At 38.1% G+C, this 72,089-nt stretch overlaps 1 protein-coding gene across 1 annotated transcript; it reads left to right on the forward strand.

Moving 5' to 3' along the window:
• Positions 1 to 10,903: 10,903 nt before the first annotated feature.
• creb3l4 (cAMP responsive element binding protein 3-like 4) lies at positions 10,904 to 55,679 on the forward strand. Its single transcript, XM_039752704.1, has 10 exons — positions 10,904 to 10,973; positions 32,153 to 32,311; positions 36,794 to 37,058; positions 38,130 to 38,266; positions 46,730 to 46,816; positions 47,388 to 47,494; positions 48,122 to 48,190; positions 48,908 to 48,992; positions 50,589 to 50,685; positions 54,785 to 55,679. The coding sequence occupies exons 2-10, from the start codon at positions 32,156 to 32,158 to the stop codon at positions 55,129 to 55,131; spliced, it is 1,350 nt and encodes a 449-aa protein (XP_039608638.1). The 5' UTR covers positions 10,904 to 10,973; positions 32,153 to 32,155; the 3' UTR covers positions 55,132 to 55,679.
• Positions 55,680 to 72,089: the final 16,410 nt, after the last annotated feature.

Below are 72,089 nucleotides of genomic sequence, written 5' to 3' on the forward strand. Positions count from 1 at the left end.
TTTTTTAGTATGTGATAGAAATCTGCAGCATTCATAGGAAAAAACACACTGTCATTGGGAGAATCTGCAAACTCAATTTCCCAGAGCTGTGAGGCCACCAGCTCCATAAAAATGTCAGAAATCAGTGTAGTGCCAACCACCACACCACTGTGAAGCACAAAATATAACACATAGCCAATTAGATTTGCACTAGATGAGATGGAGTCTACTGTTCAGCCTGCAAGAAACAATGGCGATCAGGATATTACTCTAAATCTTAAATTAGTGTAAATGCATGTGAGGTAATCTGATTGTTAACCTATACACCAACTATTGTTTTTATAGTCAGTATCCCAGGAAGCACTACAATAAGGCAATACAACACAATACAACACAGAAACATGGAATAAAAAAATTAAAGGAAATGATATTTTGAACATAGAACAGTAAAGGCCTATTTATGACAGATCCAAGGAGAAACTACATAGGTGATTTGGCCTTGGAATATTGATAAGACTGGTATCAGATGATGTCAGATATCTTTAAAGTCTCTATGAAGTAAGCATGGACAAGAACTACACTTTTCTAAGCTGTGATGACTACATTTATGTTAACATAATTTGCCATTAGGCTGATATTCTGTCCAGGGAAATTTTGTGATGAGCACCTGTTGTATAAAAGATACGATTTGTCGCTTAAAATCCCTGATCTCAGTAAGCAGTTTGGAAAATTGAGGGTGTTCTGAATACAACTGAACACATTTACATATACAATTAAACGCCTGAGTTTCACAAGTATAAGATTGATAAATTTTCCACTTTATGTCTATTCTAATATATGACTGCAGGTTTTTGGTTCTGGCAATGTGATAATGGGAAACAATCTTCTTCTTTTTCTTTCGGTTGCTCCCATTAGGATCATCTTTTTCCATATTTTTCTGTCCTCTGCATCTTTCTCTGTCACACCCGCCAACTGCATGTCCTCTCTCACCACATCCATAAACCTCCTCTCAGGCCTTCCTCTTTTCATTTTTCCTGGCAGCTCTGTCCTTAACATCCTTCTCCAAATATACTCAGCATCTCTTCTCTGCACATGTCCAAACCAAACACAATCTCACCTCTCTAACTTTGTCTCCCAACCCTCCAACTTGAGCTGATCCTCTAATGTACTCATTTCTAATCCTGTCCATCCTTGTCATACCCAATGCAAATCTTAGCATCTTTATTACATCTATAATTGAACTTAATGCATAATTAGGTTTCTTTTGCAATGTGCGTTTTGTTTTGGTGTTCAGATACTTCCATTGATATGTCTTCAGGGTGAAGATCACTGTCTTATTGTAACCTCTTTCCGCAACTGTCACAGCTAGAAATTGACAAAGCTTTGGCCTCTTTTCTCTCACAGGACTGCTTTAGTTCATTGCCATTTATGGGTTATAGAGTAGAATGTCTAGCACATCTCAAAAGGGTGTAGATCTGGACTTTAACTAAAGCATTTCATAACAAATTTTATTTCCATCAACCATTCTTAAATACACATGCCTTAACATTTTGAATCAATGCTCTGCACCATTATGTGGCTGCTGCTCATCTACATGATGAACAGAAATTCTTCTGAACAATCCACTAAATTAAAGAGGAATTCATGGCTCCTTAGTCATGAGAAGGTGTTGTGCTCCAAATACAGACAAGCCAACACCACCACCACCACTATGATGGACAATTCATGGTTTCTTGTGAGGGTAAAGCTGATTTACTACAACAACAACATCTATTTCTATTGCACATTTTCATACAACAATGTAGCTCAAAGAGTTTTGCAACATGACAGTGAGAAAATTACAAGAAAAGTAAAACAAGATAAGGCAGTAATATTAAAGAATAAGTAACAACAAAACAAGGTAAGGTCAAATGGCCAGAAGGACAAAAAAAAATCCAGTTAGGCTGAAAAAAAAAAAACAAAATCTGCAGGGGTTCCAAAACCAAAAGACCACCCAGCCTCCACTGGGAATTCTACTTAACATAAATACTAAAATCAGTCTTCTTTGTTTTCATCATTCATATGATAGTATTTAATTAAGTTGGTCTTGTGGTCAGATGAGACACCTGCCATCATCTCAGGGGGCTGCATAGTGCCTTGATCAGGTGGTGGTAAAACAGATCATCACCACAAAAGAACCAGAAAAGACAGCAGAGAATAGTAGGGATTAGTACAGACTGTGGATCTCTGAAGAATACGATAATTCTATGCCCATATAGTCTATAGTCTAGGAATACAATTTAAATGTAGCCCTGAAAAGCCATACTAAAGTAGTATGTTTCTTTATTGTTTTTTTTTTAATGGTCCACAGTATAAGCCTGGCAAATTTCTATAGGTAAAGTATTCCAGATTTTAGGTGTATAACAGCAAAATGCTGCATCACCACTTTTATTAAGTTTCGCTCTTAGAATTATAAGCAGACCTCCAGTCAAAGATCTAAGGTTACGACTTGGATTGTAGGTAGACAGACATTCCAAAATATAGGATGGAGCAAGATTATTTAAGGCTTTGTAAACCATCCATCCATCCATTTTCCAACTCGCTGAATCCAAACACAGGGTCACGGGGGTCTGCTGGAGCCAATCCCAGCCAACACAGGGCACAAGGCAGGATCCAATCCTGAGCAGGGTGCCAACCCACCGCAGGACACACACAAACACACCCACATACCAAGCACACACTAGGGCCAATTTAGAATAGCCAATCCACCTAACCAGCATGTCTTTGGACTGTGGGAGGAAACCGGAGCACCCGGAGGAAACCCACGCAGACACGGGGAGAACATGCAAACTCCACGCAGGGAGGACCCGGGGTCTCCTAACTGCGAGGCAGCAGCGCTACCACTGCGCCACAGTGCCGCCCGGCTTTGTAAACCATTAGCAGTTTTTTAAAGTGAATTCTGAATGACCTGGATAACCAGTGTAACAACACTAAAACTCGTGAGATGTGCTCAGATTTTTTAATTAAGATTCTGTCTTCGGCGGCACGGTGGCGCAGTAGTAGCGCTGCTGCCTTGCAGTTAGGAGACCCGGTTCGCTTCCCGGGTCCTCCCTGCATGGAGTTTGCATGTTCTCCCGTGTCTGCGTGGGTTTCCTCCGGGCGCTCCGGTTTCCTCCCACAATCCAAAGACATGCAGGTTAGGTGGATTGGCGATTCTAAATTGGGCTTGGTGTGTGTTTGTGTGTGTCCTGCGGTAGGTTGGTGCCCTGCCCAGGATTGGTTCCTGCCTTGTGCCCTGTGTTGGCTGGGATTGGCTCCAGCAGACCCCCGTGACCCTGTATTCGGATTCAGCGGGTTAGAAAATGGATGGATGTATTCTGTATTCTGCACTAATTGCAAACAATTTATGTCTTTTTTAGGTAGTACTGTTAGGAATGCATTACAGTTATCTAGTTGACTAAAAACAAAAGAGTGAATTCACTTTACATCATCTTGTAAAGTTATAAGTGGTCTAACTTTTGCTAAATTCCTTAAGTGAAAAAATGCAGTTTTTGTAATCTGGTTAATATGTGATTTAAAGTTGAGGTCCGAGTCAATGATTATCCCTAAATTCTTTACCTCCTCCTTGATTTTTAAACCTTAGAGATCAAGTTTATTTCTAAAAACCTTGTAACCCTGTAACTCACCTTGTGGTTTGAGATAATCTGACTTAATGGAAGCATATAGATTAAAAAGAATAGGTGATCCAGAACAGATCCTTGTGGTAAACCATGCATTGCTTATATTTTATGACAGCTGCAGCACAGTTTACTTACTATGGGTCACACAGTAATATGGAGTCTGGAATTGAGCAAACAGACTTATAGTTGAAAGTCCAACACTTTAGCCATTATACCAAACCATCACATTCCTATTTGTGCTTTCCCTCTACTTGCTCTACCATGAATTCATGTTCTGAAGATTCTTTCTGATGGTAGAGTGACCTTAGCTTCCAGACCCCAAAAGCAGTTGTGGGGTTCGTCACAGTTCCAGGGAAAACTTGAAACCTTGGTCTTTTAAGGATTTTCTTTTAAGGATGAACACTCTAGGGAGGATTAATCTATTAATTTCTCCTCAAACCCAAACTTTACTCTATTTGATCAATATGACTTTAGGTCCCTGAATTTTAGAAATGGCTTTGAAACTCCTTTCAAACTGAGAGGTACTAAAAAGTTTTCTGCCAAGAGAATTTTAGGAATTTCCTTTGATCGTTGCATGATGTGCTCCCATAAGCTGAGCACTCTGATGGTAAGGGCCAAAGCTAGTTATGTTCAAATTCAACAAGGCTGGCCTCAACCACATTATAAACAAAATACGTAAACTGGTCATCCAAATTATCTGTATAATCAGATTGAGTTTTTTAGGAGTTTGCACCACGTTTTTCAGACTATAATATTGTATCTTGGATTGTCAATCCCACAAAAGAAATGAAGAGGCAGTAATCTTTACTTTGTTTTTATCTTTTAGAGCTTCCTATATACAGTATATCACATCAACTCACAAAAACATCTGAACAAGTCACTTTGAAAAATCCACAATAATCCAGAAATCCGTATATTGGCACATACTTATGTATTTTTTCATTACACACTATATTTATTATGTGTTATGATGTTGTAAAAATAAAACTAACAGAAGCATCACAAAGGTTTAGGGAGCAAGGGGTTACCTTGTTTAACAATAAATTCATCAAATGAGATTTCTCTTTGTAGCTTAGGTTGAGTTTTGCTCCCGGGATAGCCTTGAAGTGATGATGGCTTCCTGGATAAGAGCCATTTGTACAGATGGTAGACTGAGAAAAGCGAAAGTGGACGTGGAACTTGTGTAACGTCAGTGGTTTTCTTTTTGGCCGAGGCCTCCTTGGGTGAGGGCTGTTGTGGAGAACAGCTAAGCTGCAGTGCAACCAACAAACTGAGTTTGCTTCATTAACCACACACACATACATATATACTGTGCTAAGTATATATATATATATATATATATATATATATATATATATATATATATATATATATATATATATATATACACTATAAAAAAACCTCTGTAAATAAACAGTAAAATACTGACAGCAGGGTTGCCAGCCACTTACTGTTAAATATGGAGTAACTTTACTGGAAAATACGTTTGCAGTATCCTGCTGTAAAAGCAAAATACTGAAAATAAGTGTTAAATTTATAGAAAATTACCAGCAGCAGGATTGCCAACCACTTACTGTAAAACATACAGTGATTTTATTGTGAATTTTTTTTGCAGTATTTTACTGAAAAAGTGAAATACTGATAATTGCTGCAATTTATTAATTTCACAGCAAAATACTGGCAGCAGGATTGCCAGGCAGTTACAGTAAAATATACAGTACTTTTACTGTAAGTCATACTTCCAGAACATTTCTGTATTATTGGAATATAGAAAACATCTGTAATTCTACAGGTATAACAGTGATAGTACATTCTGAAGTAAACTCAGCTCTTTTAATGACAAGTATGTTTACAGTATGTGTGTTATTTTAAAGAACACTAATAAATTTACAGAATAGACACCATGAATATAAAAATACCCATCCAATCTTGTTATTTATTACATTAAGTAAATCTGGTCCTTTCAAAACTAAAAGTCAAAATTCTGTTCTAATAAGAGGTCAATAAATGTACAAAAGAGAATATCCCTTTTACTTTTTTATTTCAAAAAACAAATATTTCACATCACCTGTAACTTCAAACATAAAAGGTATCATTAATATTTTTTACATAAAACTTTGGATGGGTTGTACAACAAGAGATAACAAATTGTGCATTCATCTTCTGATACCATTTAGCAGCAAGAACTGATTATAACCTAACAAATAAAAAGTTCCAAAGAGACAATAGGTGTCTCACTAGTCCTAGCTTAGACAGCACCCCAGGATTGTTTAAACATCTAAAAGACACAGGAATCTAATATGCTAACATTAGTCAACTATTAGAAAACCACAACTAAGCACAAAATAATCTCACCATTCAACACCTATTATTCATATTAAAACACAGAGTGTGCGACTGCATGTGAATGTCCGTTGGGCTACAATGCATGGATTTCAATGAACAAGATGTAAAGTGATGGAAGGACATTGTAATCTACCAAGTGGAATTCATAAGCCGTAGCTCTAGAGTCTGATATGGGTAAAAAAAGCATAACCTATGACTATTCATCAGGAGGGATCAGTGGAGTTTATATCCAGGATAACAGTCAGCATGTAAAGATTTCTCTCTGGCAAGGAGAGAGAAAAGAATTCCCAGTATATACACATAATGGTTATATATTTACACAATATACAGGTCAACTTTGCTTAACATCAGAAATGCATAATTTTCTGCTTTTGTCAAAGTGGCAAATACCCCATTCCTCACAGAAAAATGTCCCTACACATAAGTGGATGCTTTAGCATACTGGTTTTCATGTGTTTTTTGCCCAAAAATGCAAGGTTCTCTGTTTCAGCACCAGTCAGATTTAGTTCTTACAGTCCATTTTTGCATGTTCATTGTAACTACTATTTATTAGTTTCTTCAGAGTGATGCATGGCCAGATTTTGAGTGGAAAAATCAAATTTCTTACATGAAATGAAGAAAAATTATCACATGAGGGTGAAATGGGAAGAATCATTTTCAGTTCTGAGGTTTTTGTTCAATTGCATCTTTTTTGAATGCTCAGTTTGTGGCTGTTGAGTGTGCAAATGTAATTAATATATGTACAGGTAACAAAAATTAAAGATAAAATATTGACATTATGTTTAAAGAGTGAAAAAGAATGAGCTGCAAACTCTGCCATATTAAGTTTAAATTAAATTCCTAATATTAGCGTTTGAGCTGTTTGAGTCTAAGGTGGAGTTCATCTCATGGTATACTTTGACTGAGTATGTGCTTACTTTCCTCTAATATGCAGTTTCTCAGTAGACAGAAAACTACATGCAGTGCATGATAAACAATAACCAGTGTATTGCCTGAACCTTCAATTATTGCAAACAAGCAGTATTGATTGAATGAAGTGCCATTCAATATCAATCAGCCTCTGAAGCAGGTAGAAAAGTTGGATTAATAGTTGTTGTTTTCTTCTGGACAGGTTTTCCAGTCCTCTTGGACGCTCTCTTCCTCCTACTGGCTTTTGTCCCCCTCTCAAGTTTGATTGTGACAAATCTTCTAAAAGGTTTATTAAAGCCAATTTTCTTACGTCAGTCACGAAAACAAAACAGAATGTATAGGCCTCATCTACTTCTGGTAATAAACACAAACAATAAAGTAGTAATGTTATGCTCTTACAGTGTAAATTGTTGCTCATATTTATATACTGTATATATACTAACTTATGATAGTCTCATTAGTGTTCAAGGAGTTCAAAGAGAAGCAGAACAACCCATGATGGCAGTGGTAGTTGCAGAGTGGTTTGGACTTAATAACTCCAGGGGAATGAAGTGATAGAGATTTCATAGCAGACTGTGAGAAAGTCAGGAGAAGTCCCCCCAAACCATCACAGGCAGCAGGAATTTCCCATATGGAATGGATGGCACCCTAATATATAGTATGCAGAGCAGGAAACCTGTTAGCTACCCAGAGGGGACAGTGCTTTAATTAAAAAGTGATGTTTAGAATAACATGAATAATAGGAGGTGCCAGTGAACACTCTGGGTAGAGGGCCCTAGGAATTTCAGAAGGCGTTCCTGACCTCAGAAGTGATTCTGAAGAATGTCCAAGGAACAAAAATAAGGATACAACTTGATAATGAGCTCGGGTAAGGTCTCACTAGTAGCAGAAAGACAATCTACAATTAAGAAAGAGATCGAGGGAGACAGACATGGAAAGTAACAATAGGGTGTGCTATATGGTACATTGAGACAGACAACTGGGAGAGCCACTCAGTCCGCTAATCAAAAATAACCCCTGTAATGAGCAGTCCCAAAGAGGTTGAATAATTGTAGTTTCCACTCATTTTACACTGCTACATTTTGTTCTTCTTATGTTTTTTTTTTAAAATAAAAGACCTACCTTGAAACCTTTGGCTTCCCTAGTGACATTCTGGGTCATATTCAGGAGTATACCTTTCTGTTTACAAGATGTATACACATTTTTAAATCTATTTTATGTACTTATGTAATTGAGGGTTGTAGGCTGCTGAAGTCTTACCAGGCACACTAATCACAAACCAAGAACCAAACCTGAATGCAAACACACATGAAACATGCACATTTCACATAGATTTAGATGAGTGTGGGGCTCAAACACAGTCTCTTAGCAGTGTGAAAAAGCAGTGTTAACTACCGTGCCACTAGCTATAACCCTTTCCAAAAGATATTTCATTAGAATTATAAAACATTGCAAGGAGTTTTGAAATTTAGTGCATGCCAGGTCTTTAGATTAGGTTCAGGTAATATCTACATCTGCCATGGCTTCATATAATGTATCTCATGCTTTTACTTGGCCTTTCATCAACTTTCTGTTCCATTTTTCTTGTTCTGGGTTGTTGGGTTAAGCTTGTAATTTGAAATAAAAATATTATAAGTGTAGTGGGTCTGTAATAAGAAGTATTATGTCAATCTATGTTTAACACAAATATTATAGGGCTGATGTATGGAAAATGTCTGAAGTGGGTTGCATAAAGGAAAGAGTGGAGCAGACTCATTTAATGTGTCACATCCATCCGCCCTTTTCTGCTTATCTTAAAAATATGTTACATGATTAAATATCAGGCCTTATCTCCATGGGGCGACCAAAACGTTTTCAGTCTGAACCTGACAAGGGCATTGTATGGTGCTAATTTTACTGAAATACAGTATTCAATTATAGGCTTCTGACATTAGTAGTGTACATTTGTTATTTTGGAGCCAAGTGAAAACACAATGGTAAATCAAAATTTACAGCAACTTGGAAATTATGCAGTAACCACAACAGATAGAAGCTGACACAATACAACTCGTTTATGATGGCTTATGGCTATTTCAAACACGCACAGCACAGCTCTCTGTCATTAGTCTAGTTGAAGCATGAACATGGACGATCCAATGCAGGATTGCACCATTGTTGAATAATGCGTCACAGTGATTTTTTTTTTCAAAGCAGATGGTGTAAAAGCTGCTGAAATTCAGCATAGGATGTTCACTCAGTATGTAAGTGAAAACAGCATGAATCCCTGAAAAATGTATGAATGATTAGAAAGGTTTAAAGTGGAAGTGCATTTTTTTTGTTGCATTTTCCTTTTTTTGGAATTAAACAATATCTTGCCCGTTTGGCAACCCAACCATTTGACTTTTGTCCTTCCCTATAATTCACCCCGCTACATCTTGTAGATCCCAAAAAAATATACTTGAATTTTTAATGCTAGAGAACAATAAGCTTTCTAGAGTCAGCTTCAACTAGTTAACATGTACAAAGCCCAGTTTCCTTCATATACCACAGTCAAAGTATGAGCTACTGAATTCTGACATGGCAGAACATCCGTTGAAGATGATTTTTGACATTGATGACAGAAGAAAGAATTGTCACTATGAAGCAAATCATAATGGAGAATCAAAGTGCTTAAACTGACATACAGTACACTATAGTATGCAGAGAATTCATTATTCATAAGTAATTAAGTTTGAGAACATTGGGTGTCCAAAATGTTGACTTGTGAATTGAAGTGTTACCAAATCTAAAGTTACACAGAATCTTGAGCCAATGAGTTTGGAGTTCGAGAAATGTATGAAGGATGTAATAATTTGGCATGAACCCTGAATACAGCACTGTGACCTAGTGTCCAAACAATGAAAATATGGTGAATCTTCAACAACAACAAAAACATCCTGGTCCAAGCAAGTTCTGGGGGTGTTTGTGTGCACAATTTTTAATGATGATGAGGATGATGCCCCTATTGATTGAAAATACCCACATAGTCTGTTGCTGATTTAGTCTATGCTGATTTACTTTAGCAGTTATGGAAGTCGAGTAGAGAAAAGTATCAATTAAACATGTTGATCACACCCTTTTCCTTTACAACAATACTCACAACTCTCATTCCATTCCATGGGTCGCAAACGCTGGTCTGCTAAACTGTGGATCAAAAAAACACATCACACCCAACCTTTTCTTCAGACCTGGCCACATATGACTACCACCTGTTCTGTACCCCATCATGAATAAATTCTTTGGGATGTTATACAAATAACAAAAACAGGAAGTCATCTACAGAAGAGTTCTGGCACAAACAAGACAAAGTGTTTTATGTTTGATAGGACGTTCCAACGTTTTCCAAAGTTTTTTAGTTTTATATTCAAACGTTTGGTTTAAGTTTTAGTAAGGCTTAGGCAGCACTGCCTAATGAAACGGAGTTGCACGCAGATCTGTTCAGGGCCCGTTCCTGCCTTGCGCCCAAAGCTGCTGATGGGGGCCCCGAACCCCAAATTAGAACACTAGGGTTTGAGAAAAAAAAAATATATATATATATATACCATGTTAGAATATGTTTTGCTTGACTTCTCACTACATTCATAATGGCTAACACGATACAACACACTAGTACTACATACACACAATGCAAATACAGTTTAAATATACCTTTTAATTTTGTCAAATAGAATAAAGAAATTTTAGATATCCGTTGTACCGTATTTTAACTTTTGCTGCACAATGCTCAGGCAGTGCGTTGCCCTTTTCTGCCTAAATCAGCGATCTGATACAAAATTAGAAGTTTATTAGAAGCGTTGCCCCCCTCACTACGAAAAAAAGAAGTCGGACAAGGGACAATGCAATCGCAGCCACTCTGCAGCACAAGGCCAAGACTATTCAGATAGCCCCGTTTCAGTAGCCAATCACTACCTAAAAACATCTACTGGGAAAAATACGATTGGATGTTGCTTCAATTCAATTGGCCAATCCACAGGCATTGGACGATGCCTCGATTTCGCTTCTCAAGTCACAGTGACGTAAGAGGTGCCAGGCTGGAAGTACTAGGACCAGCATTACAAGCAGGTAAGCTGCCCGACTGTTCTGTATGATCTGCAGACGGATGCTATGATGGAACTTGATTGTATTACTAAAAAAACACCGATAGCATTACTAATAAGAATTTATTGGAATTAATTTCTTTGTAACAGTTTTCCTGAAACGTCTCAAAGTATAGACGTAGCACAGCACGGCGCTCTACTTGTTTATCTGGCTTTACAACTCTGTGCTCCACCTTCGTTGGGAAACCTGGGCGGTGAAACAGCCTGTTGTCCAAAGTTTAGGTTGCGAAAAGAGACCCAGTAGCAGAAGTGAGCAGGACAGTAAACCTGCAGGTGATAATTGTCAGAACTTTATTTAACTTTTAAATTTTTTAACAAATAGAATATTTTAAATAGAATATTTTATGTCACGTTGCAGCGTTATTTAGGTCGTGCCAAAGAAGATTTTTGGCAAACTCCCACCTCCCTTATTCTGCACCCATCTTGGTCCCGATAGTACCTGGTATTACTCGTCTGGGAAATTTGAAAATAAAAGTACTGGCAACCGAAGAGAATGATGTTATACAGTTTAGCTCATTATCTCTTAACAGATGGTTATCACTGTGGCCTCATGGACAGCGCATCCTGAAATTTATCGACATAATAACTAAGTAATAAATTGCAATGTTATGTTTTAACTCTTTTTTTGTTTGATTTTATCATCCATTTGTTGTTTTTGCCTAGTAGCTGTTTCAAGTGAAAGAAATATTCTTAATCAGTCAAACAAAATTAAACAAAGCTTATAGAGAGCTATATTGGATCAGATAGTGTATGTACTGTATGTGCATGTCTGTGTGTTCGTTCACCCATTGATAATCTGGCCAGGGATTGTCCCTGCCTTGCACCCTGTGCTTGCTGGGAAAGGCTCCACCTACCCTGAGTCATTGCTTAGGATCAAGTGGGTTTGGGAGATAGTTGGATGGATAAAAAGTAGGTGTTGCAAATAAGATAACTTATGTATGTAGAATGACAATTGTTACCGACATTGCGTTTTACTAAATCATTGTATAATAATATAATCTTGACTTATTTAACTGTGGTAGTGCATAGATGTAGCAGCATCAGCAACATTGTTGCCCCAGCAGCACTCAGATCATGGCTCAGTTTTGAGCCTCAGAATCCCTTTTTTTGGAATTTCTGTGGGTTTTTTTTTGTGTTTCATCCCTTAATCCGCACAGATGCAGTTAGGCTACTTTGCAAGTCTAAATTGTTCCAATAAGAAATTTGTTTTGAGTGTTTTCCAATCACATTATTTATTCTTCTCATTTGCAAAACTGCACATGCTTGCCTAAGGTGGAGGGGACCACTACTGAAGGGCAGTTGTCAGGAATTAGATAGTTGGGGTCATACTAGGCCTTCTGGATTATTTTGAAATTTATTATTTTTTTTACTTAAGCAGATATACTGTAGCTTCTGTGGGTCAGTATTCTGTTGGAAGATTAATCTTCTTTTTCCCAGATTTTTGGTAGTCTGTCTTATGCTTTTTCTCCAGGTTTTCTTTGTATTTTTTGCGTTATTTATTACTTTCATGAAACTAAAGCATCTTCTTAAATTAAGTTTCAGAGTCTCAAACATGCCTGTTGACAAATTGTTGATGAAATCTGATATGAACATCAGAATTTTATTTTTTCACTTTTGTGAAGCACCTAGGTACTTACTATTGAATACTCAATTTATCACATCTCAGCTTTTGAAGACTGTTTATTTTAGAACTACTTTTAGTGGGATAATCATAGAGATGCAGAAAGTAGACAGGAGTACAAGGAAATAAGGCATAAGGTGGAGAGATAGGTGACGAAGGTTAAAGAAAAGGCGTATGATGAATTTTATGAGAGAATGGACACTACAAGGGAGAAAAGGGCTTGTACTGATTGGCTAGACTGACGGACGGAGCAGCATGTTAGGGTGATAAAGGATAAAGATGGAAACTTACTCACAAGCGAGGAGTTTGTGTTGAGCAGATGGAAGGAATACTTTGAGAGACTGATGAATGAAGAGAAAAGGAGAGAGAAGGTTGGAGGATGTGGAGATAGTGAATCAGGAAAGGCAACGGATTAGCAAGGAAGAAGTAAGGATCGCTATGAAGAGGGTGAAGAATAGAAAGGTCATTGGTCTAGATGACACACTGTACCTGTGGAAGCATGGAGGTGTTTAGGAGAGATGGCAGTGGAGTTTTTAACCATACTGTTTATTGCAATCTTGCACAATGAGAGAATGTCTGAGCAGTGGAGAAGAAGTGTACTGGTACTGATTTTTAAGAATAAGGGGAATGTACAGAACTATAGTAACTTCTTCTTCTTTCGGCTGCTTCCGTTAGGGGTTGCCACAGCGGATCATCTTCTTCCATATCTTCCTGCCCTCTGCATCTTGTTCTGTTAACTACAGAACTGTAGTAACTACAGAGGGATAAAACTGATAAGCCACAGCATGAAGTTGTGGGAAAGAGTAGTGGAAGCTAGGTTAAGAAGAGAGGTGATGATTAACAAGCAGCAGTATGGTTTCATGCCAGGAAAGAGCACCACAGATGCTATGTTTGCTCCAAGTGTGTTGATGGAGAAGTATAGACAAGGCGCAAAGGAGTTACATTGCGTCTTTGTGGACCTGGAGAAAAGCATATGACAGGGTGCCTAGAGAGAAGTCATGGTATTGTATGAGGAAGTTGGGAGTGGCATAGAAATAAGTAAGAATTGTACAGGAGATGAATGAGGGAAGTGTGACAGTGGTGTGGTCTCGGCTAGGAGTGATGGATGCGTTTAAGATTGAAGTGGGATTATATCGGGGATTGGCTCTGAGCACTTTCTTATTTGCAATGGTGATGGACAGGTTGACAGAGGAGATTAGATAAGTGTCTCCATGGACTGTGAAGTTTGTAGGTGACATTGTGATCTGTAGCGAGAGTAGGGAGCAGGTTAAGAGAGGTGCAGATATACTCTAGAGAGGAGAGGAATGAAGGTCAGTAGGAACAAGACAGAATGTGTGTAAATGAGAGGGAAGTCAGAGGAATGGTGAGGATGCAGGGAGTAGAGTTGGCAAAGGTGGATAGGTTTTAATACTTGGGGTCAACAGTACAGAGTAGCAGGGAATGTGGAGGAGAGATGAAAAAGAGAGTGCAGGCAGGGTGGAGTGGGTGGCGAAGAGTGTCAGGAGTGGTTTGTGACAGATGGATATCAGCAAGGGTAAATGGGAAGGTCTACAGGATGGTAGTGAGACCAGCTATGTTAAATGGGTTAGAGACGATGGCACTGACCAAAAAACAGGAGACAGAGCTGGAGGTGGTAGAGTTAAAGATGCTAAGATTTGCATTTGGTGTAACGAGTACATTAGAGGGTCAGCTCAGGTTGGACGTTTGGGAGACATAAACAAAGAGGCGAGATTGCATTGGTTTGAACATGTGCAGAGGTGAGATGCTGAGTGTATTAGGAGAAGGAATGGTAAGAATGGAGCTGCCAGGTATGAGGAAAAGAGGAAGGCCTAAGTGAAGGTTTATGGATGTGGTGAGAGAGGACATGAGGGTGGTGGGTGTAACCGAGCAAGATGCAGAGTACAGGTAGATATGGAAAAAGATGATCCATTGTGGCAACCAACAGGAGCAGCCGAAAGAAAAAGTTTATTTTAGAACTGCCATATTATTTTATGCCCAGCTCACCCAGATACACAGTTTGGAGGATGTTTCACTGTTTATGCACAGTTTTATATTGATGTTTACAAATAAATGTAATGTATTAGGAATTTCCAAAACCTTGAAAAATTTCTTCTACTTTTTCTTTGTGATACTTTTCAATAATACTGTCCCAGACGTGCTTGTAATTGCTGTTTGTCTTTATGACGTAGTTTTTATTAGGAGCTATACTAACCACCTGTGAGATTTCCCAAGGATTATTATTAATGGGTCATATTTATAATGTATACAGAGTACAGTTAAATTCTTGCTTACAGTGCATCCGGAAAGTATTCACAGCGCATCACTTTTTCCACATTTTGTTATGTTACAGCCTTATTCCAAAATGGATTAAATTCATTTTTTTCCTCAGAATTCTACACACAACACCCCATAACAACAACGTGAAAAAAAGTTTACTTGAGGTTTTTGCAAATTTATTAAAAATAAAAACACTGAGAAATCACATGTACCTAAGTATTCACAGCCTTTGCTCAATACTTTGTCGATGCACCTTTGGCAGCAATTACAGCCTCAAGTCTTTTTGAATATGATGCCACAAGCTTGGCACACCTATCCTTGGCCAGTTTTGCCCATTCCTCTTTGCAGCCCCTCTCAAGCTCCATCAGGTTGGATGGGAAGTGTCGGTGCACAGCCATTTTAAGATCTCTCCAGAGATGTTCAATTGGATTCAAGTCTGGGCTCTGGCTGGGCCACTCAAGGACATTCAAAGAGTTGTCCTGAAGCCACTCCTTTGATATCTTGGCTGTGTGCTTAGGGTAGTTGACCTACTGAAAGATGTACCGTCGCCCCAGTCTGAGGTGAAGGGCGCTCTGGAGCAGGTTTTCATCCAGGATGTCTCTGTACATTGCTGCAGTCATCTTTACCTTTATCCTGACTAGTCTCCCAGTTCCTGCCGCTGAAAAACATCCCCATAGCATGATGCTGCTACCACCATGCTTCACTGTAGGGATGGTATTGTCCTGGTGATGAGCAGTGCCTGGTTTCCTCCAAACGTGACGCCTGGCATTCACACCAAAGAGTTCAATCTTTGTCTCATCAGACCAGAGAATTTTGTTTTTCATGGTCTGAGAGTCCTTCAGGTGCCTTTTGGCAAACTCCAGGCAGGCTGCCATGCGCCTTTTACTAAAGAGTGGCTTCTGTCTGGCCACTCTACCATACAGGCCTGATTAGTGGATTGCTGCAGAGATGGTTGTCCTTCTAGAAGGTTCTCCTCTCTCCACAGAGGACCTCTGGAGCTCTGACAGAGTAACCATCGGGTTCTTGGTCACCTCCCTGACGAAGGCCCTTCTCCCCCGATTCCTCAGTTTAGATGGCCGGCCTGCTCTAGGAAGAGTCCTGGTGGTTTCGAACTTCTTCCACTTACAGATGAGATAGAATACTGAGGAACAAAATTAATTTAATCCATTTTGGAATAAGGCTGTAAAATAACAAAATGTGGAAAAAGTGATGCTCTGTGAATACTTTCCGGATGCACTGTATATGTCCTAATCGACTCTTAATGAGCTCAACTTCCTTTTCTCAAAAGGTTCTGTCTTTCTTGTCCGAAAAAATCAAACAACATTTTTATTATAAGAGACAGAGATTTGATGAGATGTAAAGTGAATGAACATGACACAGATATACTCCATTCAATTAATTAATAACATCGGGTAGAACCAATCTTGAGTAGAGTGTCAGTCCATCATAGGGGCCATCCACCTGGGCATATTTGAAGTCAACAGTTAAATATAACACGTTCTGAAATTAACATCTACTTAACCTATTTCCGAGCAAACCAAAAAAAAATGGCTAAAACAATTTTCAGAAAGTGACATCAGCATGGGACCATCCCGAGGTTGTTCTTTATATGTCCATGTTAACTCTGTTTAGTTTTCTTCCTTTTTCTAAACTGAGTTTTAATTGAATAGCTTCTCATTGTCCAACTGCAAATGTGAGTGCCCCTGTGAGGGGCTAGCAGCCCCTGTGTAGGGTTGTTGATTATCTTCAACTACTGTGAACCCTGAACCCAAACAAAAAAAAACACAGCATATACCAGGAAACTAAAAATTATGACAAAACAGTATTGTGTACTTAAAACTGATGTATGCATGAATGGTTTGAATCTCAGACTGGTTATTTTATTTTCAGTGTGCACATTCTTCCCAGGTTTTCACTAGACTTTTACAAAGATATGCATGTGAACACAAATGACTGGCATTCTGCCAAAGGTTGCTTCCTTGCCTGTGGGTGTAGGCTGTGAATCCCATAAACCCTGAAATTGTATTAAGCAGCTTCAAAAATTGATTAAATAAAGTCCCTAACTTGCTCAGCAGGAATTTATTTAATGTTGTTTTTCCTCTGGGAAGTAAATCCTGCTTTGCTAAAGGCACGCCTGCTTGTGAATGGATGAGAAATCATCCCTGAATCACAGCTTAAAAACATAGCACTGTATCTTGGATTGGTTCAGTATGGCATCGGTTTGTCTGAAATAGGATGTAGGTCCTGTTTTTATGTAAATGGCTTATTGTTTGAAAGAACTGTGGTGGGAGTTGCCTTGCTGTGACAGGCACACCTTTATTAAATAAGAGTGCTTTTCTGTATCGTTTATTACATTATATGTAAACTGAACTGTAGAGCATATCTTCTGTATTCAGTTACAGGAAAGTTCCTAAACATTCAAAGGCTACCAAGAAGTTGAGCAAAGAATTTCCATTTTTCTAGTTACAAAAAGAGCTGTATTACCTTCCCTATTGGTCTCTGTCTATTATTATAAGAGATTAACTGAAGTTTTAATGGAGAAAACTTGACTGTTGGTTTTCTGTTGAGAATCACAGGAACATTTAGTCTATTAGTAGTAAGAATGGGGTCTGAATGCTACCGCTTTATTTAAAAGGTGGCATGCTCACCATTCTGTGATGCCTATCTTGAGTGCTGAGTGATGAACAAATAACTCCATGGCTCTCATCTTACTTGTGCCTGTTTCAGAATTAATCTCGGTTAGGTACTCATTTTAGGCTATTGTAAAATACCATAAATCAAAAGTGTGAATATTTAGACCTAATAGTGAATAAATTCAATCCAGGTTTAGAAGTTGGGGTGCTAGAGCCTGTCTTGGCAGCACTGGATACAAGTTGGAAACCAACCATGGACAGTGTAAGAATAACAAAAACAATAACATTTATTTCAATAGCATATTTTCATACAAATGATGAAGCTCAAAGAGAATTACAAGATGTCAAAGAAGTACTGTAGTTACATGCAAAGAAAAACAAATTACAATTAGATTAAGAATAATAATGCATAAACAGTATACAAAAATTAATAATAGTGTCCACTTACATAACATAGATAGATATATCATTAAGAGAAACAGGGTCCTTAAAAGTATAATTTTTTTAATTCACTAAATGGCACTACATCACAGGTTATCATTAAATATGTTGTAGTGAAAGGCAGGGATGGGACTGGCTTTCTACAGTAGTTAGACTGAATAGCTCCTTGCCTGCCCAAAAGACCCATACAATGGAAAGAGAGTATCAGTGGATGGACGTCCCGAATGGGGCAGCTAGGGTTCCCTTTTCCAGGTTTGGCAACAAAATCAAAGGACATGGGAAGACACCCCGTCAAAGCACTCTAACCCCTCCAAAGCACTAGGTGGCAGTGTCTCTTTGCTGGATCACCCATATGCATCACCTGCAAGTCAACGTGATGGTTGTAGTCCTGTTGGGTAGCTCTGCGGAGTGCTATGGATGCCACCTGAGGAAGCAGCAGTGGTGGGATGTCCGCATACAGAAGTTTCTGAGTTTGGCATAAAAGGAGCTACTTTACCGCATTCAGGGAGTCGGAGTAGGGAGAACAAGAGGAAGAAATTTGTCTGGAAGAAGTGGAGGAGAAAGAAAAGCGGGAAAAAATGTCGAGCTTTGTTATAGAAAAAAAAGCCTGTCCAAAGGTATTTCTTTAGATAAACATCTTTTGAAGCCAGGACTTGTGTGGAAGGCAGCCTGTGTCAAGGGTTTGGAACTCCGAGAGACTCCCTCATGGCCATAATATGCCACTAATGAATATATGTTAAAGTTTATTATAATTAAGTTAATATATAATCTTGCATACACTGTATATGTTATAGATGAACTGATGTAGATTAGTGGCATGAATCCAGAAATGAGTGCATTGAAGGGAAATTATCTACACTATGTTTTAAAGAAAGGCCCATGAAATATTTTGCTTGGAATCGCATCTTAATCCACTCACTTTTCATCTTTTCATCCTGGATGGTGGAACAAGCTGCCCATCTCCATCCAATCTACTGATGCCCTCAATGTTTTAAAGAAGCATTTGAGGACTCTCTTGATCTGTGAATATCTGTCTAATTGATAATGGGTTTGGTAGGTTCAGGTACTAAGGAAAGACTAACTAGTTTTGTGTTCTCTTTTTGATTCTCAATTTTTCAACCTTGTCCTGCAGCACTTGTTCCTTAACAGTTCCCCAAACTGATATTTACTTGATTGTGTTGACCTCTTTTTTTAAGTTGCTTTGGATAAAAGCTGGATAAAGGCATCTGCTGAGTGAATAAATATACTTAAATATCCCCTCAAGCTGAAAGACAGCAGCAGTGAACTGGACAATAGGCAGGTATCGATCCATGAAAGACAGCAGCAGTGAACTGGACAATAGGCAGGTTTCGATCCATGATCGAAGAATCTTATGGGCATAAGACTTTGCAATTAAAGACAGATGTGTTGTGGGAAAAGGAGCTACCAGATGTGCCCTTTGACTCGTGCATGGAGTGTGTAATGGTTGTTCATTTTAATTGGGGCTTGGTGGAGAGTGAGGAAATACAGGTAGAATTACTCTGATGGATATGTGGTAAACCTGGAGTTTTGCCTCACATCAAACAACACTCAATACCCCGGAATGACAAAGCAAAAACAGGATTTTAGGATTGTTTGCAAATTTACTGTATTAAAAATAAGAAACTGTCATTCTGGGGCATTGAGTGTTATTTAATGAGGGAAAAAAAGTGAAGGGTTCTGAATACTTTCTGAAGGCACTGTATCTATACTAATAAAAGGCAAAGCCCTCACTGACTGACTGACTGACTCACTCACTCACTCACTGACTCATCACTAATTCTCCAATTTCCCGTGTAGGCGGAAGGCTAAAATTTGGCAGCCTCATTCCTTACAGCTTACTTACAAAAGTTAGGCAGGTTTCATTTCGAAATTCTACGCGTAACAGTCATAACTGGAACCTACTTTCTTATACTGTATACGGCCATAGCGGGCAGCTCGGTCACCTAGTGAGGCGGAGTTGCATCTTGCGTCTTGCATCATCATGCCTCCCACGTAATTGAGTGCCTGCCCATATAAGGTACATATTCGCGGGTGAAGGACTGTGCTTATGCAAACGAAGATGAGATGGTCTAGTGTTTGGCACAAACTCAGCGAAAGTGCGAGAGAAACTTTTAAGTGCCGGGTCTTGGCTAACATTAAATAAAGCCGTGGACATCGCAAGATCACACAAGAGCGGCTCACGTGAACTGACTGTGAACGCAGTACATAGAGAACAAGGAAGAGCTCCAAAGAGCACTGAACAAAAAACGCATTACACAATAGAGAAGGCAGCAAAAGAATATGAAGCGAGTGATGCATACAAGCATATTCATAAGTGCAGCTACTGCGGAAACAAAGCACAGTGTAAACCGTAAGTTTAAATTAAGTTTATAGACACGCTGCCGCTGGTGTTTGTCATGCCTACGACAAATACGATATTCGCGAGATACAAGTTTAATGAGAAGACACAAGGTATAAACGAGACTTTGGATCACTTTGTAATGGAGTTAAAATTGCTGATGAAGGACTGTGCTTATGCAAACGAAGATTAGATTTTCAGGGATAGACTAGTGTTTAGCACAAACTCAGCAAAAGTGCAAGAGAAACTTTTAAGTGCCTGGTCTGAGCTAACATTAAATAATTGCTGGTGAAGGACTGTGCTTATGCAAACGAATTGGAAAGCAAGGTGTAAAGCTTAACTTTAAATTAAGTTCATAGACACGCTGCCGCTGGCGTTTGTCATGCCTAAGACGAATACAATATATGTGGAGTATAAATGAGACTTTTGATCACTTTGTAACTAAGTTAAAATTGCTGGTGAAGGACTGTGCTTATGCAAACGAAAATGAGATGGTCAGGGATAGAATAGTGTTTGGCACAAACTCGGCAAAAGTGCGACAGAAACTTTTAAGTGCCGGGTCTGAGCTAACATTAAATAATTGTTGGTGAAGGACTGTGCTTATGCAAACGAATAGAAAGCAAATGTTGTGTTATTTTTAAAATGTTTCCTTTTCTTCTTCATAACTTCTTTACCCGCGCTTCGCAGCGGAGAAGAACTGTGTTATTTTGCTAGTATACAGATATACGGTATGCAGGCCACGTGAAAAATTTGAGAGGACATAACTTCAACCATCTGGTCCTCATCAAGTCCTAAAATTGGAACGTTTTAACCTCAATTAAAAATATATACTATGTCAGGTTAGTTATACATCATTTTTCACTTAACTGCATATGCACTAGCCACTTGTTTGCCAAAGCATTAAATGCAGGGACACACAAACACTTGTTATATACTGCAGAATCCTGATAATATGCCTCTAGTGTCTTAACTCCTCTAAAATCTTAATCATCAAATTTCATAAATTTTACGGATTGGCTATTCAAACAGATTCAGTTAAGTTCACATTCTTTAACAGATATGACTGTTAAAGAAAGTTACATCACTACTAAACTTGACAGACCATTATCACTTTTTGTCTTGCTTATTAAAAATGATGTTGGTTTCAGATTGGATCTGTCTGATGTAATTTTCCAGTTTGTTAGAAAGAAATTGAGACACATTCATATTTCTGCAAATGTTACAAATGATTCTGTAATTTTTACAGTACAACACGTTATGGTAATGATTTTTCCATTTTGACAAGGTAAAGCTTTTTTTTTTTTTTACTTTCTTTTTTTTCCTATAGTAAGGGAATATGTCCTGGTGGAAAATTCACAGTGGACATGGGGAGAATGTATAACCAGGCATGGGAGTCTGTGGATGGTGGGTCTCTGGACAGCAGTTCAAACCACTGTGCAGCTCTGCTGCTCTAAAATAATACATAATCCTTGTGTTTCTAGTAAATACAAAATATTCTTTGATTAATTACTCAGTAAATGAAAATATGCATCAGGTCAGGTCAGATAAGGTTGGGGAACATGCACTGGTGCAGCATGTTGTCCTACCCACCACATGATGAAACAGCCTGGGATCTTGGAGACAACCCCAACAGCATCGTTGGCAAAGTCAAGATTAGTGAATCTTTCTTCACCAACACATGCCCCATAGCTGCTGGACCCCACAACCCTGCACAGCATCCAATCCATGCAAGCACTGGACAAAGTAGGAGGAAAACACACCCTTGACGGACCCTAGAATCAACTGGGAAAAATGCAGAGGTTCTAACTCTACTCTGCATAGCACTCACAGTATCAGTGTACTGGCTGACCATGATATCCACCAACTTCAGGGTGATCCTGTGAAGTCTTGGGATGTCCCATAGGGCAGCTCGATCAACTGAGTTAACACTTTATGAAAATTGACAAAGGCTGCAAAGAAATATTCGTGGTTGTGCTCGATGAGGACCCTCGGTACCAAGATACGGTAGATGGTAGACTTCTTAGGCATAAAACCAGACTGTGCTGGTTGCTGTTAGGTGAGCAAGTGATCATGGACCGTTATTATTCAGTTTTTGAACTTTTCTGATAATTTTATTCTGCAGGGGGTGCATGGTCTCTGGGAATGAATTCTTTACAAATTGAGAACACCATACTTATACCAATATATCCCTCACCAGTAACAGTGATGCTAGCTGCCCAGACTGAAATGTTTATCTGAATCTCATTTGGTTTGCATTACTTATGTGTCTTCTCTGAGGCAATGTTGCCAGCGTGAAAGATGAGTTTTGATCCCAGGTTGGGGATGACCTGCTGAAGAGTTGACAGCCAATCTCGGTTGTATAGAAAGCAGAACATATTAAGTTCAGCTAAAGGTTGCACACTTTGTATACACATGTACTTGCTACAGAAATAAATAGCCTAACCACATGAGCACAGAAAAAAGACTGAAGCTGGCTGACTATGATTAGTTTTCATAGATTTTTACTCTGTCAACTATAGATCTCACTATAAGCAAAAAAGACTTGCATAGCACAGCTGGGTTGATAAACCAAGTAGTAATAATTGCTTTCTCAGGATGGTGCTGACATCTGCCTCAGCAACTCTCATGGATACCCTTAGCTAACTGAGCACTTCTCCCAGCACATCCAATTCTGTGGGCTGGTCAAATAAAAAGATTCCAGGCAAAGAGTAAGTGAAAAGATCCTTTGTTAAATCATATTGGACCTCCTATAGCTGGTATTAAGTCTGAAAAGCTGCCTACGTACACTTTACTCTTCCTAAAAATAATAAAAGGACCCCTCTGGATATTTACATATCATTGTAATCTGTCTTTTTCATTGCTTGTGGAAGACTGAAAACACATAAGGGGATTTATGCAGTACGGCTCACAACAATAATTGGACTATTACAATTAACCATGCTGATACCTTTTTGTTTTAATAACTCATTCCTGATGTTGAGTTCAAAAAAGCGGTTGCTAATATTACTCAGGTAGTAAATGGAGGTTCTTATGATAGCGGATCAGCGCCATCTTGTGTACATAGTCGGCTCTGGTTGACACTTGTCAGAAAGCTTTCCCTCCTACTGTGATTTCAAAAAGATAAAATTCAGAGTGCTGAAGGCAAAAGTCATGAGGATAATTATTAGATGTGTATCCTTAGGTAATTATCCTGTGACTTTATGTGGCATATCATAACACTGAGATACTGACTAGACACTTGCACTCTGATAGCTTTTTTTAATGACTGAAGCAGCACTTTCTTTATTGCTTGATGTTTGTAAAAAGCATTTGGTTGCAATTGCACACGTTCATTATAACTTTTGTTATATTAACTAAGCATTTTGTTTTTTTTTTATTATCATTTTACTTTATATATTTGACTGATTTCTTTATACAAGATGGCATGCAAGATGATTACAGCTGTTTACAGATATTTTTTACAGTCAAATTAAGGAACTTGCTCAGGATCACACAGCAAGTCACAGTCAGGAATTGAACTAGCAGGCTTGGGGTTTAAAGTCCAGTGCCTTATCCATTATACTGCCTCCCTATGCAAAAATCATGGGGTTGTAGTTTTCATTTCTGTGGAGCTCAAAGGGTGGCTGTTAATACTTTGTCTTATCACATTTGTGAACTCAAGACTGTGATAGCTAATGCTGTTATAGATTATTTAAAATTCTCCACCCTAAAAAATTGATCATCCATCAAACAAGCATTATGCAGTTCAGAGTTATGGGGCAAATTAAAACTGCTTTTGAAAATACTTTGAAAGATAAACACCTAATATAGCATGGTGCTGTCTCACAGCATTTGGACCCTACTAGGTCACCTTTTGGGTGGAGTTGTCTCCCTATGCCCTTATGAGTTTGCATGACAGTCCACTTTTAAAAATGCGTATTCTTTAATGGCACTCTGTAATTCTTTACTGGGTTGTGTGGTTCCTCGTTAAACTGTTGCTTGACAAAGCACCATTTAATTCTGTGAAATGTTATTTGGATATGAAGTTGGTTCTTTGTGCTTTGGAAGTTTTCCTAATATGTAGGGAAAATGGAAATCTTTAATGTATGTTAGTGAAACTAGTAGAACAGTAACGTGGACTTAGCCTACATGTATAGAGCAAGAGTCATTTTAAAATCAGGACCCAATCACCATTCAGTTACCGTCTATTCAATGGATATTGTGTGGTTCCAGCTACAGATCTAAATAAATAAATGGCTCTTTCAGGAACCTTCACTTGAATAGGTCTTTTGGGAGCCAAAATATTTCCTCTATGACAATAATTGGAAGAACTGCTCTGACACCTTTATTTTCTAGAGTGCACCTTGAAACTGATCGATGATTTTGAATATAATGAATGAGTGTTAATAACATTTACTTGTGCTTGTGCTGTACGGTGGACTGGTATGCTGTTCAGCACTGAGCCCTACTAACCCTGTACCTGCTGTGTCTGGCTCTGCTTTCTTGCATCTCATGTCAGAAATAAGTGTGTACTGAACATGTTTGTTTGGTTTCATCCTGTTCATAAGGTTGACTGTCTGGCAGCTAAATAAAGACATTATCCCTTCTTAGGGACCCACAATGTCCAGGGTGGTGTTCTTGGATGGAAGATTGACGCTGGGCTTGGGGGGTCTAAAAGGCATAAAGAAAAAAAAAACAAAAACTAATTAGGTTATTTTTTTCTTTGCAATGAAAAGCCATGCAAAATTGCACCTTTTATCAGCGAACTCAGTGTTTCCCAACCTCGGTCCTGACTACAGGTTTTTGTTCCTAATCAGTGACAATACCTGATAACTCTGATCTCATTTAATTAGCTGGGATTATTTTTCTTTTATTATACATTCAGTAAATCACAGCAGCATGATTTTTACATTTATAAGACATTTAGAAATATTTCTGCTTTTGCTAGAGATGTAAATGCTTAACTCTCTTTTGTTGATTTCATTATATTTTGCCATTCCTCTGTGCAGTTTTTCCCCTTTGTTGTATCTTATTAATGACAATTAAAAATGAGCAGAGCAGACACGCTGGCAAACAACACTGAATAATCAAAGACTGCAACTACTTTAGCATCAGACCCACTAATTAGTAAATAATGGATAATGGATAAAATACATTTTTCCCATATACAGTAACTGCTTGGTACATTTATTTATATATATATATATATATATATATATATATATATATATATATATATATATATATATATATATATATATATATATATATGATCTTTTTTTTTATTTTACCAAACTTAGTTTTTTAATTTCTATTTTGTTCCCAAAACACAGAACTTGGGAAATAACAGTTCACTTAATTAGCCCAGCAGTCCAATTAAAAACAGAAGCTGGCCACAGGACCGAGGTTGGGAAACACTGGGCTAACTGAACAGATTACAATATGTAAACTTTCAAGGCAGCTCAGGCCCCTTCTTCAGGCAGGACTTCCTGAAGAAGGGGACTTACAGTAGCTGCCTCTAAAGCTTGCAAATTGTAATCTGTTCAGTTAGCCAATAAAAGGTGTCATTTCGCTTGGCTTCTCATTGCACTCATAATGGTTAACATGGTATGACACCAGACTACTACAATTGGTTTTGAGAAAAGTGTATTTACTGAGCCATTACCATTTATTACATCCTGCTGACTTAAGGAAGATAAGCTGTATTTAAACAAGGAAGCAACCCTTATCAATTTACAAACGTATACAATACAGAGTTTTCATGAAATTAATAGCTTGCTTTTAAAATATTTCATATTGTTTAAGCCACTTGTGTAGCTTTTCAGAATCTTATATTTAAAACAGAAAAGACTGAAATGCAATAATATTGGCAGTGAAATAGGTGGCATGATGACACAGCTCCAGACACCTGAACAGAACTCCTAGCAGAATGTTCCAGCACAAGGCACATTCTCTAAATTGGCTCATTATAAAGGTTTCCAGTCAACCTAACATACAGTACATAACTGAGGATTTAAAAGGAAAAAAAGAAAAAAAATACAAAACATATACATACCAGACTTTTATGTTACACCAATTCAGATAGCTCAAGTATATGAAATTTCGATCATATGACTTTCTGTTTAATGTTTAATGGTTGTCTCGGGGGTTTAACCTGTCTCTTACTTCTTTTAACTTGAAAAGTCACTTTAGGCTTTAAAAATACTATTTAGCTACTGTGTCTTTGAAGCGACTATGTGGCTAGTGCCTGTGCTTCTGTGCTGTCAGCTTTCAAAGCATTTTGAAAAATAACAATTTAAAAAATAATTGGAAATCTGTGAAAAGCTCTGAGTCCTGCAAAATGTAACTGTGGCATTTGGTGCTCTGTTGCTACTCATATCTGTCTTCATCTGCTAATGAAAGAATGAGTGAAATCTGAATAGTGCCTAATTTAATCCCAGTTTATAGGAAACTGGAACTGGCAAGAAAACTATATATAAGCATGCTACCAGAACAGACAATCTAGTAATGAAATAAAAAGGTATACCACCCTACCCATCTTCAAAACCCATTTTATGCTGAGGAGGTTCATTAGGGAACTGGAGAATAATTCAGCATTCTTAGGGTCCAGAACAGGAACAATCCCTGGACAGTGCAAAGCCCATGGTCACAGAGTGAACACACAGACACACACCACACGCACGCACCAACACATACACATACCAGGGACAAGTCACAAACCATCTAATCTGCTTGTCTTGGCACTGCGGGAGGAAAACAGAGCAGTCAGAAGAAACACATGCAGATATGGGAAGAACATGCAGACTCCATGCAGGACCATTGTGAACTGTGGTCTCCTTACTTTGAGGCAGTAGCACTACCACTATACCACCTTGCTGCCAGTCTAAAAAAATAAATAAAGTATGCAATATTAGATATTTGATTTGTCTTGACTATTGTTATAAGTAGTGTATTGCTATCCAGTGGCTATGGTTTAGATTTTGTGGTGGCTGACCTCCTGGTCTAAATTATTCACAACTCATGGTTATACATTCTGAATCAATAGTAAATCTTTTCTGAACCCAGTCAAGCAGGGAAAACCAACTGAAAGTAAAAGTCATGCAAACAAGCAAAGGTGAAAACTCAAATTTTGAAGTAATTGTTAAATAAATTCTCTAGAACATTCTTTAGTGATTTTTGGATGGGGTTGGGTACACACAATCTGAGAGCAAACATTGTCAGTTAAGAATATTATTTTCAGTTTGTGTGCATGTGCTTGTTTGCACATTGATTTTGCCATGTGGCATGCCACAAGGCTGTCATCCTACTGTGATACACAGCTGTGAAACGTGAACAAAACTAAAAATAATTAGATGTTTATAAATCATTGTTCACAAAAAGTATTAACCCCTCTGGAAGTTTTCACATTTTATTATTATACCACATTGAATCACAGTGGATTTAATTTGGGTTTTCGACACTGATCCCTATCGAGTCTTCTCCTTGCATGATCACTCAGCTTTTGTGGACAGCCTGCTCTGGGCAGATTTATACCTGTGCCATACTCTTTCTAGTTCTTGATGACTGGTTTGATTGGACACCAAGGGATATTCGGTGACTTGGATATTTTCTTGTCTCCATTCACTGACTTGCGCTTTTCAATCACCTTTTCTCACAGAGTTACTTGGAGTGTTCTTTTGTCTTCTTTGTGTTAGTTAGGTCACCATACTAATTTACCAGAAGCTGGACCTCTCACAAGAGGTGCATTTATAAAGCATTCAGCAGAAACACCTGACAGGTGGTCTTCATTGAAGTTATGTGACTTTTAAAAACACTTGACTCCTCGGGTGATTTTCTTAGGTGTGTCATATTAAAGTGTGTGATTGCTTCTGTTATTGATGATTTTTTGTTTTATATTTGTAATTATTTAGATTTGTTATCAGAAATCAGTTTTTTTTACATTAAAGAGTTTGTAGCTGCTGATCTGTGTCAAAAAAGCCAAATTAAATCCACTGTGGTTCAGTGTTGTATATCAATATAATTTGAAATATTGCAAGGGGGTGAATATTTTTTAAATGCATTGTAAATGGGCTATATGTTGCATGATAGTATTTTTGACCTGAACTGGCTATTCAGCACTTAAACAAAATGGGCTGAATAGAAGCTACACTATTTTACTTTCAGTAAGGTGTAATATGTCCTAAGTAATCTATTCATCTTCATCTATCCATTCATTCGTCCATTTAGTTCCAGACAGAATGCAACTGAGGATGCGCACAACTCCATGAATGTGCACTTTCATGCACACATGCATGCATATGGTTACTCACATTGGGCAGATTCAGAGCCACAGTATATCTTAACCCAGACTTTAATCTGTCATTCTATATTGCCAACGTAAAAGTGAGTGTACTTAACTATACCCTTTGATGAACTAACTCCCCACCTAGGTCTGGTTCCTTCCTTATGCTTGATACTTCCTGGATGAGCTTTGGCCCCCATGACCCTGAATACCATTAAGCAGGACTGAGAACAAATGAACAGATATCAACCAAAATAGCACTTTTTATATACTGTGAGGTGTGACGCTAGAGGCGCTGTTGACTCGTGAAACCCACCAGGCAGACGTCCAAGACACACTTATAAAAAGCACCCAGAATAATTTTTTCAATATTTTTCTTCAGATAAAGTGCACAAAGCACCGCGCACTCCACAATTCCCCAATAATAAACAATAATCGATATCCTTCTCTCCACCCAGCAGCTCCGTTACTCTACCACCCAACTCTGGCTCTCTTTTCTGGGTTTCCCAAAGTCCTTTAAATAGTTCATGACCCGGAAGTGTTCCTTCTCCGGGTCAAACGCCACATCCTCCTCAAGTAGCCCGGAAGTACCGCACAGCTTCCATCCTCATGCCTCCGAAGTACTTCCGGGTCGTAATAACAATAGGAGTCCCCAGGTTCCTTGTGAGCTCCCCCTGACGGCACCCAGCAGGGCTGAAGAAATGGACTCCATGTCCCATGATGCCCTGAGAGAATCTGGGGAACCATTTCTGTCCATGGGAGCTGCCATCTAGTGTCCTGGGGGAGGCAGTGTCCTAAAAAACCTGCTCTTCCTCCTTCTTTCTGTTCAGGGACATCCCGGCCAGACTGAAATGCTAGCCTCCATCACAGAGGGAAAATAGATGTTCCTGGAAAAAACCTACACAAACCTGAGTAGGTTGTTCAAACCACATGGTAATAGTGACTCAGCCTGCGATTTCTATCTAGTCTTCTCTAGCTGTGAGACAGCAACCTTACTGTCAACCCCTAAGTAACTAGTAGCACAGTTAGAAAGGGCATCAAAAACTCTGCATATGCAATATTACACTCAAAACCTATAGTCAGAGCTGCCTCTCACCAAACTGGGACTTTAAGTGGTATCTTCTTCTTGGGCCCACTCTCCTTCTCTGAATCCACTACATCATATCTCATATAACAGATTTCATTTGAATAATAAGTATATACATAAATAATCAATAAACAAAAAAAGCATGCATCACGCATTTCACTATAATTTTTTTTAAATAATCAAAGCTTGAAAGTAAATGTTTAAATGTTTCTTCAGTCTCTTTGTTGAGTATCACAACTGCACATGTCTCCATTTTCTGAATACAAAGTCCTCTATTAGGTCATCATAATGACAGCTTCTGGGCAAAGTCTGAGTTAATGCTGATGATAGTCAAGCTGCTTATATGTTGTTTTGCCATGGATGACTTCAACTATGATTTGATAATTTTAACTTTGAAAAACTGGTAACTGGAAGGGTTTCTACAATCCATAGATTTGGACTTTAATTGTATTTAATGGCAAAGATATACTGAACTAGCTGAATTGTTTCCTTTATAAATGAAGGAATCATTTTTAATAATAACCATAATCATTCAGGGTTTCAATGTGTGGTTACCCTTGTTACTTCATATAGCCAACAGTATCACAACAACAAAACAACAAATTTGCAAGTATGTACCTGGTTATCTAAGGTTTGCATAAGAATGCATGCATCCAGAAAAGGAGAGTAATGGATATGTCTGTGTGATTTTTTTTCTCAGTAAGAGTCATTTTAAAAGGATTTTCTTTTTCAAAGCACGGATTCATGGTCATTTGATGCCCCAAAGTGAGTACATACAGGGGGTACTGTTTGACTTGTTGCACAGGATTTCCACTCCACTGAAGCTACCTTGTCACTTTAGTGTTATATATTTATGGGTCAGGGAATTTGAAAAATCATCCATCTTTCCATTTTCTAGCTGGCTTAATCCAATTCAGTACTGCATTTTTATGACTCCAATGTCTCGATTCAGGTCCCATTTCTACTGTCTGTGTGGGTTGTCTGCAGATTCTCTGGTGTTCTTACAATATCCCAAATCCCTGCCTGTTAGGTTAATTGCTGATTTTCAATTAGCCTCTTGTACATGTGTGCATAGCAAGTCAGTTTAATATTCAGAGATCTCAGAATGTATTTAAAATATATTAAATGCATTTTAGGATATCTCAAATGGATTTCAAAAATTTTAAATAATGTTTTATTTATTTGTAATATTTCAAATGATAATAGCAATACTTCTTTACATTTATATTGCACTGTTCTCCCTACTCAAAGAGCTTTACAAAGTGAGGGGGGAGCCAATTCTACCACCACTAATGTGCAGCATCCACCTGGATGATGCCACAACGGCCATTTTGTGTACAGTATGCTCACCACACATTAACTGTTAGGTGGTAAAGGGGTGGGAGATATTTAGCCAGTTATAGAAAAGGGATGATTAGGGGCCCAGAATGAATAGGCCACAATAGGCAGTTTAGCCTGGACATCGGGATACACTCTACTTTTTGCAGAGGATGCTCAGGGATCATTTATGAGCTCACAGAGTCAGGACCTTAACTTTACATCTCATCCAAAGGATGGTACCATTTTTATATCAGTGTCCCATTTCACTGTAGTGGGATCAACACAGACCACAGGATAAATGCCTCCTGCTGGCCTCGTCAACACCTCCTCCAGCAGCATCCCATGCTTTTCCCAAATGACTTGGTCTCTCATCCAAATAGTGGCTGGGCCTGAACATGCTTAGCTTCAGGTGGATTGCCTATTCTGAAGATGCATGTGAGATATTTCAAAGTAACTCTTTTAAAATGTTCTGTATTTTATTTATTACTTTTTGTCATTTCAATTTTTTGTAATTGCATTTGAAATACATCAAAAACAATTTCAAATAAGAAAAATAGACAGAAAGCTATTTTAAGTTATTGAATCTTGAAATATAATTATGTCTTTTCAAAATACAGAAATTTGGAGAAATTCAGAAATTTACTCACATTTGAGATATCTGTAATGTTTTTTTAGATATTAACAAATTCATTTTAAGATATCTTGATATTTCTTTTATCTACATTTAAGAAACATTAAAATGTATTTCCAAATATTTTAAATAGACTTAAACTTTAAAAAGACAGGTAGTTATTTTAATATATCTAAAAATCATTTTGAGACATTTAAAATGCAGTTAGTCAAGTTGTTTTCCAGCCCAACAGCACCCTGAACTGGATTTAGCAAGACTGACAAAATTATTTAATTTTATAATATTACGCAGTGCAGATCGGGGTTACAGGGTGCTGGTGCCTATCCAGTCAACATTGGGTATCAAGCAGGAAGTGACCCAGACAGGACAACAGTTCACCAGAGGGTAGAATTTGGAGTGGATTTTCATAACTTATTGTTATTTCATTAACTTTTTTTTTTTTTTTTTAACCATGTTGGATCTAAGAAACTTTATAAGGTTCTGATATATCACTTGAGAAAATATTTGTCTTATAGGAAATGGATTCGGAGAACCAGAATGTCTTCTTTGGACAGCAAGAAGAGGAGGTGCTGGCAGACAGCACATTTCTTGGGGGCGAACATCCCTTCTCTTTTGAAGTTCTGTATGAGGAACATGGCAAAACCATGGAGGAGTGGGCACTTAATGGACACTGCGTAAGTATGGTGACTTGGAAGTAAATTCAGTATTTTTTTGTAATGTTTAGAGATTCTCTACATTTGTACTTGAATACATTTTCAAATACACTACAAAACTTGATACAGTATGTTTAGTGTAAGGAAACCAATAAGACTGGCAAAAAATCTTTTTTAATGGTTGAGTAATTTAAAACCTTTTATTGATCCCATGTAATTTATATGGAAAGAACAATTTTAAAAAGGTGCAAAATAAAAAGCAAGTTATATATTCTTTATTGGTTACATGCAATTTTGATACCAGAGAACACAGTAACATAGTTTTTTCACACTCATTCAAAGGCAAAATGGAGTTATGTATCAACCTGCATGTCTTTGGATAGGTGGAAGAAACTGGACCCTTGAAGGACACGTTGTATACATAAAATACCCTGGAAAAGCTGCTTGCTACTGTAAAGTTTCATTTAAGCTAAAATAATATATAAAAAGTACAATACTAAGTAGTGTGGCAGTAACTATAATAATACCCTTAAACAGTGTTGGACAGTAATGTGTTACACAGTAACTTGTTACTGTAAAATGATTACTTTCCCTGGTAACAAGTAGTGTAAGGGATTACAATTTCCAAAACGGTAATAGTATTACAGTTATGAATCTATCATTAAGTGCGTTACCAGAACATGTTTTTTTTTTTTTTTTTTGGATCTCATGTAGGCTATTTTATTACATTTAGAATACCTTCAAAGCTCAACAGTGATGGAAGATGAGGGAGAGGGGAATGCTTTCAAAATACTTATTGTCATTATTTTGAGTTCATCACAGTTAAAGATGCATAGAACATTGTCGTTTGTTGTAATCTTTGTCCCGGCAGCAAAAAGCTTTCAAATGGGAAAAATGCAACGTCATATTTATTAAAGAATCTGATACGGCAGCACATCAGGAATGTGAAACTTGTGAGTTTTTTGGGGGAGATAATGAAACTGGATTTCAGTGCAAAACACTCTGGTGGAGAGAAGTTAAGCAGATGGGGTTTGAATAAACTTGTTATTGAGTATATTGTAGAGGAGATGTTGCCTATTTCTGCTGTTGAGTTGCCCTCCTTTAGATTGCGAAAATACCCATGAACAGCAACGTTAGGCTGCCACAGGGAAAGACGTTTGCAAGGGAGTTTCTGATAGCAGAGTGTCGCGCAATTGCTCTTGTAGAGTACCCAGCCTCTATGTCCATGACACCAGCCAGCCATGAGGAAAATAACTTTTTTGCATTTAAGACAGAGCGTGAGAACAGCTACTGGACAGAAAAGAAGTTGTGGACTATTTGAGGTCATGAGGTTATGAGGTTGTTACTCTGAACCAGTTCTCAAACATCAAAAATACGTACATGAAGTACAACACTCCGACACCATCTAGCGCACCAGTGGAGTGACTTTTAAGTTTAGGAGGTTTAGTGTTCACCCAGAGAACAGATTGTCTGATAAGAGATTTCAGAAGCTTGTATGTTAATGAGATACAATCATAGTTTCACATCTGAACATTGGGACTCTATTTAATACTGTATTTCAGACAGAAGTAACAAAACTGGGCGCTTGAGGCTGGACATGATATCAGCCTAAATATGAAGCAACATTTAATGTTTTGTAAATGTTTGGCAAAACCATTAAACTCCTTCATACTTTGAGAATACTATAGTTAAAAAGTAGGGAGAGACTAGTACTTTAATTTATATATTTGCTAGCAAAATACCCGCGCTTCGCAGCAGCGAAGTACTGACTTAAAATTTTTATTAAGAAGAAAACCAAACCTTTTTAAACTGAGGGAAAATATGCCAATAATTATTTGTTAAGGATCACTTTGTATGTCACATTGTCAGTTTGGCCCTCCGGTTGTAATATGACCAAGCTGAGCGCTGAGCTTACTCTTGAGCATGCAACTTACAGTTGGCCATGTGAACAGTAATCTTGTTTCAAATCTCACAGCTTGGATTGCTGCTGTCATAATCGGTTTGAGTTTCATGGTTTGTTTCAATTACGTTAGTATTTGCAGGACTTGTTGTGTTGAAGTGACATTCAGCATCTGTCAAGCGTTGTAAGCATACAACCGGTTTCATCGATAACTTCGCATCCAGCTTTTGAGAGTTTAAACATTCATAAACATCAAAATGTCCACTACTTAAATCGTCACCTGTAAATCTAAGATGTTTAAGAGGCATTGGCGGTTGCCCAAAGGTGTAAAATATTTGGGCATTTCGGTACACTTGAAAGCGACAACCGAACAATTCAGCGGCAGCCATCAACTCACATGCAGAACCATAGGAGAAGGGCTTAAGCATTTCACTCTTATAGTGCTCCTGTGTAGTATAATTATCTCCTGTACCGTCATCAGTCCACACCTTGAACCTGTCCCAGTCATTCAATACATAAGACACAATGTTCCTCCAGATATCAAGAATGAGCCTGATATGGCCATGCAATATGTAACACAGAGACTGGAAATGGCAGGCGCCATCTCCGGGCATGGAAACCATTCGGTAAGTGACAGTTCTTTGATCGATGGTGATCACCTTGATAGACATGTTAATGGGGGTACGGTTGGAACGATTAAGGAAATGGGTACCTGAACAATGTAATCTAAGTCTAAAATACCTATACAATAACTATAATCATAATAAACGGACAATACAACAGCAGAGAAGCCGTGGATTAAATAAAAAGGCTGCAGTTATCAGCAGGGAGACGTGAATACTGTAGCAAAGCAAGGAAGGGAATGAAGAGACCGGAGCGACAGACGGCCTTATATAGACAGGCAGCCAACAACATGGGAGGTGTGGGGATGGGGGACCCAACGCCGCCTCACACGGCGACTGAGCTGCAGGCTATGGATGTATATATGTACGTAAGTAGGATTCAGTTAGCGTTGGGAACTTGCATACCAAATTTCTTGAAGATGGGCCCATAGGTAACAAAGACCGTTGGAAAGTTCAATATGGTGGCCGACAGTGGTGTCATACCACAGAAATTAGTACATACATCGGTTTCGGTTAGCACAGGGAAGCCGCTTACCACATTTCGTGAAGATGGGGCCATAAATAAGAAAGTTTAACATGGCAGATGTTGTCGACCGTTATGACCGTTACACGTAGAATTTCTAAATGAAACCTGCTTAACTTTTGTAAGTAAGCTGTAAGGAATGAGCCTGCCAAATTTCAGCCTTCTACCTACACGGGAAGTTGGAGAATTAGTGATGAGTGAGTGAGTGAGTCAGTGAGGGCTTTGCCTTTTATTAGTATAGATAATTTTATAATGAGTAGGGAGAGACTAGTACATTAACTTATATATTTATAATTTTTCTTAGAGGTTGTAATGTTTGCAGTTACGCAGTTTGATTGCTGACTCCTTGTCTACCGGGTTAATTGATCTAATAAATTGGATTAAAATTTAAAATAAGTTAGTTGTGTGACCCAGTTATGGGGCTGCAGGCATCTGGAGTAATATAGTAAAATAATAAGTAATGTAGCAAATTGATTTTGTTAATAAGTAACAAGAAAAGTAATATTATTACTCTTTAAAAGAGTAATAAGTAAAAAGTAACTCATTAACTTGCCTACAGTACATACCAATCATACTGATTGACCTTTTTACTGGTGCATAATAAGTTAGACTAATTATCACTGCATTACATTGCCCAAAAAACACGGTGACATTGCTATTAATTAGTCATGAAATTGCTAATTTAAAAGTTAGTTTTATAAAATGAATTTATCAGATCCAATGTGACCACAAATTTGATTGTTTTTAAATTCTAAATAAACAAATTACACTTGCACCAAAGAAATCTTAAGATCGATATAAAAATGAATAATGCCAAACAGAAAAAAATGATACAGTATCCATTAATTTCCTGAAAACATCCATCCCTTCCTCCATCTGTCTATTCATCCATTAAATTATAGTCTGTTCAAATAGTAATAGATGTATGACATATCTCAACAGGTTTTTCTTGATAGTCAAAAAAATACTCCTACTATTACTACTACTACTGTTTTTACTACTATTACTATGTGGGGTCGATGTCCTTGATCAACCTTCTCCAAACAAGCACGGTCCTGCACCTCTTCTCCAGTCAGACTATTTTCCTTCAAATCTTCTTTTACTTTATCCATCCACCTCCACATTGGTCTCCCTCGCTTTTCTCTGTCCCCTGTACTTCCGTTCCCATCACTCTTTTGCCCACATATTCACTGTCTCTCCTCATCACATGTCCATATCACTTTAACCTACTTTGTTGTGCTTTCTTAGATATCTCTCCCACTTTCATTGCACCTCGGATTGACTCATTTCTTATTCTGTCCTTTTTTCATAACTTCACACATCCATCTTAACATTTTCATTTCTGCCTCATTCAACTTCTTCTCCTGTGCCCCCTTTATATATGTATGTATAATATACCTACATTGAATACTAGAATTTGAATTAATCATTGGTAATATATTGTCTGTTCTTCTAAGAACCTGCATAAGACTGAGTCTGAAGAGGTCCTCAATGTCATTATCAATCCAAATGATGTCTACAACTCTAGTCAGGCACTAGAGTCTCCTTCAGAAAGTGACAGCGGGATCTCAGAGGATCCACAATCTGACAGTCCACCGCATAGTGACACTGGTCAGCTGAAACCTGGTGAGCTGTACCAGGTTGTCTATGACATTGGGAATTTTAATGGAATGAAGGCACAAGAAGCAGCCAATGCTGTGGACATTATATCAATAGAATTAGGTAAGTCCTTGGTAAAAGTATAAAGTAAACATCATCATGCCCATACTCATCTAACTCCTGTTTTCTGACAAAAGGAAAAAGCACTCAGATCAATGGATTCACAAGCACCTTTATCCACAGGTCATAAGGCTACTCAACAGCTACTAATTCTGAGTGACTACTATGTGAATGTCAGTGTGTTTGAAAAATATTTGAATGCTCTCTTCTGGTAAATTTCTAAGTGATAACTGTTGGGTTTTGTAAATCTTGGACTTGCAACTGGCTTATATTTTGTTTTGAGCTTTCCTGTAATGGCTGTTCCTAAACAGTCCCCAGACTAATGTTTACTTGATTTTGTTGACCTCTTTTGTAAGTTCCTTTTCGATAAAAGTGTCTGCTAAACAAAATAGTGTAAATGTAAATGTGGCCATTCTGGTGGCAGAGGATCAAGAATGTTTAGGCATGGCTAAATGTTTAAATCCTACAAACCAATATAGGTTACATTTGGCTGTTTTATTATTAATTGTTCAGTTTGATGTTTGTTTATTTATTTATATACTGTATTTTTTAAATTAAGGACTGCTATTTATTTATATTTTTAAGTATTTTTGCTATAACTTATTTCTGCTATGTCACTGTACCACATACTGGATTTTTGCTGAATGTTCCTGTGTCAGTGAGATAATCGACACATTCTTTTCACTGGGCTGTAATGTGCTGTACAATAACAATAAATTGAATTAAGCTGAATTATGTTAAATAGATAAATATTGTATATTTTTTGTATCAACAGCACAGTGGCTGTGTGGTGCTCATACAGTGTCTTCTGTATTTGTGTTGGGTGTTCTCTCACATTCTAAAGGCATGGATGTTAAATAAATTGGCTGTTCTAAGCTACCTCAGTATGAGCGACTGTGAGTGAATGCAATGCAATGGATGTTTCTCTTTTTAAAGTTGGCTCTTTACGTCTGCCTGATATTGCCAGAATGGACTCTTGCTTCTAATTACTCTTAAATTGGATAAGTGAGTTTGACAATAGACATAAATAAACTAAAGTAAAATAAAAGAGTAATTCAGTGGTTTCCTTTTTAGATCAGTGGAACCCTCAGATGCTGATCTCCGATGCTTGCATTGTGAATGAGCTGCCATCCATCACTCTGAACACTACAGAGAAAATAAGCCTGCCTGACTTAACAAAAGAGTTTCAGTCCTCAGCTGACTTATTAGTGGTAGGTATCATATAGTCCCATTCACAATTAGGTGCGTTAAAAATCTTATATTTATTTTGTGTTATTAACAGTTACTTTGAACTATTTTATTATTAGAAAAAAATGTACCATATTTGATAGTGAATAAAATGGTGGATGGAAGGATTTTCAGAGAGTATTTTACTGGGACAACACATTGGTGCAGTGTCAATGCTTTCTGATATAGCCTTAAAGTTTCTGCGACCTGTGCCTCAGTTTCGATCCTGCCACTTTATGAATTTTGCATGCTCTCCCCATGCACTGCAGTTTCCAACATCCTATCCCAAAATTGTATACATTTGATAAGATTATGACTTCAAATTGAATAAATCTGTTTGTGTGAGTGTGCTCTGTAATAAATTGTCCATCTCTAGTGTTGGTTCTTGCTTATGCCTGGCGATCTCCTGCCTTGTACTGGAAAAATCAGGTTTGCAAAATGAATGGATGAATGGTGAGATACATTTAGTTAAACTGAAACATCATATAGTAGAACTATATTTACATCATGTACTTTGTCATAGTAATTTATGATATGATATACTATATTAATTTATCAAGTAAATGTTTTATGCAGGGATCCTCTGTGTGTCTCACAAACTACAATAAGTGACACTAACCAGTCAGTTTGTTCACATATTTTTGGGGCACTGACAGTAAAATCAGTGTCCCATGTTTTGGTTTGAACACAGGGAGAACAAGTAAACTCTGCATAGAACACACAGAGAAGGTGAGATGACATTACAACTCTTGCAGATTACAGTAGTTCTGTGCAAACCTCTAAAGCAAGTGGCCTACTCCTTCAGGATAGCACATACCTGTTATTCACAGTGGCTCGAATGGGCACAATTGCAGGGAGAGGCTTAGGGTGCTCTTGATTCATGTTACGTTTTAGTTGATCCATAGATAACCTGTACTTAAGCTATACATACAGTTGTGCTTGAAAGTTTGTGAACCGTTTAGAATTTTCTATATATTTCTGCATAAATATGACCTAAAACATCATCAGATTTTCACTCAAGTCCTAAAAGTAGATAAAGAGAAACCAGTTAAACAAATGAGACAAAAATATTATCCTTGGACATTTATTTATTGAGGAAAATGATCGAATATTATATATTTGTGAGTGGCAATAGTATGTGAACCTCACGGATTAGCAGTTAGTTTGAAGGTGAAATTCGAGTCAGGTGTTTTCAATCAATGGGATGACAATCAAGTGTGAGTGGGCACCCTGTGTTATTTAAAGAACAGGGATCTATCAAAGTCTGCTCTTCACAAAACATGTTTGTGGAACTGTATCATGGCACGAACAAAGGAGATGTCTGAGGACCTCAGAAAAAGAGTTGTTGATGCTCATCAGTCTGGAAAAGGTTACAAAACCATCTCTAAAGAGTTTGGACTCCACCAATCCACAGTCAGATAGATTGTGTACAAATGGAGGAAATTCAAGACCGTTGTTACCCTCCCCAGGAGTGGTCGACCAACAAAGATCACTCCAAGAGCAAGGCGTGTAATAGTCGGCGAGGTCACAAAGGACACCAGGGTAACTTCTAAGCAACTGAAAGCCTCTCTCACATTGGCTAATGTTCATGTTCATGAGTCCACCATCAGGAGAACACCGAACAACAATGGTGTGCATGGCAGGGTTGCAAGGAGAAAGCCACTGCTCTCCAAAAAAAAACATTGCTGCTCGTCTGCAGTTTGCTAAAGATCACGTGGACAAACCAGAAGACTATTGGAAGAATGCTTTGTGGACGGATGAGACCAAAATAGAACTTTTTGGTTTAAATGAAAAGCGTTATGTTTGGAGAAAGGAAAACACTGCATTCCAGCATAAGAACCTAATCCCATCTGTGAAACATGGTGGTGGTAGTATCATGGTTTGGGCCTGTTTTGCGGCATCTGGGGCAGGATGGCTTGCCTTCATTGATGGAACAAAGAATTCTGAATTATATCAGAGAATTCTAAAGGAAAATGTCAGGACATCTGTCCATGAACTGAATCTCAAGAGAAGGTGGGTCATGCAGCAAAACAACGACCCTAAGCACACAAGTCGTTCTATCGAAGAATGGTTAAGGAAGAATAACGTTAATGTTTTGGAATGGCCAAGTCAAAGTCCTGACCTTAATCCAATCGAAATGTTGTGGAAGGACTTGAAGCGAGCAGTTAATGTGAGGAAACCCAAAAAAACATCCCAGAGTTGAAGCTGTTCTGTACGAGGAATGGGCTAAAATTCCTCCAAGCCGGTGTGCAGGAATGATCAAAAGTTACTGGAAACGTTTAGTTGCAGTTATTGCTGCAAAAGGGGGTCACACCAGATACTGAAAGCAAAGGTTCACATACTTTTGCCACTCACAAATATGTAATATTTGATCATTTTCCTTAATAAATAAATGACCAAGTATAATATTTTTGTCTCATTTGTTCAACTGGTTTCTCTTTATCTACTTTTAGTACTTGAGTGAAAATCTGCTGATGTTTTAGGTCATATTTATGCAGAAATATAGAAAATTCTAAAGGGTTCACAAACTTTCAAGCACAACTGTAACAGATGTACTGCTCCATACAAGTTCAGTTTGACATGCCTGGAAGAAATGAGGAACGAAGTGTCCCACAACTGAGAGCAATGCATTAAGTCCGCAACATAAAATGTTTTCCTTATATATTTTAGTATAAATGAGGCTACTTTTAAAATGTTGGATCCCCCTTGACCAATGCCACCTTTTTAGTTAGCACTGTTTTTTATACTGAGGAATAGCAATTTGTGTTTTTATCTGAAGCTCACTTATCATTTAGCACCAGTAAATAAAATTATATCCCAACGAGTGCCATATCATTGAGAACTTCTTGTGAATGGTCATGCACTTCTGTAAATTTAGCTTTATTCAGTCCATAAAGAATGATGCATTTTGTGAACAAGAAAATGACAGTTGTCTTCTTTATGAAAGGAATGTCTTTCATCGTCATTAGCTAGTGGCAAAGCAAGCAACAGGAGCTCAAAAAGTTATAAAATCTGAAAACTGAGTGTAGAAAACAAAGTGCATGGGTAAGCTAATCTAACCCTACTGAAATACTGAACGTTTCACATGAGTACAACTGCTATTTTTAAATAACAATGAGCATTGCTAGCAGAAAAGGGAAAATGATCATTTTAACAAAAAGTGATGGCAAAAGCATTATTGATCTTGTGATTGGTTGTGTAATGGCCAAGGGATTGGAAGTGTGAAAAGGGTTGACAAAACAAGGAGAGGACCCAGCAAGACTCAGAGACAGAAAGACAGAACGAGTGAGGGACATGCATTGGACATTCATCATCCTGCTAGTAGTGAAAGACAGATAATGCTGGGGTGTGATATATCTTACTTTTGAAATAATAGTCCGGGTTGAGCAATTTGAAGTGAAGGAAAGAGAGTCATGCCACCTGGGTGGAATCTAATAACATTTCACCAGGATGCTAGAGTCTTAACAAATGACAAGGGTAACCAATTTTCCTCAGAAAAAGAGGAGGTCTTGAGGGCAATATTATCTCTTCGATAATTGATGGCAACATGTGGTCCCAACTTGAGAGTGGGACAATGTTTATGTTTTAAATGTTTAGTCCAAGAGGATTGGTCAGGGGCCAGCTATTTCCTTCCAGCCCATCAGTTTCACATTTTTTCTTGAGTAGAAATATTAAGATTGCCTAAGACAACTGGACCTTTTAAGGCTGTAGAATGAACAGAGGGTGGGAGTCTGGGTTGCCCCCATAGAGCCTGATGACTCCTAAGCCTTGGAGACATGCTCCTAACCTCAGAACTAATTCCATCTCAGATGGAAGTGACCCAGAAAGGAGATTAAAGATTTCAAGGACTTACTAAATTGATAGTTTAGAGGTGAGAATGGTTATGGTGCACTAGGAAAAGAAGGAGAGGAAAAAAGAAATAGTGGGAAGAGATATGGAGATTGATAGTTTGGTTTGATAATGGAGGTTGGTCAGTGGGTGAAATACCAGGGTCCCAGGCCCACAATGGGAGGACCAGTGAACGTGCAGTTTATTTTTCTGTTTATTTTTATTTACTTGTATAAATACACCTTTATTCTCTGTTTTATCCCCTTCTAGGGACAATGGCTATAGTTACATTATATATGGTTGTGCATTACACTGGCAGGGGCAGATACCTAAATATTTGACTTTCTGGAGTGAAATTTATTTTTTTAATAACCATATCATACATTCATGTAAATCTGGAGCTTTTTTTGTTTTCTCCATGTGGTGGGTGCAACAACGTACTGTAATCCGTGCATGCTTCCAAACGCCTCCTCCTCCTAACTGGAGTTTGTTTTTATTTTTTTCTGTCCTCCATGGGATCTGACCTTACCTTTTTCTTTGATACATATTGTATAGTATTATTGCCTAATCTTGTTTGTTTAGGTTTTATATTAACTTCCTTTTTATTTCATCTTGTAAAGCACTTTGAGCAGAAAATATGCTATATAAATAAATGTTGTTGTATAATTAAGGCTGTATTTGCAAAATGAAAACAAAATTATTTCTCTCAGAGGATTACAATTTCAAGCTCTGGTGCATCAGAAGAAACATGAAACGAAAGTCTTACAACTGACATTGTAGCTAATTATAGTTCATGTCCTAATATTGCACGCATATTTTTGAAGTAACATAATTAGACCAGCTTTTCACAAAAGTCTGACTTCTCTGTTCACCTGATCCTACTCTACATAGGCAGAAAATATTCACCCTCAGGTTATGTGGTTACTGGTAACTAATGTTGAAAATGATGTAGTCATACTTTTCCTTTAATGGAAGCTATAGCCACTACACCTTTGCATTTTATTTTCACACTCCAGGAACTCTCATTTCCAATGCATTTTATCTGACATATGATAATAATCAGCTACAGGCACATGTTTTACTTCTGTGTTATTTTACACCACAGCCCTTTCAAATTTGCTTCCTATATTTCCTTTATAGGCTGTTATTTACATGAAAACTTTACCTATGTCAGTTGCTGTGAACTGAGAAAAAAGAGCATGTATACTTGCTACTGGAATAAGAGTATTAAAAACCTGTGTTAAAAATGAATTATTGTATTCAAAATAGGAGAAATATATCAGGATTAGGTGATGTTCAAAGTGTTGTCCCTCAGGGATCAATGCTGGGGCCTGTGTTCTTTTTAATATACATAAATAATCCGGACAAGAACATAATCAATAGATAGATAGATAGATAGATACTTTATTAATCTCAAGGGGAAATTCACATACTCCAGCAGCAGCATACTTGTTATAGCATACATACAATAGGCTGATAGAGTCTGCACATGATACCAAACTAAAAGGAATACTAGATAATGTAAAAATCAGCTAAATTGTTACACAGGGACTTTGATAGAATACAGGCTTGGGAAGATTTGTGGCAGATGACATTTAATGTAAGTCAATGTAAAGTGTTGCACACAGGAAGTATATACGCAATGGGAGGTCTCAAACCTGAAAGGAATATAGGAGTCACAGTGGCCTCGTCTCTATCTACGTCCAGATGGTGTGCAGACTCTCAACAAGGCTAATAGAATGTCAAGGAAGTCAATACAATGCAAGTTAAGAAGGTATTGATTAAGTTATATAACACACTAGTGAGGCCTCCCCTGGAGTTCTGTGTATAGTTTTGGTCTCCATATTACAAAAATCGTGAGTGGTCTCTCCTAGACTTTCTTGTATACTCAGATATTGGGATGGATATCTGAGGAGTAAACTGCAAGACAATGATTATATTTTTATATTATGTACATTAAAGAACCATCAACATCAAATCAAATTAATAATATATTGTACAATTATTATAAAAGTAAAGTTGAATAAATTACACTCAGCAGCTGCATGAATAAAAGGTAAAATACCACTTCCTGTTAACGGAAATAGCCCAAAAGTTGTTAGAAATCTATGTTTTGTACCTAATACTTGTATGCAAAATTTGGTTGACTTAAGTGAAAGTGTACTCAAGTTATTGTGTTTACATATACACACACACACACACACACACACAAAGACACAGATATAATTCCAAAAATGGTATTTTAGGACTCAGGAAGGTCTAAAACATCGGGTTTTATCAAAATATCGAAATGGAATCTTTGGAGGATTCCAATACTTTCCCAATACTTCAATACGAGAAAGTAAAAAACATGTAGCAGCATTGGAAAAAGTCCAAAGAAAACCCACTAGGCTGATTCCAGGACTAAGAGGTATGAACTATGAGGAGGGATTGTAGGAGTCAAGCCTTTTCAATGTAAGCAATCAGAGATAAAGAGGTGCAATGAATGAAGTGTTTAAAATTATAAATGAAATTAGTACTGTAAATTCCAGCTATCACTGAAAATAAATTATTTAACAAGAACACAGGGACATGGTTGGAAAGTTATTAAGGGCTGATTCTGCACAACTGTTGAAAGCTTTCTTTACACAAAGAACCATAGACACATGGAATACATTACCAAATTGTGTTGTGAAGAGTAGGGTTTTTGGTCCTTTCAGATTATGAAATTAATGGATATTATTAAGTTATTTATTCACAATCATTGTATATATTAACTTATGACATAAAATTGTGAGTTTTTAAACAGATACAGAAACAGGTAAGAATACATTTCTTGTTCACTTGTCTACTCACAAACTCTCATGGATGATATTCTAACAACCCTAACAAGTCCCCAACTACAAGGTATATTCTACTTTTTATCATATTTTTGCTTCTGCAGTTCTGTGTCTTCAGCAGTTATGTTCTGCCATAGCTTGTAATAACAGACAGATAAGCACTCGATTCATAGGATTATTGTTTCCTAAATGGTCCACAGTTTTCAGGATGATTGACAGTGTAGTAAAATGAGCTCATAAGATTTTCATTGTACTTTTGTTATAGTGTATAAAATCTACATCTTATTCTGTATTATATTTTGCTCAGTCCCAACAAGATGAATTCAGATTTTCATTTATTATTGTCTAGTTATCTACAGTACAGAGGCAGAAATTCAGATCTGCACATCAACAATAAATAATGTCATCAAAGGTGCTTGTCGATGACAAGATTGAAATCATGTCACTATGGCTAAAAGTTCATCTAGGAGGAGGAAGAGCAATAGAGTAAAGTACATGGCTGGTTCTCCTTTTAAAGCTGCCGACTGTCACAACAGTGTTTTGCTTTTTTTGATATTAAAGTGACAAGGATGTAGTGTTGTGCAATATGTATGTAATTTCAAGACACATATTAGTATTCAATAACATTTTTGGATTGAAAAATGGACATATTTGGTTAAGTTTTAAAGGCATTTTTTAATTATAGGACTCCATTACCCTTCACCTCTATTATAAAAGGAAGAGAATTTTAGTTTTTAAAATATATACTTTACTTTAGAAAGTAGTTTAATTAGACAAATTCATAAATACCATGATTGTGAAGAACTAACTTTCACTTGAAAAATAGGAAACTTATGTTTTAATGTTATTTTAGACAATCTAGGGGAATAGGATGGACACGCCTGTTGGATTGAGTGGCCTGTTCTACTTATAATTGTTCGGATATTTTAATGTTCTGATATCTAAAATGTTGAAGACATGTTTTCAGAAACTAGAAGTTTTTCTTCTTTGAATTGGATATTTTCACCAGATTTTATGATTAAAAATAAAAGTTTCTTCTGGTGCCACACTGTCCACAATTGTAAGCTGGTGAGAGATTTAAAAAATACCAAACTTTAAGGGCATAACTGCCAACTGCTCAATTTTGTAGTATTCAGTATCATAGGCTTGCATGGCACTTTCAAGTCCATTGTGTTGATGGGGAATGGAAGTCATTATAATATATATTTCATGAACAGAGCTTTTTGCAACATTGTTGATCAAAACTTGGTAAGCCAGTTTTATCCTGCTTTGTGTAAGCCTGTGCAGTAATAATATACCCAAGATAAATCAGTGTATGAGGCCCTTTCACTAAAGCCCATTGGCACATTTAAATCAATTCAGTAATTCCTTATGATTTTCTGTCTCAAGTAGCTCAAATGGATAAAATAGCCAGACTCCTTTTTTTTAGATTTTATCACAAAGTTTAAAATGAATTAATCAAAGAATGAATGTGTAAAAAACGTCTTTGTGATCAAACGCAGATAGGCAGGTGTTTTTTGCAATCTTTAGTTTAATATTTTTAAGATGAGTTGTTTCCTTCTTTCTAAAGTTGAATTGTTATGTTGGATGTGTGGTTACAGATGCTGAAGCTCCAGCTTTGCTATACATACTGTGTCTTCCCCATCTGCAGTTCATGTTATAATAGCATCTGGCCTGGTTCTATAAAAATTCTCCCAACAGACTGCATAAAAAAATTGACTGGAACAGAAAGATACTCTAACATTATATTAAAGACAATTTAATAGTAAACCAGTACCTACAATGTCTACTTTACTGCAGTGCCCAGATCTACAGCTGACAGAAGAAGAACAAAGACTCCTGAACCAGGAAGGCGTGTCTCTACCCAACAACCTGCCACTTACAAAGGTAGGCTGGCTTCAGTTACTATTTTAGTTTTCAAATCATTTAGTATTTCAAGATATCTAAGAAGTTACATTTCAGAGGTGTGTGTTCAAGGTTAATGTAAAACTCCTAAATGAACTGGTATGAATGTATGAGTGTATGTGTATGCACGCCAGAGCGAGCGAGTGAGTGTTCCTTAGGCCTTATTAGCATTCAATCCAGGATTACCCAGGGTTATTGGCTCAGGCTCCCCATGGTCTTGTAGTTCACTAAGCATGTCAAGAAAAGAGATGAACAGATTCTTTCTACCTCTGTAATCTTCATCTGGATTGTGAACATTTGCTAATGGATTAATGACGATTCTTATAGCACACAAAAATCCTCATTTTTATTTTTTTTAGTAAAGTGAAACTGCTACAATTTCTGATCATTCTTTTTACTAGGTTTTAGCTGTAATGGAGAACTTGTGAACAGTGTTACTAATTCTGATGTTTTAACTGCTAGTACCATACTGTATTGTAATGAGCTGCTTTAGAGTTTAACTCAGTGATCTGAATGATATTGAAAATGATCAAGACACTGCTATTTTCGGAAGGCAGAGGAGCGCATCCTGAAGAAAGTTCGCAGAAAGATACGAAACAAGCAGTCTGCTCAGGACAGTCGACGGCGGAAAAAAGAATACATTGATGCACTGGAGAGCAGGTGGGGATTGCTTTACTTATATTTCAGTTCCACTGCTGTCTTCACTTGTTGCTTTTGAATTTATAATCCAATTATCTTTAAAGGAGCAGCCATGATTTTATTTTGGCCACTTCAGTTTCTTTTGAAAAGCTCTTTATAATTGTAAAAACCTAATAAAACAAATAGCTAAGAGTGCTTTTCAAATGTAAGAAAAACAACGTTTATTTATAGAGCATGGTTTCATAGAAATCAACATCTTATAATGCTTTATAAATATTAAAAAGTAAAATTATAAAAATAAATAAAAGGTAGAATCCAGAGCCCTTCTGATGCATATCATCCTGCTGTGGTATCTATATGGCAGTAATGTTTCATTATACAGCAGGTAATATTGTTTAGTGCAGTTCACAATTTGGTATTGTTTATAATGATTATGGGTTGACGATGGTGAATCACATTCAATTTATCAAGGGGGACTCTCCCTTGGTAAGTTGCAATGCCAAAAAAGATGCTAGAAACAAAGTACTCCATCAGTTCTCTCCATTTTGTAAACCAGTCGATCAGTAGACATGACTAAGGTCAGAGCACCGTAAGAAAAATAAAAGAAGAACGCTCATGTATGTGTTAATTGTGAGGTTTACTTTGCAGGGTGGCTGCATGCTCAATGCAAAACCAAGAGCTACAGAAGACAGTAGAGCAACTGGAAAAACACAATATGTAAGTCAAGTTTTAATTTTGATTTGGTTATTTGTTGTGGTGTTCAAAACATAAAGATGTTATATAAAAATGGTTTATTTTAATGATTTTTCAGCTGTTTATGTGCTGTGATTTAAAATATAAAATTCTAAAAAGCCTGATGGGAATAAAAGTGTAAGGAATATTTAATGCCAGTTTGATACAGGTTTCATGTTAGTTTTGAATTACCAGAATAGTGAAAGTTTGAAGTTTGCTTTCTGTCATTCATTCATTCATTCATTCATTCATTCATTCAATCGCCTTCTGACATCATCAGATCCCACTAACTTTTGAATGTCAGGGAGTCATTATTGTACTGTGTATGGTGAAGTTCTTACATGCATGTTCTAATCGACATGCATTATGTCGCCACTCTTTAGCACCAGGATTAATGAGAACAACCTTACCTCAAAATTTGTGCACTTCACTGCACTTCAGATATATAGTATACAAATATACATATTTCTTGAGAAAAGTGTAAAATATTTTAATTATGTACATCTTGACTGTTGCACTGTACTGTATACGTTCATCAGTGAGAGAACACAACAAAGCTGATCTGGCCCAATATGTAAGTTGTTAAGGGTTTTTATGGTTTGATTTTTATTACAGGAAAACTGTTTTTAGGATTTGGTTTGTTGGATTTGGCATTGTGTTGTGAATTGTACAGTTAATCAATTTTTTTTTTGTCATGGTCAGGTCTCTTTTAAGCCAGTTGAGGAGGCTACAATCTCTAATCAAGCAGACAGCAACCAAAGCTGCACAGACCAGCACGTGTATCATGGTAAGATGACTGTAATGTTACTTCCTCTTTCAATCATATGTGTACTTTGGAGATGGAATTATAGGACAGTTTGTGTTACTACTGCGATATAACAGAGGAATTCTGTTCAGTTCTGCGATGGCATGCCATCTGTATGAAGTATGCATGTCTTACCTTTGCTTTTGTGATCTTAGGTTGATTGGTAACACTAACTTAATCCAGTGTGCTGCTCTGTTATGGACCTGAGAAAGATCAACAATAAAAACTTTTATTTATTTGATGTTGAAGCTTGAAGTTAAAATCAACTATTTAAAAAAAATTATTCATTTCAAGAAAATAACATTGCATACAATCAAGTCAAATTTATATAAAAAATGATTTCATAGTCAAACTAGATAAAAGTAAAACAAAACATCAGAAAGTTCGAAAAGAAAGCAACAAACAAGACAAAGACCTGACATACTAGAATTTAAACCCCCACTTGTTTTTTTCCAGTTTGTCAAGAAAGTGCAGTTCTCAATGCTGCTGCTTAATGGATGTAGCATCCTGGGTTTTAAGCCTCATTGTTGTTGTTGTCCAGTTTGCATGTTCTTCCTGTGTCCGTGTGAGTTTTCCTTCAGGTAGTGTGCACTCAAAGATGTGATATTCCAAACTGTCCCTGTGTGAGTGTAGATATGTGTTTGAGCAGACCCTGTGATAGACTGGTACTCTGTCCAGGGGTGCTTCTTGCTTTGAGCTTAGTGCTTTTGAGGTAGGTTATGGTCCCCTGGGACAGTGAATTAAACTAAACCACTTTGAGAATATTATGCTATTTTTTTTATTCTTTTTATACCAGTACTTATGGAAAATGCCATCAAGTGGGAAGAGTTTTATATCAATTGTAACCAGAAAGCTGTGCAAGAGAGTCCCAAAACACAGACACAGTAACACAAACCATGATATATGAATAAAATAATGGATATTCATTCCATAAACACACTTTTACAGACCTCCTTCCTGCAACGTGCCACAGTTACTCAATGAACCAATACAATTCTTTCTAAACTAAACCACTTTGAGAATATTATGCTATTTTTTTATTCTTTTGACTAACTTTTATGTATTGTGATGATCTAAGCTATTTAAAAGAGTTAGATTGTCATGCTTACTTTATATTAAGTGATTAAATGCTATACTTCAATGCTTGCTTTGAAGAGCAAACCCAATGTACTGTATGTGTGCATATGTTTTTACTACTGTGGCATGTCAGCCTGCTACATTGTTATAAAAAATGTAACATTTTGTTATGTTATGATATCTATTGATGCCACTTATCAATCTAAAAATGCTATAATGTAAAAGTAGAAAAAAAATGCTAAAGATAGTCTTCCTTTGCTTATTGAGCGTTTAAATTCCTGGGTGTAGAAACTCACTCTCTGGGTTCAGTCCTACCTAATGATGGACCACTCGTTGACAATATGCATTATTGCCCCTTTAATATGTGTGAAGGAGATTTACAAAAATATATGAACATGATGATTACATTCTAGAAGGGAAGTGCACAAAGCAGTGATTTTAGATGTTCATGTGCTCTATGTATTAAATTAACATCATTATTTTTGCTTTTTCTTTTCATAGATTATTATTTTTTCTCTTGCACTGATCTTATTTCCCAGTTATGGTCCCTTCAGTTCTGCACCAGCAGTCACTGATGAGGCTTACAAGCCAACAGGAGGTGAGACTATCTTGTATTTAGGAAGTGTGTATGTACAGATATTAAATGTAAGAAACTGGTCTGGTCATAGGTTTTTATTGGCAATGCTGAGCATTGCTGACATGTGACATCAGCCTTCAGGCACACTGACAAATTGACCAGAGTGCATTGTTAATTACCGACACGACTCTACCTGATTTCATTGGACACATTCAGTCATGATCCATCAAATGGATTACAATCCACTAAAGCAATGAAGTGTGAGAAAATGACCCTCAAATTAACACCAGTACTTATGGAAAATGCCATCAAGTGGGAAGAGTTTTATATCAATTGTAACCAGAAAGCTGTGCAAGAGAGTCCCAAAACACAGACACAGTAACACAAACCATGATATATGAATAAAATAATGGATATTCATTCCATAAACACACTTTTACAGACCTCCTTCTTGCAACGTGCCACAGTTACTCAATGAACCAATGCAATTCTTTCTCCTTATTCTCCTCCGCTGAGTGCTGCCCACTGCCTCCCGACATGTCCATGTGTGGCAGCGGGCTCCTTTTTAAGCCAGACCAAGGAATGTTTCCGGTGTCATGCTATATCTTCCAGAAAGCACTTCCAGGCATAAAGAAAGTAGGGAAGTCCTCTCCATCTGGGAAGTGCCCTCTAACGATACCCAGGGACCCCAACAGGGCTGCACTTCCAGACTCCAACTTCCAAACGTCTCAGGAGGTGTCCTGACTGGATTCCTATGTGAGGACCACTTTCACCTATCACATCAGGGATTGAACTAGTCCCGACTCCCGGCTATTGCTGGTCATTCCATTAATTTACACCGGTCAGGTAAAAAGTTATTTATTTATTCTACCCGCCAATCCATTTATGTTGTCGTGCTGGCCTCCCGTCTGGATAATGGCTGCTTCTCCGTCTCATGTGGGATGCCTGTTCTCCTCCTGCACAACTTATTTTGGAAACTTGAAGGGTTAAGTGAAATATTTTATTAAATATTTGAGCTTTTTATCTCAGTGTTTAGAATATTTTACCCATAATTTATTTGTCAATTTTTTTTTCTTTGTAATAACCTTTTAAAAAGAGCAATACATGTAGTCCTCTACCCCATAGATCCAGAAACCAAATTCATATCCCATGCCTGGTCATTGTGTTTGTGGATTTTGAACATTTTCCTTGTGTCTGAGTCGGCACTCTTCTGAGTACTCCAGTTTTCCTTTCTCCTTTCCAAAAAACATGCAGCTAAGGCTATTTGCCAACTCTTAATTGACCTGTGTGAGTGTGGATAAATGAGTTAGTGGGCTCTATGATGGACTGGTGTCCTATGCAGGGTGGTTCTTCCCTTTTGGCCAATGGTGCTGGGAAAGGCTATAGCTCTCCTATGACCATGACTTGGATTAAATGGGCTTGAGAATGTTATCAATTATGGTACCTACATTTTTAATAAGGTAATAGGATTAGGCAGAAAATGGCGTTATACATAAAAATGAACTCATGGAATGGTGCCCATAATTCTCTTCTCCATATCCAAAGTTCCATGAAACAACAACATGCAACTTGGTACCACAAAGATGCAAAATACATGTGGCCCCTCAGGACCTGAAACTACCTGGCTAACAGTTAGGACCCCCAGAAGCCTGAAGATCAAAATTGTATAAAGATTTCCTGAAAATACATTTTTAAAGCATGTTGTGGTGTTATAAATCATTCATTGCCCATTACTGGATGTTTGAGAGAATATTGTAGTAATAGAGCTCTTCACATGTAGAGTGGGAAGACGGCTGTCTGTGAGCTCTTCTGGCTGGGCGGGGATAGATGCTTGAGTGCCAGGGACTCGCGAGAGAATCCTTTGACAAGCCATGGCAGAATTTGAGAAAGGAGTAGAAATGTTTAGAGGAAAGCAATAATTAGAAGCCTTGACTTGGTCTGAAGAATGTTTTGGGATTTGCCAATACAGCCAAACCATATGGTAGGGAAACAGTGTGAGACTAGCCATGTCTTGTTCCCAGGTCACATTTGTCGTTTTGAAGGTGTTTCATTTGGCCCATTATAACAGGATAGCAATCAGCCAGTACTTCTGGAATGGCATTGCTGTTTAATATCGTTTACTGGGCTGAACCCAAGATGCAAAATACAAGTTCTGGTATGTCCTATTGAAGTTTTTGGTTTCTCTGAAAGCATCAAATCAAAATGGGTTGGAGTGTCTCTGGTAATAGATTTTAAAAGCATGTTTTTTTTTCTCATAAACTTATCTGTGCTCTTTATTGGATTTATAAGACAAAATGCTCAAATATGAATTCAAAAGAAGAATATTGTTGGGGTGGTTTGTTTTGTTTTAGTTTTCTTTAGCCTTGAAATGGAGTTCGTCTACCTTCCATGCCATTAATTAACCTGAACTGCAGTCCCTGGGAAGGTATTGTATCAAATTGGTTCTTGGCATGCTGTTACCACAAGCCGAATTAGCCATGTATGCCATATATATTGGGATTCAGTTAGTCTAGCTTAACTCTGAAATGAAGAAAAGAAAGCAAAGCTCTTGTTTTGTAAATTTTGAATTTACTTCTAAAAAAATTAAACAGAACTGTGAAAATATTCCAAGTGAAGTCATTTCAAGAAAACGTTTTGCTGCTGTTGAAGTAAGCACAGATAAGGTGAATGAGTTAAAAACTGCTGCTGTCAGTCACAGAAGAGTATTTGTGTCAGGCTGTTTTACATGATGCTGGTCAGATATACAAGGAGTTGTGGCTTTTTTGACAGATTGCATATCCATGAGTGGTGAGATTTGAATACACACATATTGTAACTAATAACATTCACACTAACTAATAGCCAAGGAATAATAGGATCCATGATCCTGAATTGAAGCTGGCATTGTTGACAGTGTTATATTATGTTGTGTTTTAAATAAAAGTCAAAAGTCACATTTACGGACTGCTGGTGGGTGTAAGAGTAATTGTAATTGATATATTTTTTTTAACATAATCAGCATATTGACACGTGAGACACCCTGCTAATGTGTCTGCAGATTGTAAGAAGGACATGGAGCCATGTTGAGAAGCCAAGCATAAAAAGAGCCTGTCTATTCACTTACCTATTATATATTTATTTATAGTATAGTTCCTCACCTGTATCTCATCTTTCCTCTGTTTATGTATATGTTGCTCTGGAGTCCTGGGGAATGTTATTTCGTGCCACTGTATGACATAATACTGTGTATGGATGGTTGACCAGCAGCCATACCACATGCACTTCAGAACAGGTCATACACCTGAAGCTAAGCATGTTCTGCCCGGCCAGTACTTGGATGGGAGACCATCTTGGAAAAGCTTGGGTTACTGATGGAAATAGTGTTGGTGAGACTAGCATGGGGCGCTTATCCTGTGCTCTGTGTGTGGATCCCAATGACACAGTGCAATGATGGGGACACTATACTGTAAAAATGGCACCTTCCTTCGGTTGAATTCCTGACTATCTGTGGTCATAAAAGATTCCTGGGCATTCTTTGTAAAGAGAAGAGTGTATCCCGAAGTCCAAGCTAAATTGCCCTCCTTGGCCTAGTCATTCTGGCCCCGTAATCATCCTCTGCCTCTAATTGGCTAACTGTCTATCACCACCTAAAATCTGAGGTATGGCGAGTGAGTGTACTGCCGCCAAAATGGCTGCCATTGCATCATCCAAGTGGATGCTGCACATTGGTGGTTGTTGAAGTGGATCCCTACTCACTATGAAAAGAGCAATATAAATGTAAAGAATTATTATTATGACAATGAAGCCTCTTGACTTGAAAGGTGGCTTGGGTGTGAGTCACATTCCTGTTCAGAAGCACGTAGGAGGCACTTCTCTGCTGCTATAATAAATTGGCCTTGGCATAAGGTTCTTGTGGAGGTCTCAAAAAGGATCCTGGCTTGAATCAGCTTGTGAAGTTGGTCTATGAAAGGCTGTATCAACACTGGAAACAAATATAGTGGATGAGCATTGGATTTTTTTTACAACATGACCTGAAATCGTTAGGTATATTGTGATTTATCACAGTTTCCTTTATTTGCTTCATTATAGGGCATCATTATGTCAGAATAACAACATTTTATTGCTGTGTTTTTTTTTTTAGTTATTTCAAGGAACATTCTCACAGACCCTGAATCTCTCAGGATATCTGCTTCAGATGAGGATATCATTGGCAGACCCTCTTTCTCATCCTCCAATGCTAGTAAATTAGAAGACACTGTACTTTCTAATATCTCCTTCATAAAGTCCGTCAATACTGTCGAGAACAGCAGAAAGGAGAATCTCTCAGAACGTGTTGTTAATTCAGAGGTGCCTGTTGAGACAGAAGACAAGAACAATTCACACCTCTTAGAGAACAATGAAGATTCAAATCAGCTTGCCAAGAATCTCAAGGAACAGAGCAGCAATAATATGGACTCAGTCAAGCTAGTCCATGCTGATGAAATGTGAACTGTACTGTAAAGAGACTTTTTTAATATCTTTTTGACACGTTCTTCGGATTTAGATGACAGATACTGTATGTGCTACACTCAATTGTTTCACTTCAGATGAACAGTGATATATTTGTTTGTGAAGTCAGCAGCAGTGTTCCGCCATGAAGAACTGTCACCCTTTTAATTTATTTGGTTTATAGTTTAAGGCTCACAAGTGGCACAGGCGTATAGCCACCTCAGAAGTACCACACAAAAACTGGTAATTTAAAGCTTTAATGTGTCTACCACAGTTTTCCTTTTACCTTTATGTGTGTGGGGCCTAAATTTAACTGCTAGTGCCATGGGACCAAAAGGAAGATTCTCTTCTTAGGGGATTTTAAATGAAAAGCATTTAAGAGTTTCCTATTTTATTCTATTTAAATCGATCCAATTGTCTGTTAAAGTATGTCTTATTTTATTCATTTTTTAATTTTTATTTGTTTGCTTACAAATATTCACAAATGCTAAATAAAATAATGTGCAAGGTGGTGAGGCAATAAAACTTATTCAAATGGCAACCAGAAATAATTAGTATAATTGTTTTTGTTGTAATTGTTTTAAATTTGAATGTTTAAACAAACCCAAATGGATCTAAGAGGCTACAGGAATTCGGATTTACATTCTGTAGAGTTTCAGCCCTTGAACACAGACAGACATGACACTAGATGTCCACAAACAGACACTGTAGCTGCGTTTTCCCAAAATTACCAAAGTTCAGCAGCTTCAACTCAAAAAATGAGATTTGACAAAAGCCTGACGTGCCGAAATGATTCTACAGACAAAATATCTTCATTTTTAAAAGTTTAGCTAAGTTTCAAAGTAAAACAGTTCACACAAAAAAGAAAATTAATGTTAAGAAAAGTTCAGTTCAAAGCTGAAATCTTGTTACATCTCAAATCGTTACTATTTACTTAACATTTCTGAAACATTTCAAAACGTTTCTGAACCATTTCAAAATGGTCAGAAAACTGTATGCTTATCCCATCTCTGAGTAGAAAATGGGTCCCTCTTTACTGGGACCTGTTCTTATCACAACTAAGCTTATTATCACACTGTTTCTCAGTTATAGTAAGAAGGTTCTATCTCTTACTAACTTATAGGGGGAAAAGACTATACCATAAGTTATGACTATGAAAGAAATGTATGTTCTATTCAAATTAAGCAAACATTAATATGAGTTTAACTCAAAACTTCAACTTTCTAAGATTGGCTCTTACAGACACGTTTAATCCTTCTTTTACTTTACAGCACCACACAATGTATAAATCAGCCAAATACTCAGTCCCTTCTTTCTTTCTTTCTTTCTTTCTTTCTTTCTTTCTTTCTTTCACTTCTCTTTCTGCCACCCTCGCTCCTCCACATGCAAGCTACTTTCTCTTCCACCCGACTCCGGCTCCCCTAGAGGAGTGAGGTGGACCCTTTTAGAATGCCCCAGATTTGCTCCAGGCACTCCGTGATGATCTTCCGGTGGCACTTCCTGGTGTGGTGGAAGTGCTACAATCCAACAGGGTTGCGTTTCTAAGCTCTGATCTCGTGGCCCCGATGCAGACCAGGGCGGCTACCCACTCATGGTCCAGGGGAGGTATTGTCCCTCTCCTTGTCCTTCCAGGTGTCCTGGCTGGTCAGGATCCCCAGCCATCCTCAACAATTCATATTTAGTTGTGCTATTATATCTGTACTTGTTTACTGTGTGGCTAAACTATGTGTGAAATATCAAATTTACAATGTATCCGTAAAAAGAAGAGAACACAGCAGGATGGAGCATTGGCAAGTGGGCAGCCTTCTCGTCTCATGGATCCAGCGGCCTGGGTTTGAATGCTGCACTTGTTTCTTCACTGTCTGGAGCCTGCACATTTGTCTTAAACATCTGCAAACACGTTCAGCATAGGTTGACTGCCAGTTCTAAACTGACCTTGTGAGTGACTAAGTGAATAGGTCCTGCAATGGACTAGCTCATGTTAATTGGTGCAAGAATACAAAATAAACCCTAAATTGGATTATGCGGTGTAACGGAATTGTACTGAAGTGTGAAAAAAGTTCAGGATTCAGAAGGAAAACTCGGTTTAATCTGCCAATGTTTTTTAACAGTCAAAAAGGATAAAAACACTCTGACTGATATGGTGTGTGTTGTTGAGAATTTGGTCTTTAACTGATGACTACTGTCTGGCAGTTGGCCCTTTATGTATCGGCATAGCCAGAAGCGGAGAAGTGGGAGGTGAAGCAGAAGTGGGATACTCTTCTCCACTTAGGGCATATTCTACCCTTTTGAGGACAGAAGCAGAAACTACATTAGTAGTTTTTTTCCCATTATGTATTCATAAATTGGAGAGACTCGCCCAGTTAGCGATTCACGCTCTACAACTAATATACCAAGTTATCATATTGAGTATACATTAAATTTGCATTGGGAAATTAATTGCTTTAGACTTATTTTGAGACATTCATTTAAATAGACAAGTGAAGGCAGTATTTTAGATAAATGTCAAAATGATTCCTTTAGCAAAAGTGAAGCACACTAACTGTATCTGAATTTGCAAGCATTTAGAGCAAAAGTGTGATGAAGTTCACTACAATGATACTGTACAAGAATACAAAAGCAGCACATGTGAAATCCATTACCATATGCAAAATAAGCATAAGCCTAGACTGCAGCAACCTTCTATATTGATAACACCAGCAAATTAAAGCAGTAATGATGGGTCATCAGAGACAATCACAGTCCCTGTGCACAATGACAGATGAAAACATTACCAATCCACGTGGTGCACAGCAAAAGCGTTCTACTGCTAATCAATCAGTGTTGAGCGAGGGTACCACATTCCATCTAGAGGCACTATCACCCATATATACAGCAGAAGAAGAATTTACAGAGGAAACGCAAGATCCTAAAATCTGGGCAGCCTCATCCAAAAAGCTTACACTCTCAGCTTACCACTGAACTATACCAATGACAAAATCAGTGATACTGCAGACAGACAGGTTTTCAGCCAGACAGAGAACTGACAGTCAGGATGAGAGGCTAGCTGTTGATGTGTAGACATGTTGACTCCCTGGCAAAGTGGTTGCATACATTCACGATAATGCATGCTTTTGCTTGTACAGTGAAAGTTGCATTCAGTGACCGGTTTTTTATCTAAACGTTGGTGAGAGGCTACTTGATCACACCCAGAATATCAGTGCAGTCAGATTGGTTGTTCTAAAATACCAGAGTCAATGGGACTAAAGCCTGTCCTGGAAGTATCAGGTACATAGCAGGAACCAAACCTAGATGAGGTGCTAGCCCACTGGAGGGCACTGAATCGCACACACCTCTCAAGCATATTTGTGGAGGAAGGTGGAAACTACAATTCCTTTTGAAGAACCCTGCTGTGGACGCAGAATGTTATAGATATAGAATTGGGTTCATTGTGAAGTGGTATCACTTTACTGTCATCAGCAATTTTTATTGCTTGAAGCTCGATACTGATATGAGGAGTGATCTGGGTTTAAATAACTATACCTAAGCAGTCAACTGACCTGAACAGACTGAGTCAATAGGAAGGGGTGAATAATTCTTTGCAAGGTTTCTTGGTGTTTGGTTTCTCATTCTTGTTAACATTGAAACATTAAAACATTTGAATTGATGAAACCTCCCCTTTAACCTGAATTATGACAAGAAGCCACTTTCTTCTTTCCCTCCCATAATTGTACCTGACTCATCTCACTTTAACTAAATCCTTCTGAAACACTTTTTGTGGTTCAGACTATCCAGATGGTCTTCATGTGGTGTAGTAGTAAATATGAGCTTAATCGAGCAAAATAATGTACATTTATGACTATTTGGTACTTATAATATTAGCATATTATTTAAGTTAATTACTCAGTAAGAAGACACAGATGTATCTATTAAGCGCCTGGTAATACAGTCAGTTAAATTCTTGTATCGATTACTGTCTGACTTATGAAGATTCAAACAATTCATTCACCCCCCTTAGATATTTGACTTTCTCCCTAAAGCACACATGGATCCCTGATCCATGAAAATTTAATCAGTTGAGTCTCAGAAACTCAACATAATTATTATTATAATGAAGTTAATACATTTCCTTTGATTGCCCTTAAAAATAAATATACTTCAGCATTTGGTTCAATAAAATGCTTTCAATCGACATGTCCATAGGTAGTTTTTGCCTGATAATGGGGTTTGAGGTCCTGATATCTTATTAGACCCAGGTGTCCATGGACTTGGGGTCCATCCCTGAACTAAGCAGCATCCTGCTGGTGCTGAATAGGACAAACCTGAGGAGCACTAGGCAAAGGATTTTTTTTTACAGGTATTAGGAATCAATATACCACTGAATCTAACAAATAGACATTACTATCTGGAGACATTAACGATATATGTGAAGCAGCTAAGTGCAACAGCATGTCAAAGCTGTCACTACTTACCCCTTAATAGCAGTCACCAGAAACACCTATTGGACTGCTTGTAAAATGACTGAAAAATGAGTGTTGGAGAGCCAAAGCTTGTCCATTTGCAAAAAAAAAAAAACTGATTTTAAATATTGGATGCCTACAGAGACACCTGAGGGGAAGGTAAGTTTGAGTTCCCAATGATCACAGGGTCAAGGAAAAATTCTGACTTAAGCAAACATGCAACGTATGAAGATGGACAATTAACATCATTTTATGGCTGCACCATCTACACAGTTACTGAATGACTGTCTACAAACAGGCGGGTTCTCACAGCTGTTACTTTAATAGCTCCTACTTCATTGTAGGGGACAAACACTCTTTGCAAGAAGTTAGTTGTAACAGAACATAACAGGACAAAGCAAAGATTCAAGGTACCTTACAGCAAACCCTGTTTAACTGCATGGCTGGCAATGCCAAACATAAATCAAAATAAAAGAAAAAGAAGCAAGAGTTGACATCTTCAGTCACTGTTTCTGCCAATGATCTGTGCTGTTCCAAGATGCCAGTACAATAATGAAGCCCAACTTCTGCCATTGCTAGATTTTATATATGGCTTGTGGTGAAAGGGGCCGAGCCTCTAGGAGATATGTGGAAGTGATGCGTCTTCTGGTCGGATGTCCTCAAGTCTAAGGACAAAAAAAGAGAAGGCGTTACTGACAGTGCCACCTTGTTTATCAGGTTGGTGACAAATTTTGATTAAGTGCTCTGAAGATGCCCCTATGTAATGGTGATACTGTCCTATCTGAAAGACTGCCAGAAAGCAAAACACTGAACCTACACCTGAAAAAGTACAGGGTCACAACAACTGTTAACAGTCCCATGCAGAATCTGATGCTTGTTTTTCTTTCGGGTACAGGGGATGACAAGATGGAAGAGCTTTACAGCCAAATATGGCCTAGACCAGCTCCCTTTGTGGGTTTGGCCACTTCACTATATAAGGTTTCAGCTTGAGGAGGGGCAATGTAATGGAAGCCATATTTGGATTGGAACTTTGGCTGGGATTGTTGTTGCTTTCTTACTCAGCTGGGCATCCTGGCCGGGATTGTTACTGTTCTTATTCCTGGTCGGGAGGAGACTGCCTTCCTAGGCCATGTGCACCTCCAGTGCGCCTGGTTGGCGGCATCCTTCTAGCATGGCTCCTGCTTGGACACCTGTAGAGCTGCATGGGAGTGATAGTTCTGGAGGTGGCCCAGGTGGGGTCCTTGGGACTGCTAGGAGGCACTGTTGGGAGGAGACTGCTCTTTCAGGTGGAAGTTCTGCCTGACCTGAAAGTGCTTCCTGGGGGAAGTATGTTGGCATCAGAAATGCTCCCAGGCCTGGCATAAAGGAAGCAGTTGGCAGTGGAGAATAGTGAAACTCAACTGGAGTGGAAGCAGAAGAAGAGAACTTTGTTAACTGTGAAGAGTATTGTATCAAAAGATGGTGAGAAGATAATTTGAAGCATAATTATTCATAAGATGAAAAAACATTATCTATATACAATTCTCTAAGTGTTTTAATCCCAGATATTTAGTAAACATTAAATACTGTCTAGGTTTGAGAGGGTAGAAAAAGGTGATTATCATATAGAGGTGCAACAAATAAAAGCTTCTCTGCTTTTTACTGCTTCCTGCATTGGTTCCATATTCTGAGTGACTGATGAACAATTGGATAATTGGCATATTGATGATATTTTGTATTTACTGGAGTGCAAAGCAGGGCATATAAAGAAGTACAGCAAGATTTTATTGCAGACCAGGCTTGTGTATATTCATTGATTTGAGTCAATGTCCAGGTCTTTATAGCTTGTGTTTTTGCCACCCAGTTATAAAGTTGAAAGTTAGGTAGTGCCATGCCACCTTCTGCTTGTGGAGGTGAGATTTAGGGTAGACCATCTGTTCACATCTTCTTTAATTTTTTTCCATGCTGATAGTACTTCCACTTCCAGGAGTTTTTCCACTACTTTCAAATCAGAAATTTCAATAAAAGGAACCTACTCAATTTTCCACAACTCCCGCCCATTTCTATTCCAGAAGAAACACTGATCAGTCTTGAGGACTCAGACAGCATCTCAATAATATATAAAAACATATTAAAGTCCCTTCCTTTCAAAGATCCTAGGGTACAGTGGGGAAAGGATCTTTCACTTAATATCTCATAAAAGGAGTGGAAGGCAGCCATGCATAGAATACACTCCAGCTGCATATGCGCAAAGCATTCAATCATTCAGCTTAAAATCTTCTATCGAGCACATTTATCACGTTTAAAATTGTCCAAATTGTATCCAGGGCAAGATTCAACTTGTGATCATTGCAGTCTAGCTCCAGCTTCACTGGCACATGTTGGGAGTGCACCAAATTAACATTGTTTTGGACAAAAATCTTTAAATATGTATCAGACAGCCTTGATGTCACAATCACTCCTAACCCATTAACAGCTGTGTTTAGGGTACTGTACTCCCTGAAGACAAACTGACTGTAATTTCCTGTACAACTCTAGTAGCATGTAGACTTATCTTGCTCAACTGGATGAATCCCAGGCCACCTGTTAGAAGTCAGTGAGTAACTAAAACTCTTTTATTTGCCAATATGTAAGATTTTTTCGTGTGATGTTCCCCTTTTAAATGGATGTGCTTCATTGAATACAATTTTTTCTTTATTTTTCACTTGCCCGTGTTGCAAACACAAAATATTTAAAGAATGCAACAATCTGGAGTTTGTAGTTAGCAATTTCTCAGAATGATACAATAGTGATGTAAAAGTCAGTGGCTCGGTAGTTTTGAGCATTCTGTCTGTATAGGATGATCAAAGTAAGACATGTAACCTCAAGTTTAATCTATTTCACAATGAAACTGAATTTGTGAAAGAAAATAGAGCGCTAACGTTTAAAATGGTAGAGAGCTGGCTTAATGATGAGGCAGACTCTTGTGCATACGGTTGACCTTCATGATATCAGTCAGTCAGTTACAAGAGTCAGAGAGTGGCAGGCATTGAGAAGAACTTCTTAGAAACCAGGAGAAGGATTTCCACTTCATCTATCCATCTATCCTGTTTCCAGTTGGTTTCTAATTTGAAAAAAAAAACTGAAAATACATGTGACTAAGGCAAATCAAAGAACTCAGACCCTGAAGTATTTCAGTAATAAATATTGAGACTGAATCAGAGGCTATCTGAAAAATACAGATATCAATGAAAAGGCCTTTATAAGTGGAGCAGGTGATTGAGTTTTAAGAATCGCAGTTGTTTTCATATGAAGCTAAAGTCCAGTTTGTCAGCAGACAAACAGCAAAACTCATAAAAGCAATGGAGTGACAGTAGGTTACTGTCAGTATGGTGTTTGCTAGCTGTTCCCATTTCTCTTCTCCCAGAACACGAATATGGAATTCACTGATGGCTCAGTATGTGTGTGAGCAAATGAGCTCTGTGATGGACTGGCACTTTCTTCAAGGCTGGGTACTGTCTTGTGCCCAGTGTTGATTTCGTACACTCTGTCCACGTTGATCTAAAATGAATTAGATTTGTAAATGTCCAATATGTGTGTAAGTGTCCAGTCCTGCAATTGTTTGTTCCTTAAGTCTAATGCAGCTAACATGGACTCTCACTCCTCAACACTGTAGACCTGGAGACGGTGATTCCAAAAAATTGAAGGAAAAAAATAAATAAGCCAATATATCTGGACACAAATTCTCTTGGAAAAATCAGGAAACTTACTGAGGTAAAACACACCTCATTGTAAAAAGATGGCAAAGGACATATTGAAGTCGGGTATAAGAGCAGGAATCTAGCTAAAGTTTCACGCTTCAGTCAGACAATCAAAACTTCAACTATTAAGCTCTACATTTAATCTTCCAGTGACACATTTTGTCTTCTATGTAAAAAATTTGAAACTTAATCAAAAGCACCCTCCTCAATTTCTCTCTTCTTTCCCCTATATTTGTCCCCATGATTACACTAGTTAGTTTGGATGAAGACTCATCATCTGAAGAATATACCAAGAAAGGGAATGATGGGAAATTAAAATTTTGGAAAAGGAATAGAATTCAGCCATTCATAAAATATATTGTACAGTACAGTCTTCAAAATAAAGGTGCCAGAGTGATTCTCCAACGTGATGCCATAGGGCAGGGGTGTCGAACTCCAGTCCTGGAGGGCCACAGTGGCTGCAGGTTTTCATTCTAACCATCTTCTTAATTAGTGGCCAGCTTTTGCTACTAATTAGCTTCTTTGCCTTAATTTTAATTAACTTGACTCAAGCCCCTTAGTTGTTTCTTTTTCCTTAATTAGCAGCCAAAGAATAATGAGACACAAAACAAACCGCCACATGACCAGCTCACCTCTGCCCATCACACGATATCTGAAGATAAAGAAAGGTGAAGGTCTCAGAAAGGTTGATCTCTCAGGTCACCAAAACATTTTGACAGTGTCCTTAGAGAAAAAAAAACAGAAAATCAACAGTTTTGGAAATGTTTGCTGTGGCGAATTGAGAGCAGTAACAAGCCACAGAATTAAATAACAAATTTAACTAACAGCAAGAATCAGCTTCTCATTAAAAAAGTGGCTGGAGTGAAATTGGTTGGAGTTTGAGGCTCCAATTTAGCTGGTCAACTTTTGGCCTGTTTCATGTCTTATTTCTGTTTGGCTGTCATTTAATGAAGAAAAGAATCAATTCAGAGCACTGAATCCTTAAAAACAGGGTTATTAAAATGAAGGGAAAAGGAGTGAATTAGCAGTGAAAACTGGTCACTGATTAGGAAAAGGGTTAGAATGAAAACCTGCAGCCACTGCGACACCTCTGTCATAAGGGAACCAATTTGGGTTCCAAAAATACCAATTCACATAAAACTTCCAGAAAGAATGTTTATTTATTAAGATCTGTAACATGAGCCATACAGTAAATAACCATAAAAAGATAGTAACATATCTGTGAAATACCAGTGGCTCATGATTTTAAAAGGACTCCCATTGCATACAATAACACTGGCTAGGCCCAGGTTTTCTTAATCTGTTGATATTCTGCTAGGTAGCTCATCATATATAAAAAATTTCAGGATTCTTCTAAATATATGGTGTGGAAATGGCCCAGACACAGACAGGCAGACATGTTGCAAAGTCACCACCACACGTTTACTTACAATATTTACAAAAGTCAGGCCTCTCTCACACTCTGCCTTTCCACTTCTTCAGACTGCCTCCACTCTTGTCTCCTGCTTAGTCCTCTCCTCACCCGACTCCAGCCTCGAATGAAGGGAGGTGGCCCCTTTTATTATCACCCGGATGTGCTCCAGGTGGGTTCCGGCAATCACCCGCCGACACGCCCCTGTGTGGCAGAAGTGCCGGCTGTATCCCCGGAACCACTCTGGGTGTCCCTGCTCTTCTTGCCCCTAGCACTTCCTGGTGTGGCAGAAGTGCTGAGGTCCAGGGTTCCCAAGGCATTGGGCCGCCCCTGGCGGTGACCACTGGCTCCTACAGGGTTGGGCTTCCAAGCCCTCTACCCATGGCCCCCAAAGCAACCAGGGTGGCGGCCCCCACGTGGTCCAAGGCGGGCGTAGACCCTCTTCCGGTTCTTCAGGGTGTCCCGGCCGGGTCGTCGCCCCTGGCATCCCTGACAATGGACTTTTTCGAAGCACAAAGAACCAACTTCATATGCAAAGATCCCTTCCCAGGTTTACCACACAACCCAATAAAGAACCATTATTTTTAAGAGTGTAGGTCGATTTGTGCCAAATGCCTTATAATTCAAGTCAAAATTATTAATCATTCATATATGTTGTGTAAAATCACTTAAAATATTGTTAAGGCATGATGCAACCAGTGAGTGATGTCATCAAGCACCTGTATTGCAAGATCACATATGTTGGGCATGCCCTGCACTTTCTTATTTTGGGTGTAAGTTTTTAAATTTCTCTTGGATAGCCTTGAACCTCTAATTATTCCAAAAGTGTAAGCCAGGGTCTTTCCTTAGCTCAAGGTATTGTTTGCTTGTTTAATCGTGCCACTATTTAACAATATATTTTGTATATTATGTTGTTAGTTTTGTTTTTGGTTTAATATTTTAGGTTGTGATTATTGCTTTCTTTATTGTGTGTTGTATTTCACTGTTTATTAGTGTTTTCTTATCTACCTAGTTTCCTTTATGTGGTGCCTAAGGAGGCAGGGCCTCCTATTCATTCAGCTGGGGTGCAAAAATTTAAGGAACACATTTGCCATTTTTTTTATTTCAGTTTTTGTGTTATGATACTCATCTTTGTTCTTTGGATTTCCTGACTTATGACTGCTGGTCTTGCTCTTTTGGTTTTATGATATTTGGATTTTTTTCGCCTGTATGTTTTCCTATCTCCTGTCTTTCGTATGCTTATTTTGAATCCTTTAATAAATTGTTTAAATGTAAAAAAAACATTTCTTTACATTGGAACCAGAGTTTTTACAGTCTGCTCCTTCTCCTTTTTATGGTAATTTTGAACCTTTTCATTCAGGCCAGAAGCCTGCTTTTTGAGTTTGGTGCTATGCTATCTGTTGTGAGGCTCATCCAGGTTGCCCAGGCCTATATAAAGAGCAGGTCTGTCTTTTTTTGTTGTTGAAGTTAGTGTGTTACAGGGTTCACAAGAATGTAGACTTATTTTGCTTAGCTGGAAACTCAAACACAATTCACTTACTATAACTCAGAAAGTGATATTCTTCATTATCTCAGACCTTGACAAGAACTCAGTGAGGTAATTCTGAAGTCAGCATGTCACCCCTGTGCTGTGCTAAGCCTGCATAGCACTTCATTTATTTTATTTGCTGTTTTATCTTCTGTAAAGACCCAATTTAGACAGGACTCTGTGAGCTAGGTGGGGATAGGATTGCTTTTTGTTATTGTATTCTGTTCTTCAAAAATAAAAACCTTCTCAGTACTTATTCTGAATTGTTTTCTATGTTGTTGGTTTCCTTAGCCACTTCAGGTTGAGAGAGGTGCACTGCCTCTGGCTGTTTGGAAAAGCAGACACACAGATAAAAGTGACTTTATTCTCTACTGTATGAGTGGCTTTATAAAATGAATAGATAGAAGTATAGTATACAAAAACATCACTTCAAATAGCACAAACAATAATGAGAAACTTCTTAAGAATCATGCTGCAATTTTTAATGTGTTTGACTGCATACAAATAATAGTAAGAAGGGAAGGCTCTTGGCTTCATGTTCACTGGTAGCTTGAACCTAAAACTGTTGACAACAAAATCGAGGATGAGCATGAGGGGGGCAAAGTGCTTCAGTGTTTTTATTAAAAACAAAAAAGTGTCAAAAGTGCTAATCCACAGGACTACCAACCGCTCTGCCTCCTCCTTTGTCACACTAACTAAGTAGTAAGTAAGTAACTAACAAGTGTTTGTGCCGCCTGAAACTACACATCACCATTTATCAGGTTGTATGGTTGCCAATATTCAAATGTACTTGCATATTGTTATTATTTATTAATATTATCAATAATACATTGTTGTAACTTAACTCCTGCTTGTCTTTTACTACACCTAATTGCCTGAGGTTATACATGTAGAAGGGAAGGTGGGGAGAAGTTATATGGTACAATACCTTATAAAAAGTGGTAAGTCTGTGAGATGTGAGGCATTCTGACAAAGGCTACATATTAATAATACAAAAGGGGAAAGTAGAGTAATATACAACTCTACCAAGACAAAACAGGTGTGTATGTGTGTGTGTGTGAGAGAGTCCTCTGTGATGGATGAGCTCTCTATCTTGTGTCAGTCTTGCTTTTTCATTATTGAAAGAACTTCAAGATGATATTTTATCTGCTTATCTGCTGCTAACTGGAGTTTTCTTTTTTGCAGACAGATCCCAGAATCTTAGGAGTCATTTGTGAACAAGTGTGTAGGTCAAGGATAACAAAAGATTGCATTTCCTTTCACTTTTCGGTCACCTAATTCACATGGAAGCTCTTGATGTAGTGACTCCTCAGTCCCAATACATTTAAAATATCACTTCATCTTTATCGGGGAGGCATGGTGGTGCAGTGGTCGTGCTGCTGCCTCGCAGTTAGGAGACCCGGGTTCGCTTCCCGGGTCCTCCCTGTGTGGAGTTTGCATGTTCTCCCCGTGTCTGCGTGGGTTTCCTCCCACAGTCCAAAGACATGCAGGTTAGGTGAAATGTCGATTCTAAATTGTCCCTGCTTGATGTGTGTGTGTGTGACCTGCGGTGGGCTGGTGTCCTGCCCAGGATTTGTTCTTGCCTTGCGCCCTGTGTTGGCTGGGATTGGCTCCAGCAGACCCCTGTGACCCTGTGTTAGGATATAGCGGGTTGGAAAATGACTGACTTTACCTTTATCTTATCCCATTATGCAATACAAATTCTAATGAGAGCTGAGCTGAATGTCATGTATTTTATAGAAAAAAATCCATACATTTAGTGTGTTTCAATTCTGTGAGAGTTGTACCATATACTTAGTTGAACTGTTAACTCACTTAAACATTCTAATAATTTTCAGCTTTTGGAAGTGCATCCTGGGTCCAAGTGAGATTCTGAGATCTACAAAGAACAATGTAGATTCTGTTTTGACTGTGGAACAGTGCACCATGTTTTTGTCCCTGCACAGATACTTGAAGGATCATGGGAGTTGTCCCATTCTGTCTACATGTGTTTGTAAAGTGAGAACAAGCTTATACTGTGTACTAGCTGGTTTCCCTGCTGCATGCCATTTGGTCCCTGTATTTGTGGAGGGAGACTTGTGTTTACTTTCTTGCTGTTACATCGAATCCATCAATGTGCTCCGACAAGGGTGCTTCTTCTCTTCTGCAGGTGGTTATATCAGGGTGCAGCCAAGGCGTCGATTATCCAGTTTGAGAACTCATACATTTTTATTGTCTACAGGTGATGCTGCCCTCTTTACAGGAGGGTATCCTATGTCTCAGCACCAGCAGGCTTGTGAACAGCCTCTACCCTGTAGCTGTCACCCTGCTGAGCTCAAAATCCAAATGCTGCGCCACCTCCACCCTTCCTACTTCTCTTTGCAACCAAACATGTACACCATAGCACCCTGTATATTCAAATTCCTAGTTTAGCTCTCACTAATCATTCTGTTTATTCTCTTGACCTGCTCTTGTCTGTACAAATCCCTCACTCCTGCATTTATTTAGAGTTATCTGTTTATCTGCAATTAACCTGCATTTCTGGTTAGATGCAAAACTGCATTTTGTTATTATGGTACTTGTACCATGTTCAGTGACAATAATGTCGAATCTCATCTATGCTAGATGAGACACTTCTTAAAACTAAACAAAGGATATTATTATAAGTCCTAAATGAATAAGACAGCAGGGAGAAATCACTGAATTTCTTAGTATGTAGATCAGAGTGCCACTGGCCTGCCTCACCAGTAACCCAATAAAATCCAGCATAAATAGTGAACTCTTACAGCACTCTTCTTAAAAATAGAAGTAATTATAACCTGTCTGTGCCCAGGCAGCCAGATGAAAGCACAACCATTTCCTTTTATAAAAGAAGCCTTGTGTTTTAAAGCTGCCCTTTATGAAATAACACTGGGTACAATGCCACATATTAATCATAGTTAGTTGACTCTGATCACTAGCTGCACATTTCAAAGGTTTACTTCTTGAAGCCACTCTTAGGAAAATGCAAATACAATAAACTTACCCACGGGTCCAGAAGTGGTACATTTTCACCCTTTCCTCACAGATATGTTAACTTTTACTCTTATTCTTTTGGTGATGCATTAAGCTGAAGAATCCCAGTAGATGAGCCACATGCACTGCTCAGAGGCTTTTTGTTTCTTAGAGCAATCTAGACAAGAACAAGCCATTCAGCCCAACAAGCACACCGGTCCTATCCACTTAATTCTTCTAAATTCTATGATTTATTGTAACATACTACATTATTCCAATCCATAAATATTCATCCATTGTCAAAACCTACTTAATCCAATTATAGGATCATGGAAACCCTGAAGTCTATTTCAGTAGCTTTGGGTGCACACCCTGAATGGACCCCACTCCAGCACAGGGCTCACTCACCCTCTCTATTTTAGAATCACCAATCACCCCAACCAGCATGTCTTTGGGTTGAGGAGGGAAAACCAGAGAACAGGAAAACTCCACACTGGTTCATACTCAGAAATCTAGAGCTTCAGACAGTGGCACCTCTCAAAGACATTAAATGAAAATATTCTAATTCTTTTGATGTGATGTATAACTAATTCTGCCAAATGCTTTAGGCCTATCAGGCTGAGCAACTAAGCTTAGCTCTTTTAATAGACAGACCTGTCCTTAAGCTGTTTAAAACTCATTACAACTGACATGAGAAGAATAATGCAATGGCTCCCTAACATTCCACCTTACCTTTCTTGTTGCATTACTTAATGCTTGAGGTGTTCATTTCCAGTACAGCAGTTTTCATTGCAGTTGTTTTTACAGTCTAAATAAAGAGAGTTCGGCAGCTCAGTCAGGCTGTGGCCAGTGGCGTGGGTGGCAGAGGTGACAAGTTGGTCCTGCTCTACTCAGTCTTTTGCATGTCAATAACTCTATAAAGCACTTCTCTTTTTGTTATGTCAGCAGCTAGTAACCATCGTCATCTCACAGGCCGTGGCATAACAAGAATTTGATGGGTACCAATGGGCAACAAACAAACAAACTAATTAATTAATTAATTCCTATATATAAACCTAAATTAAATCCAAATAAAATGACCTCCATCAATGAGGTATGTCTCCAGCTTGTACACTCACTGAGCAAATTATTGAGAACACCTGTACACCTTCTTATCCATGCAAATATCCAATCAACCAACCATGTGGTAGCAGCACAATACATACAGTCATGCAAGTACAGGTCAAGAGCTTCACCTAATGATCACAATAAACATGAGAATATAGGAAAAATATGACTTCAGTGATTTCAGCCATGGCATGATTGTTGGTGCCAGATGTAACTACTGGTCCTCTGGGATTTCCACATACAGCAGTCTCCAGAGTTTACTCAGAATGGTGCAAAAAGCAAAAAACATCCAGTTGTTTATGAGAGAGGGTGGCTAGACTGGTTTGAGCTCAGAGTAACTCTGATAACCACTCTATATGAGTGTAGTGAGCAGAAAAGCATCTCAGAATGCAAAACACGTTGTACCTTGAGGCAGATATAGGCACACCAGCAGAAGACCACCTCAACTTCTACTCCTGCCAGCCAAGAACTGAAGGTTTAGGCTGCAATGGACACCTGCTCAAAAAACTAGGCACCAGAAAACTGGAAAAATGTAGCCTTCTCTGATGAACCTCAATTTCTGCTTGATGCACACTGATTGTACGGTCAAAATATGGCAACAACAGCATCCAACCTGCCTCAGGTCAAAAGACCAGGCTGGCAATGTGGTGTAATGATGTGGAGAATGTTGTCACGGCACAACTTTGGACCGTTAATGCCAATTACTGTATATACTCATGTATAAGGTGGGTCTTGAAACCCAAAATATTGATCATAAAAATCAGACCCGACTTATACGCCTGTCCGAAAATGCGACACTTAATTTTTTTTAACCTCTTCTTGCCTCCTTCGATCTCACATCATTTTTTCAGACACATCAAATTTTGTTGCAGCAGCGCAGTTACCAATTTCTTTCCCTATTTCAATGATGTTTAATTTAAAACCAGCACCATATTTTCTTCTGATCGTGTGCTCCACATTAGAATAAAGGATACTCTTTCGATGGAAATGTATGAGAATGTGAGATACATAAAACACACATCAGTACAAACCTTGCTTTGGAATAGTTTGGGTATTATTGTGTGGTCATGTAGGCCCAATAAAGAGAGAGAAAGTTTAGGAACACTCGCTAATACAGCGCATTGCCAATCTCACTTAGAAGAAAAGGCCGTGTGCTCCGTGGTTACTCTCTCAGGTGGGCGTTAGCATATCATAATCCATTATACCAATAGTGTGAGTTTTCTGCATTCAACTTATACGACTGACATTATAAAATACCAGAAATTATACTGTAACATTAAGTCCCGACTTATCTGCGAGAGAACTTATCCGCAAGTATATACGGTATTCATCACTTCAGTATCCTGGCCTATTTGAGTATTATGGCGCTTTTCCACTGCATAGTACGGCACAACACGGTTCAGTTCAGCTCACTTTTGGGGGGTTTTCCACTGGGAACAGTACCTGGTACCTGGTCCTTTTTTTAGTACCACCTCAGCCGAGGTTCCAAGCGCACCGAACCGTTACCAAAACGTGACGTGTAAACTCTGCTGGTCACTGATTGGCTGGAGAAAATCGTCATTACTGCGTCACTGAACTTGCGACACGAGACACAACAGACCCGCTAGATTTTTAGCACAGCCAGCGAAGGTTCGGACGCACCATTTTGTTTTAACCAAAAATGGCTGTTTCGTGGTCTATTGAGGAAGTACAGACGTTCCCTCGTTGGTAGCCGAGGAGCGGATACAGCGAGAGCTGGATGGGGCGACGCGGAATGAAAAAGTTTTTCAGGAGGTCGGCGC

The sequence above is a fragment of the Polypterus senegalus genome, chromosome 1 (genome assembly GCF_016835505.1).
Source record: "Polypterus senegalus isolate Bchr_013 chromosome 1, ASM1683550v1, whole genome shotgun sequence".
Taxonomy (NCBI): domain Eukaryota; kingdom Metazoa; phylum Chordata; class Cladistia; order Polypteriformes; family Polypteridae; genus Polypterus; species Polypterus senegalus.

What these genes read in the sequence shown, in the direction of transcription:
- creb3l4 (XM_039752704.1), top strand. Translation starts at nt 32,156, where the DNA reads ATGGATTCGGAGAACCAGAATGTCTTCTTTGGACAGCAAGAAGAGGAG. An exon ending in CATTATATCAATAGAATTAG is followed by an intron (nt 37,059 to 38,129) that starts GTAAGTCCTTGG and finishes TTTCCTTTTTAG; the next exon opens with ATCAGTGGAACCCTCAGATG. An exon ending in GGCTTACAAGCCAACAGGAG is followed by an intron (nt 50,686 to 54,784) that starts GTGAGACTATCT and finishes TTTTTTTTTTAG; the next exon opens with TTATTTCAAGGAACATTCTC.